This window comes from Gymnogyps californianus, chromosome 2 (genome assembly GCF_018139145.2).
Source record: "Gymnogyps californianus isolate 813 chromosome 2, ASM1813914v2, whole genome shotgun sequence".
Taxonomy (NCBI): domain Eukaryota; kingdom Metazoa; phylum Chordata; class Aves; order Accipitriformes; family Cathartidae; genus Gymnogyps; species Gymnogyps californianus.
In genome coordinates this window covers 106,655,795-106,727,883 of record NC_059472.1, presented here as the reverse complement: position 1 = coordinate 106,727,883, position 72,089 = coordinate 106,655,795, and the positions used below count along the sequence as shown (strand labels likewise).

Sequence of the window (72,089 nt, the reverse complement as noted above, 5' to 3'; positions counted from 1 at the left end):
AAGAGCTGTCAAGGGAAGGTGAAGGCCAGCATAAGGGGAGGGTGAGCAAGAGCTTTCAGTTCCGGCAGCTTCCCTGTGGGACAGTTGCTGGATGTTTTCAATTTTGGAGCCTGGCTCCGGGTAGAGTGGGAGAGTCATGGGACCATTAGGTGGCTAAGCAAGCAATGAGCCCTAGTGTTAGTGTGGCTGTGAAAGGGCTGTCAAAGAAAGGCAAGGCACAGCATCAGCTTTCGGTTCTGGCACCTTCCTGTGGGAGCAGTCTTTGGACGCTTTCTATTTTGGCACTGGACTCTGCCTAGAGTGAGAGAGAGTGTGCTGACTGTTAGGTGGCTAAGCAAGTGCAAAGCCCCAGTGTGGGTAGGACCGTGAAAGGGCTGCCAAGGGAAGGTTAGGCCCAGCATCAGCTTCCAGTTCTGACACCTTCCATGTGGGAGCAGTCACTGGGCATTTTCAATTTTGGAGCTGGGCTCTGGTAAGAGTGAGACAATGAGGGAACTGTTAGGTGGCTAAGGAAGCGCAGAGTCCCAGTGTTGGTTGGGCTGTGAATGGGCTGCCAAGGGCAGGGGAGGGCCAGCAATAACTCTCAGTCCATGCACCTTCTGTGTGGGAGCAGTCACTGGAGGTTTTAGATTTTGGTGCTGGGCCCTGGCCAGAGTGAGAGACAGTGAGGGGACCCTTAGGTGGCTAGGAAAGTGCAGAGCCCCAGTTTTGGTGGGGCTGTGAAAGGACTGCCAAGGGAAGGGGCGGTCCAGCAACAGCTTTCAGTGCTGGCACTTTCCATGTCGGAGCAGTCACTGGACGTTTTCAATTTTGGAGCTGGGCTCTAGGTAGAGGGACAAAGAGTGAGGGGACTGTTAGGTGGCTAAGCAAGCACAGAGCCCCAGTTTTGCTGGGGCTGTGAAAGGGCTGCCAGGGGAAGGGGAGAACCTGCATCAGCTTTCAGTCCTGGCACCTTCCCTGTGATCTTGAATGCAAAACTTCACTGAGTGCTGCTCAATTTCATGTTGTTGACAGAAAAATAAAGCACTTGGATCCCAATTTGCTTGAAGCAGCATGGACTGACCTGGTTTTCCCTGCAACACTCTAGGAAAAACAAATAACTTAGTTGTGTAGATCAGTTTTAAAAAACCTCAGGTAAGTATCACTGAAGGAAAGGGTACTATATAAAGGGTAGAGATTAAGAGATTGACATGAAATCTCTTAACAAACCCCAGCAAGTTTGTTCACGTCCTTGAAATGCAGAGTCACTGTTTGTCAGCAGCACCTCCCAGTTTAGTATCATCAGCAAACTTCCTAAGTGTGCATTCAACTCCTGCATCCAGATCATTGCTAAAAAGATTGAACACAACTGGCCCTAGAATTAAGCCCCAAGGAACACCACTGGTGACCTGTCGCCAGCCCATTCACTGCAACCTTTTGAGCCCTGTCCTTCAGCCAGTTCTTCGCCCAGCGCATTGTCTGCCTGCTCATCTCACAGCTGGAAAACTTGTCCAGAATGATGAGGGATAGTACCAAAAGCCTTACTAAAACCCAGAAAAACTACATCCAACACCCACTATGGGGGTGACCTTATCGTAGAAGGATATCAAATTAGTTAGACAGGACTTTCCCTTTGTGAACCCGTGTTGACTGTACCTGATGATTGCATTGTTCTTTAAAAGTCTTCCAATAGCACCCAGCATGATCTTCTCCACCATTCTTCCAGGTCCTAAGGTTAAAGACAGTTTGCTGTCTAAGATACAACCGCATTGATACTGCTTAATTTTAGCCAAGGAATTTTTACAAAATAGCCCTAAAGATAGTTCTAATCTCAAGGTAGGATGTGGAGACTGTATGCAATGTAGTATCACAAGATTGTAAGTGGGGCACCATTGCCCATCCAGAGCAAAGACGAATTATGTCTCTTTGAATGGAAGATGAGCAGATCTCCACCTTCTTCCCAGCTTTAAGGTATTTTAAACTCCAGAACTGAGAATATTTGTTCGCACATCTAAAGGCACATGTCTGCTCTGGGAATTCATAATGAAAAGAAGACGGTGGTAATATTTTTTTTCCTTCTCAATCATTTCTAGATTAAATGCTTTCAATTATAAACAGTCTCTTTCTGCTAACGTGTCTGCTGTGTACTGTGGCAAATCATGCACTGAGCCACTGCCTTTTCTTTCTCCATCATCTTCTTCACTGGGCTGAAAGTTTCTCTTGGGCCTGAGATTCAAGACTCAGAATTGGTTTAACTTGTTAGAGCTCTTTCTTTGTAGGAGTTTTTACAGACTGAAAGACAACCTTGGTTATGCTTCTCATTATTTTTATTTTTATTTTGAGTATCAGCTAACCTGCTCCTAAGGAAGCAGAACTATAAGCTTCATTGATGCTTAGTAAAAGATGTAGTCCCTTCTTTTTTGTGTTCTGCAGTGGTTTGATATTTTGTGATGGTGTATATAGAAGCAGCTGTTCACAGATACAACATGTATATTGAAGCAAATATTGATGTTCGGCATGAGCATTTTTCGTACTGGAATACTGCTTTTCAGACTTAAGCTGTGAAATTGTTTCTCACAATATTGCTACCTGAAGGGAGGACAACAAGGAAGAGGAGTCTCACAGGAGCACACTTCTGCTGCAAGTCACAGCTCAGCTTTTCACACTCAGCAGATTTTCAAAACAAGAGTTTATCGTTCCTGCATGCTTACTCTAGCTGAAACTTCAGACCTTCCAAGGCTCACTTTCCTTGGTTTGATCCCTTTTACATGCTTCACAGGACACATTTTCTTGTAGGGGAATTAGTTTCTCTCTGATCAGTATCGGGTTTAGCCCAAGCAGGAAGGGCTAATAAGGAGCATCATAGGAGATTGTTCTTAATGTATTTAAATGCTGACAAGCTTGTGATTTTCCTTCAGTGCCATGATACTTCAGAGTTTATATGCTTAAAGCTTATGGTTTAGGTCTTGCTGCAGAGTTTTTTGGCAGAAGAACATAGACAGAGGAAATATTTGTATCCCAACTTCTCACCAGCTTGACAGGTAAAACCAGTGAATTGTAACAATCACAAAGGGGATGATTTGTAGTAATTTAGTCCATTATCTGCATATATCAGTGCATGGCATCAATATAACACAGATGTTGGCAGGAATCGTAAGAAGACAGGTGGTTTGTGTGGTCAGGAAAACAGATGATACCTGAAAAGCTCTCTGAAATGTAGCCTATGACGCAGAAACCTCTGCAAGTCCCTGCTTTTGACATTTGTGGTGTGAGTCCATGGGTAACTGACAGTGGCAAGAGCTCTAGCAGCTCCTGGGGTGTTACAGGCTGTGAAGACTGCTCTTTCTGTAAAGAGACTGTTGGTACGGGGCTGACTTTGGGGCCCATGAATGGACATACTAGCCAGTGCCAAACGATAGCACTCCTTCGCCTGGCAAAGCAAAACTCTTCAGTACTGCCCTTTACTGAGCATGCAATGTGTTTCTCTAACACAGAGAAGAGATTTCAATCTATCGCCTCCTCTCCCCCATGGCCCGGCTCTTCTCCCAGCTAGAGAGGTCACTATTTGTTGATTCTTTACTTCTAGAGCCCACCCTTCCCTTTCGGTACCAACTCAGGAGATCATGTGAATTGGCAACAAGCTGTCCCTTCACGGCCTCTCCTGTTTCCTGCCTTTGCTTATGAACAGCTCTTGCAAGAGCATTGCTGCTGCAGTTCCCTTTGCCCTGGCTGCAGCTCTGCTGTTTCTAACTGGTGTCCTCAGCACATGCCCTCCACTGGACTTAGCAATACTGCTGTGATGTGAAGGTTTGTTTGCATTAACCCAGGAGATGATATGTATAGAGATAGATATAGGTATAGATATGTGTGTGCTTGTGTGTGTAATATTTTTCCTGTTTGTTTCTAAGAGGTGATCATGCTCATTTTGTACCAGGAGTGGGCAGAAGCAGTAGCATTTTCTGCTGTTGTTTTCAATGTGAATAATGGAGTTTTGCCTAAAAGGACAGTTTGTTCAGACAGACACAAACATTTCCTCGTTTCAGACAGGAACCCATCTGGGGCTGTCTTCTGCAGCCTACAGCAACATCTCCAATAACAAACTTGGTGGCTTTCTCTTTTCCCCTGATAGACCACTCAAGAAGTAAGCATTATGGGAGAGAGACTCTGCATTTCAAGGATGTGAACAAACTTGCTGGGGGGATTTTGTGTCAATCTCTCAATCTCTACCCTCTATACAGGACCCTTTCCTTCAGTGATATTTAGCTGAGGTTTTTTTAAACTGATCTACACAACTGAGTCAGTTACTTGTTTTTCCTGAGTGTTGCAGGGAAAACCTGCTCAGTCCATGCTGCTTCAAGCAAATTGGGATCCAAGTGCTTTATTTTTCTGTCAACAACATGAAATTGAGCAGCAGTCAGTGAAGTGTTGCATTCAAGATCAATAGCAGTAATAGAACAGATAACACCCCCCCCAAACTAGACACTAATGTTAATAAACACCAGCAAATTTCTAAACACCCTCTGTATCAAATACAAAAGAGATTTCTGCAGTGCTACAAGCCTTTCCATAGGAAAGGCAAGCATTGTGCAAAGCCCTGGTGAGAACTCACTTGTACCACGAGGGACATTTCTCATTCCTCGGGTTCAAGAAAGACAAATTCTGCCTGGGATGAAGGCAGACAAAGACTAAGCAGTTGATTACGGGCACGGAGGGCCTACAGAAGATGACAACTGGAAGGAACAAGACAAAGGCTGAGAGGGCTGCCATCACTTTCAAGAAAAATATCCAGCATGAAGGCTAAAGGAGGAAAAGAGCTACTGAAGTACAAGGAAAAAGATGGTCAAGAACACAAAGCAGTTTGGGACTTCTTTCCAAGAAGACTTCACCATAAGCAGAGGTGCATTGGTAAGGAATGGTGAGGAAATCCTGCACTCTCTCTACGTCTCTGCAAAGGTCATGCAGAGGGAACCAAAAGCCTTTCTTTCACCTCTGGCATCCCCACAACCAAATGAATGTGTATGGTATAAATGCCCTTATTTACATAGTCTGGACATCCAGATGAATTTACAGAGACACCCAGCAGCTGTGCCCAGTGCATGGCCACCAAGGGCAGGGACAGCCCCCTGGGCCTCCTGGGCATAGGGACTGCCTCAGGGCCAGCACCCCAAAGGCCTTCCTCTGAAGGATGCTGGGCAGAGCGACAGCAGCCCTGTCACCCCCATGTCACAGTGCCACCACCTGGCAACGCAGCAGCCACGATGCCCTGGGGCAGGGTAAAAGGGAGCAAGCTCCCATGTCCCGCTGCCAGAGCTGGCCTGGGGGCAGCCCGAAGGCATCCGACAGGAAGTCCTTGAGGAACCAGTGGAATTACTTGGAGGGGGCTGAGGGAGGAAGACCGGAGGGGGCTGGACAAGGCTGCTGGAGATGAGAAGAACCACCAATACTTGGAGGTGTCCGAGGCTATCAGGCCTTTTCAGCTGGATAGCAGTGGCAAGACCAAGGGAATGCCTTCTTGAGGAGCACTGCAGAGTTCGCCATCCTCATCCCCTGCCAAGCCAGGGGCAGCAGCTGTAAGAAATGGGATGCACAGATGTTGCCAGGGGTCCCAATGCTTTGGAGCACCCACTGGTGCCCTGCCAGGCATGGGAAGGATCCTTGTCCCCAAGGTCTATCAGGCTGGGGGCCTTTTGCTGATCTCGGAAGCCCCTGAAAGGGCTCCAGGTTGAGGGAGAATAGGGGTTGGGCATCTCCTGGGAGGTGCGACCAGCCTGTGGGACAAGGAGGTGGGTCTTGCTCACATGCTCAGGGAACAGGCAATTGCTAGCACTGGGGTCAGGAAGGAATTTTCCCCCGGGGCAGATTGGCACTGGTCCCCAGGGTTTTTTTGCCTTCCTCTGCAGCATTGAGCATGACCCCTTGTCAGGGCTTCTCTGGTGTATTTTGGCTAGGTTACCGCCTGCTGCTCATGCACCACAAAGACGTCCTCTTGTGCCCTGCAGCTGGGGGGAGGAAGGCTTTTTTTCCCCCACGGTGGGCTAGCAAGTGTCCCCGGGTGTTTTTTACCTGCCTCTGCGGCACTGAGCACAGCCCCTTGCCAGGGCTCCTTTGGGTGATTTTGGCTAGGTGCCTGCTGCTTCTGCTCCATGAAGGTGGCTCGTGCCCTGCATCCAGGGGGAGGAAGCTTTCTAGACTCCCATGGTGGGTGCCCAGGGTGGCCCCTGGGAGTTGCTTCTTGTCCTCTCTAGCACTGAGCACAGCCCCTTGTCAGGGCTCTTCTGGGCCCTTTCGCCTAGCTGCTTGCCTGCTGCTCTTGCACCTCCAAGGCACCACTCATGCCCTGGCTCTCTCTGTCTCTCTTGCCCATTGCAAGTTTGGAGCAGGAGGAAGCTCTGCTCTTCCCTTGGCTCCGTTTCCCCAGGGGTTCTTGCTTGTGCAAAACAGCCTGTGCTTGGAAGGGCTCCAGGCTTGCTGCCCCATCAGGAGCTGCCACTTTCCAACTCTCCGTGCATGCAATACAAGCGCAGGGCAGTCACGAGAACGCTTTTCATGCATCACTGCCCAAGAAGCACAGCAGAGCAAGTTTTGGAAGGCAAAAAGTGTGCTTGTCATTGATAAGTGTCATAGGTTTGAAAATACCCCAGAGTACCACACCTCCTCTTCTACTTTTTTATGTGATCGATACTGATGCTCATTCTTCAAGCTCTCACTCTTCAGGAAACAGGGACTGCTTGGCCTGTATTCCTGCTGCTACTTTCTGCTGCTCTGTGACATGCCTTTGCCAGACTGCAAGGGATGTTTTTTCAAGCTAAACTGAAGAATGCATCAGCTGGCTCCTGGCTACGCATGTGCGTTGTGTTAATGCTTGCAAGCATCAGCTCTGAAATGGACTCTGAAAAATAACATAACATAACATAACATAAAATAAAATAAAATAAAATCCTGTTTCCACTTGGAACCTTTTTAATTTGTGTCCTTTAGAGCTGTTTTCTGCAGTGTTTTGATATTCTGTAATGATGTATATAGAGGCAACTGTTCATAGATGCAATTTGTGTATTGAAGCAAATTGATGTGGCCTGATGACAGTGTGACTGCTGTATGAAAGTCTTTAAGTATTTATGTCCAGTGCATCTGACTGAACTTTTAAAGGAGTATGCAGAAGTTGTAGTGAGACTTGGCCACTTCCTCTATTGGGATGTCGTGCTCTAGGGTAATTCAAGATTAGGTTCATGATGCCTGATTCCTGGATATCAGGACAGAACAAGCTCAAACCTAGCTGCTCAACACAGGGGAAAACAAGAAAATACCTTTGAGTATTTTCTTACATTATTTTTGGTCTAAATCTTTTCACTCCTACATTGTTTTAAATAAGAAAACACTAAGCTTCTTTTTCTAAAAAAAGTTTGCACAGTAGAGGGAGCTGAAAGTTTAAAAAATATATTCAGTGTGGTGTTGCCTGTAAAGATGAGAAATGTGGGTGGAATAATGCATGAGGTTTTAGCATTGCAGTTCAGGAAGATGATGGACATTTATTCCAAGCTATTAAGTGAAACGAGTCAGAGGATTTTAACTCAGTGGTGTTATTGGTCTTACCTGGGAGCTCTACCATGCAGAACGTAAGACAGCAGAGTAGAGGCAACATACTGCTTAACCATATGCTTTGCAGCTGATTTTATTAAACTATAGCTTACCTTGATGCTGTTTATGTTTGGAAATACTCATTTAATGGAACAATTTAAATGAGATATACAGGTATAAGAGAAATGTTTCAGTTTTTTATGCTTTGAGAATTAAATAATCTTTCCAGATTCTTTAAGCGTTGGTTTTTTTTCTTCGTCTATGTATTTTAGTTGCTGTCAAACTGGTTTCAGTCGAGCCTGAGATTCAGTCCATCGGAGTTGCCAGTATAAGGGCATGTGTACTTGCCCCTGAGCCTGTTTCTGTGAAAACGATCCAGGTTAACCTCTCATTCTTCCACCTCCATAAGATTAAACTATTTATGCTAAGCCCATTTTGATAAAACTGGGCAAGGGAGAGGCTGCATGTTTTAACTGGTCTGGTACATCTGGAAGAAAATATAAACCAGTGTTATCTCTTGCCTTCCCAGAGCTACAGACACCATGCACGCTCTAATGAAAAGTCCCTCGATTGGTGTCTATCTTCCACACATGGGGGAATGATCAGGAAACCCTCCAAAGAACAAAATGCCCTGTTTTCTTCACTGTCCTTTGGCTGTGTTAGAAAAATGACCTACTTGGCAGTAGCCCTGCCTGATGCTGCCATTTCGGAGGCATTTCTGAACACGTGCAGAGGAGCACGGGATGGTGTCTCTGCTCTGATGAGAGCAGAACTTCTTTCGAGCAATTCAGCTGGGGCCCAGCTGCTTTCTTAATTGCAGAGAGGGGCCAGCTTAACCAGCTGCCTTTCGGGACATGTCTGCTGCTTGGCCTCCCCTGGATGGGAGCAGCAGAGTAGAGCAGAGGGCAGAGGAGGTGAGGAGACCTCATCATGCAGCGTGGGTGCATCACGGTACCACATCTGACTAAAGCCACCGTGACCTCCATGGGTGTGAGTCCTTGTGGCTCTTACAGTCTGGGCAGCCTTGTTTTCCTTCATATCCTTTATTTGTTTGGGGATTAGAGAGGTCTAGGGGTAATGTAAGCGTACAAAGGTGTCAGCAAAAGGCAGAGGAGGGGAGGGCTTTGAAGGATCTTGTAAATGAAGACAAGAAGTTTGAAAAAACAGATTTAAACAGTACCATTTTCTTAATGTGATATGCTGGTGGGAGTGTGTGAACTGATGGCAAAAGTGGTTATTGTGAATGGAATTAATAGGGAATGTGATAGACAGAACGAGAGCTCTAGCTGCATGGACAGTCACACCTCAGGCAGGGCGAGAGAAAGGCATGAAAAAAACCAACACTTTGATTTGTGAACATAAAGACGAGCTTAAATTTGTGAGCAGCGTTTTGGAAACAGAAATTGCCGCTTTTACATCAGATCCGTGCTGTTGTTACATGTATTATTAAAAAAGATGGCTTTATAATCTATTATTTAATAATTGTAAATCATGCATGCTTCTGCTTTTTCTTTGCAGGCACCTGCAAGAGTGACAGTTTAGGCTACTACCACAGGGTGTGTCTCACTGGTAGAATTTGGCATCCTATCCGATATGACCCATATAATCTCTGGGCCGATAATTACTTTCTCTTATCTGGTCAAGATAATTCCCTTCAAGGGATTTCTTTGATGAAGCAAATCCATTAATATGATCTCTAGATAATATTAATGCTTCTTTGCTTGACTCTTCTCAGTTACTGTTTGGACAGCACGTTTTTCTATTGTTCATTAAGGAAGATCAGCGTCTTTTGAAGTTTACTTTAATGGAAGCCCTTATATCAATTAATTAATATTTGCTAGGTTCCAGAACAAATTAATTGAGAAAAGTAAATCTCTGTGTTATTACTGCAGGAAATATCTGTGCCCATCTCTTACACAGACCGATTTAAGATAAATCCATGGAAATGTTCACCTGAGGAACAGTCTCATGCTCGGGCTTTCTGACCCCATCTCACAAACTGTCACAATGCTACCCAAAATGCTGATTTCATACTCAGCAAAACAAACAAATGAAAGAAATGTTGTTCGGGAAATTATGATCTTTTTGATCTTTTTATTCATTTCTTCCAGGAAAGGAAGAAATGTTACAAGAAATCTGTTAAAGGAAATGTATTCCTTTAAGAGATGGAATTGCTGTCTCAATCCATGAACACAGCTTTCCTCACAAGCTCAATTGTGGGCATTTATTTTATTCAGAATTAGAATAGCAATGTTCTGAAGAGTAGACAAAAAACAGAGATTGTTCCGATAGAAGAAAAGTTGGAACACATGTGCAGAAGGCAGAGCAAGTTAAAAATATTTGGAGGTAATACTGTCTTTTAAAAGTAGTTGTCTAACATGGTGTGCACAGGTATATGTTTTTAGTTAAATATTTATGCTTCTCCCCCCCCCCCCCCCAACATGCGCTTTAAGCACTTTTGGGGAAGTATAATTATACTTTTGTTTCAGGTTATTTTGTTTGGAGTTGTTTTTGAAACTCCCATTTATTTGAAGCTCTGATGGATGATTGAGGCAAACGACACACTTGCAACAGCAGTGCAAAAACCCCACCTTGCACATGTTCAACAATGTTTGACTTTACTGTGAACTTTAAATCTTGGTTTGGCTTTTGGGCCGGGGGAGATTTCATATTTTCTCATACCTCTTGCTTCCCTTAGTGCAGCACTGTACTTTTTACACTGGGCTTTGCTTCAAGTATTCCTGTTACCCTCTCCAACATCAAGCAGTAAATTCCACCTGAAATCATTGAGCTGCAACTAATTCATCAACCAGCTGATATAGTAGATGGAGATGGTGAATGTGCATGCGTGCTGGTGGTACACCACCTGCTGTGCCTGTCATCCACTTACTCACATCCTTCCTCTGATTTAGAAATCTCAGGAGACAATGGTACAGATAGCTCGCCTTTGGAATACTTTACATCTGTATCTACCAACAAAATAGCTGCCTATCTCAGTTAATCTAAGTTATTTAAAGTATTCGTGCTCATCTATATTAGTTGTTCACTTCCTTTCCATGGAACAATTTAGTGTCTGGTAAATTTAACTTGTTATGGGGACTATTGCTATCTTGTTTTATTGTTTCTGATCTTTTCTAAGTTGAAAACAAAAAGGGGCGATGGTAAGAAGAGATCTTGTGTAAGACTTCACTGATACTTCCATGAGATGCAGAACATTGTACTACTAGACTTAAAAACAGTGAGAGATTTTTACAGCAAATCAATTAAGTACGAAGGGCTAGATGTTCTGTTAAAGGTAACTTTATGAAGAATAAAACCTTTGATAAACAGTGAACATTTGAAAAGAGAATCTTTCCTTTCTTCTATATTTTATACTTTTATTTGAGGATAGATAGTATTTCATGTTAACTAATCCATAAACACACACTTTACTTAGTAATAGCTGGAATTTCCTTAAAATGTAGGTTAATTCTCAGTGAATCGGAGATTGAGCACACCCATCTCAGCAGCATACGTTGCTGTTTGATGTAGGGCAAAGATAGTGAGTGCTACCAAGATAAATCTTCAACTCATTGTTCCCACCCATGTCCTGTTCTTATCTTTGCGCTGCTCCAGATGTTTGAGACACATCATTTTCTCAAATGACAGTTACGGTCACTTGGCACACTGAGCTACTCTCTGTCATTTGGGGTCAGCAGAATCCGAGCAGATGCCATCTTTTCCGTAAGTGCAATAAACTTGATTAAACCTTTAATTGATGCACTCGTAAATGCAAACAGTAGTTTCATTGCTATGTAGGGGAAATAACTGGTCTCCTTTATTGAAGTCATTTGGAGGGAATCTCAAGGCTTATAAAAGTATGTGGTCAAAGGGTGAAAAAACCCTTGTGAATGGATACATTTGAGATCCCTGGAAAGATCTATGACAGTGATGGAAAACAAGAGCAATTTTGTGTCTCTGACACATCACCTTTCTTTTCTCCCTTCCCCTTTTTCAATGGCAGTGACGATTGGTGATGTGCTTTAGGCACACTGCCAACGAATTTTCTCCAAATTTCCAGTTAAGAAGTAAAAGCATTTACTGTGCGCTGCTTCTCAGTCAGTGGAAAGGGAGGTAGTACTAGTAAAGCGAATGCATGACATTGGGGAAGCTCTCTGGGTCTTCTCCTCAAGTAATGGAAGCTGGAGCTCTGTACCATCGCACCACAAGGGAAATTGTCCAAGTAAAACACTGCAAGGCAACCTTTGTGCCTGGGTTCACATTTTATGCAATATGTAGCAAATGCTGTGAGATGTGTCTGTGGAAAGAAGTGTGAGTGATCTGTGCATGAACTGGGGTTGCCTTGAGGCTGTAAAGATGACAAAATTAAAATAGGATGATTTATTATGGTAGAAATCTAACTGTGTGAATCTAATAGCGGGTTGAACTCAGCCTTAATGAAAACATGGGTTTTTTTTAATTATTTTCTATTTTACTTTAGAAGGAGAACTATGATAGGAATTAGGACTGCAAAATTAGAAATGTTATGTATTGCACTCATTTTGTGCCTCCAAATAATCTTTTATTTACTATGGCAATATTTTCCATTTTATATAGTGCTGCATTTTTCCATGGAATGGAAAGTGTCCTAGGATCTGTCTTGCTCAGCCCTAAAGCCAGTCTTTCATGCACCTAAGAAGGACAACTAGTCTGTTTTCATGCTAAGGAGATGCTGGATGGTTCATAATTGCACTGATCAGAGTCCACGTGTGGAGTTAGAAATCCTGGGCTCAGACTGAACTCGAATAGGCTTTGCTGCTTTGTGTTGCAGGTAGGTTTATGTTGGTGCTGTATGCTGCTTCACCAATCTCTGCAGAGTCAGCTGAATTTCTAAGGTTATAAAATGATCCTTGAATATTCCTTCAGGTGGCTGCAAGAGTATTGGTGACTCAATTCTGTAAAATGTCAGACTTCAGCTCTGTAAGATTTTGTATGAAGAGAAATTGTAACAGTGTTATTATTTCTAAAAAGAAAAAATACAGGTGTGTGTTTCCGTCTCTCTTCTTGTACCTTTCTCCCTGATTTTCCAAGCTGAGTTATTTCTCAGAGACACAACCATGTATGGAGACAGTCTACATATTCCCTTGCTGGCATTTCCCAAAGTGCTCAGACAGCCAGTCATGAAAAAATAAATGCATTTTCTGAGTAAAAATTCAGGGCCTCTAGAACGTAACTGAGAGTGAATTGTTTAAAAACCTGTAAATTAATTTTGGCTTTATTTAGTCTAGAAGGAATAGAGCATTGTGTGCATTTTGCTAATATTTACATTAAAAATGAAGGCATGATTTGTTTCCCATGGCTGAGCCAAATTACAAAGACTTTCTGTTATGCTAAAGCTTCTGCCTGGTGTGGAAAAAGAATAGCTGTGCACAAGAGGAAGAGAAGATCTTGATGTGTATGCGTCACCAGCAACCTTGGGACGCTCCTTTTGGTAAGAGAAAAACAGCGGGGAATCAGCGAGACATCCCAGCTCTTACGGATTCACGCTTGGGTCCTTTGATGAGAGCCTTTTGTACCACCAGCTGTAAAACAAGGGGCAGGTGTCTTGGTGGAGGACGCTCGACTGAGGAGCTTCCCTCCGGCAGAGAGAGGGAAGATGGCATTTGCCATTCTCCCATAAAATCTGTCTGCTTTCCCTTGATCTCCATTGTGACACTTGTGGAACCATTTTTATTAGTCATAAGTATTGGTATTGATGGTGCAGAATATACAAGTAGCTTGAATTTTTTTTGCATCAAGACAATTTACTGTACCACAAACTAGTATGGAAACAAAGTAATGGAATGTTCTGGTTCCTTCAAACAAAGCCCACATGCTGTGCTGGGGGGAAGGCTAGCTAGGTATGTAAAATAAAATGGTTTTAGAGGTGCTGAATACTCACAGCTCGGCACCTCTGAAATAGAGTGCAGTTTGAAACGTACACACTGCTTAGATGCTTTGCTCTGAACACGGGAACCCTGCTAAAATCACAGAGTACTTTCACATACGGCTTAAAAAACGAAGTTGGCAAAATATTTGTGTGCTTCCCTAATCCGTGTCTACTCTTACGTAAAAAAATTAAGAACTTCACATACAAAAATGTCCTTCTTTTCTCCCCCTTTGGTTCAGGTAATATAGGCATAAAGAGTTTCAGCTCATCAAATTTGACTGACTTAAAAATCAATCTGACTTTTATGTGCAGTCAATATACCACAAGATGGCCTTTCAGTCACAGGAAGAAGCCATTATGGTTTTTTTAGCATGTTTGTACATTTCCTATATTGATGGTAAAAAGACAGGAGAACAGATTTGTGTGGAATTGTGCAAGTAGAACATAAAGGAGGAAATTATTTTAATGACCTGCAGATGCCTTTTAGTTTTTTAAGTTTCTGGAGCAGGAAAGGCATGCTCCTAGGAGCACTGAATGGGAAAGATGACCTACTTTAGTTTAAAACTGCAGATGAACTGAACCTACTTTTTCAAACCTCACTCCAGCAAGCAATCCCATTAAAATGTGGTCTTAAAATCTTAATGTATCTTTTATACAAAATTGCTGTGCCAGGAAAAGGAGAAGAAAACTTTCCATCCAACACTGGGCAAGGTCTCTCCATGCAGGCAAGCGGCTGCCCTATCCGGGCTGATATTTGAGGCGACAAGGAAAGGCAATGTTGCTTTCCATAGTGTAATGTCTTCAGCTTTTTATTAATTTATTTTATTACTTTTTATTTTATTTTTTAGTTTTTGTGGGATCAGTTTAACCTCTGGAGCAAGAGAGTTTATTACCTTCTCTCGCACCACCCTGAACACTCTAGCGCTCACGATAATACCCGTCCTGGATGGCTTGACTCCTTCCATCTCTTCTCATCTCAGACTCTTTGGGAACTTCCCATACTGAAACAACTACCTACTTGTCTATTGCTATCATTTTTTTTTTTTAGTCAGTGGCTTATTAGCACATGTAAGTATTCTAAAACAATGCCTGAAGTAATGTGATTGCAGCACTATCTGCAGGGTACCTGAAGAGGGGTTAGTGTGATCTCTGGAGGCTGTATGTTTGGATATTACAACAGACTATGGTTTTGAAGATTATTGTTACAGCACGTTGTCGGGGACAGGATTCAGAGCTTTGCACAGCAAAGGGTATTTACAGCATTTCTTATTTGAAGGTAAATCAGATTTCTACTGCTGGTGTAGAGACATGATGCTACTAAGGCAGATTTGCAGAATAAAAAGGTTTGCAGCCTTTCTGAAGTAAATTTATTGGCATTACTGCAACAGAGGGGGACAAGCAGTCTTAACGAAAACCTTCAAATAGCCAAAGTTGCCTCTTGCTGATGTTTCTAACACTGTGATAGTTTTGTTCAGATACACCTGTGACTTACTCATTTTAGATCACGTTGCTGAAGATATCACCTAGCATGGTTGGCTTGTGATTCAATACAACACTCTAAATTAGTGCATTTACCTATACATTTTAGCTATTGTTCTACCTCAAAGATACTGTTTGCACCTTCATACTACCTGCTGCAAGCATAAAATGGGAAGTGCTTACTGAATTTTGATAGTTGGAAGCAGTAACATTCACTTTTAAAATTTGCCAGTTTCTCATCTGAAACAGAAGAAAACAAACACAAAAGATGTCAAGAAAAATTGTAAGCATTATCTCCATATGTGACATTATCTCCTATGTGACAAAAAATGTTGCCTGTATACTGTATATTGTATAATATACTGTATATTGTTTAATGTATAATATTGCATATAAAGCACAATACATCCTAACCCTCCTGAAGATCAGTCCAAATTCTTGAAAATACTGATTGTAACTTCAGATATTGCCAGTAACAGATTTTATGAGGGAAATCAAGATCTTACTGTTAGGAAGGATGCTATAGTACGTCTGCTGTCTATGCGCCTTCACACTTTTTGCTTCACTGTAGTTCCTTCTGGCAGGGGCAGCTTGCAAACGCTCCTTACAAAGCAGAAGTGGCAGCCCCTCCGCTGAAGGATGATCTCCCTGAGCTATGGTTTACGGTATTTTACAAGATTTGCTTTCAGCTAAGAGGAAAAAGTGGCACACAAATGATAGGAGGTTCATTATAACTGACACACTTAAATGTCTGCCGAGCTATTTCAACATCTTGGATTCCCAGCCTTCTCTGTGGTTTCCCGTTTTCCATTTCCTTCAGCCTAGATAACAGCATAAATCAGATGGAGTTTGCGTATTGAGTAGTTTGCTTTTGGAGGCACGTGCAATGCATAATTCTGTTGCTGTGTTGGGGTCCCACTCTCCAAAAGTGTTTGAAAGCACCGTGCTATGCAAGTGTACGAAGTCAATGGGAACAACCTGACTGATACACGAAAGTACCATGCGTTCTTGTGTATGGCATGAAAATCTTTTTGAAATTTGAAGTTTTATGGTACATTTGACCTTTAACAATGACAGTGATTTAACGTTCTACTGAAAGGCAGTTACTGAGGTGGAGTGTCCATGTACCTAGAAACACACTCTGGCTCTTTATTACTGAGCAGTACAATTATTTTTAGCTAAGAAAAGGCTTCTTTAGCAGCTTCTCAGTCTGGTGTTTCTTGCTGGAGATGCTAATTTCTTAGAGAGAGAGCTCCAGGAACACAGTCTTCAAATATTAATGAAAATTAGGAGCCGTATCATTGTCTGAAAAGATGATGGCAAAAGAGATGAGATGGCAACATAAAAATACCTTAAGCACTTTCTTAGAGCTCCTGGCTGCTCTGCTCTGGTGCTGTGTGGGGTTAGGCTAGCTCACTGCCCATGTTCAGCTGTAAATATTAAGCATGCTAACATGTCGGTGCCGTGCAAGCCAAACTGAAAGGGCTGCCGGTGGGCTAACACAGGTGGCCCTCCAGCCCCTCATGCCTTCACCCCCACTGCCAGGATGTTGTGGCAGGAGGGGAGAGGCTGCTCTGGCTCCCAGGGCAGGGGGCGAGGAGTCCCTGAACCCACTGGACACTTGGGACCAGAACCTTCCCCATGGGGGGGAGGGTCCTCTCCCCGCCCCCCCCCCCCAACACCCACCCGGCCCTGTGGGTTGGGAGAGGCATCCCCCTGCTGTGCCTGTTGGAGGGCCTGGAGGCATGGCTGCCCTTGTATGCATGCACATGCACACTCCTGCGCACACACGTGCACACTCGCACACATGCATGTGCGTGCAGAGACACATGCACGCATGCACACTCACCTGCGCATTCACACGTACACACGTGCCCTATGCACACGCGTGCAAACACACGCACACTCAAACGTGCACATTTCCCACGCATGCACACCCCTCCATCCACGGCTGCTACCCCCCCCCAGCCCGCCCCTTGCGCGCCCCGCCCGGCCGCGGGGTCCGCCCCCGGCGCTGGGAGCACCCTGGGGGCGGGGGAGCTGCTCCCCTCCGCGTCAGCCCCGGCCGCCGCCGCCCGGGGCTGGACGGCGAGGCATGAAGAGGAGCCTCCCCGGCGGAGGGGGTGAGGCGGGCCCAGGCCGTGCGCGGCTGCGGACCAGCCGCCCCATGCGGGCTCCTTCTCTCGCGGCCCCTCGCTGCCGCCCGCGCCGGGATGAAGGCGCCGGGCTGCCGCCGGCGGCAGCTCCCCGTCCTGCTGCTGTGGGGTAAGTGGTGGGCAGCTGGCCGGGGTCGTCCCGGCAGCGTGCGGCGGGGCTCACTGCTACCTCCCCCGGACGCCGGCGGCTGCCTCGCGGGGGGCGGCGGGGACCGGCCGAACATCCTCGAGGCGTGTGCGCGGCCCCCACAAGCAGCGGTTTCTGCCATGGAGTAGGGGTGAAGTTCGAGAGAGATGTGAGCTTCCCCCCCTCCCTTTGCAAGAGCATCCCTTGGGGAGGGGGATTTTCTCCGGGGGTCCCTTGCGGGGCCGCCTGGGGAGCAGGCAGGCAGGGTCTTGCGGGTGGGTCTGTCCGCGCCGCGGAGGGCTGCGGGGGGCTGCTTTCCCTCCGGGGCTCTCCGACCCGAGCAAGCGGGGGCTTCGTGGCGGGAGAGTTTCGGCAGCGCGGGCTGGGCGGCAGGGCCGGGCGCAGTATCTGCGCCGCTGGTCCAGTCCAGCATCCCGCCGCCAGCTACCTACCGCCGGGCGGGAGAGCCCCGAAACACGGCACAGAGCGCGCAGCCCCCCAGGAAAAACGATCTCACCAGCTTCTAGCGTTAGTCAGGCTTTCCGTCGCGGATCCCAAATCCGATTCTGGAGAGGCAGGTTTGGCCGTTGGGGAAGGTTTTCTGCTGCAGGCGAGGGGTTGATTCCCGTTAGAGTGATTGAGTTACAAACAGGCAGTTGTAAAAGTGCAGATATCCTTCAGATCTTTCACTTAATGTAAGAGTAACTCTATTGCTAGAAAAAATATTTTTTTTTTCCTTGTCAGGTACGTTGTTTTAGGACTCCCAGATTTCATGTGTTGCAGTCAAGTCAAAAGTTGCTGGGAGAAGTCAGTTCTGATCTTCTTCACTCAACAGTAAACCCAGAGATGTAGTTAATTCCCCGTGAGTCACAGCTAGGGGAGAAGAAAATCAGACCTCGTACATTTAGAAGGTTTATCTGAGGACTTTATAACTTTGTTTGCTAACTTTATACCCCTTCCAAAGTACAAAGCTGGTAAACACTGGACATCTTTCTGTGAAAAGGCCCACAAATAAATGGATAGTTGTATTGACAGTGTTCAGTAGCGTCTTGACCTGGTCTGTCAAAAGAATGACATGTCAAATGCATAAATTTTCTGATTCTCTGTGGCTTGAGGACTGCTAAAATCTTACCTTAGTAGCTCAGATTTTTTGTTATTTCGCAGCTGAAAAGGAATAAAATGGCCAACACCTGTCTTGACATGTGAAAGATTTATGCAGTCTTGAACTTAGGGAACCAGGCAGTAATCTTTTTGTATGGGGAGACATCCTGATGTTACTGTGACTTTTACAAAGCAAAATTGCTCACTGGAGATTTATTTGCAGAGAATGAGTGATGGACAATGTCCCTGTAGCTCAGAAAGCTACAGAAAGACATTTTTCACCAGAGAGACACAGGTAAATCAATTGTCCTAGACATTTTTGACTGTGCTAGTTGCTTTCTTAATAGAATAACACCAAAAAAAAAAAGATTTTAAGGATGTCTGTTAACTGATAATGCATTACTTTTGCTTGGAATTGGAAAAGATAGATATAATGAAGAACTAGTGAAATTAGACTAATTTCCTACTAGGAAAGCCCTGAAAGTTTTATAATGTGAAATCAAGATTTTTAATAAGGAAAGCCTTAAGTGGTATAAAACTAAAGTTCTTCTTTGAGTAATATAAACTCACTTTTAATATCAGTTATTTTGGAAGGATTTTTACTTGAATTGAGTGTACTTTCCTCCCTTTTTCCTAATGGCTTCTTTTGATTAACCAGAGATCTGTGACCTCTCTCATTAAGGTAAAACTCTTGCCAGGATTCCTCAGTGTTAGCTCTCACTGAATCCAGCGGGAAGCGTGTCTGGATGGGGACTGGGTCTGTACTTCTGTAACCTCAGACCACTGCTTTCTGCGTATCTTTCTGCCTAAGGCTCTTGACACATTATCACTATGTAGAGCCATCTGCTGTGTTGTCCCTCCTTAGTGAGGATGGCAAAAAAGGCAGTGTGTTTGCTTGCTGGAAGCTCAGTGATTATAGGAGAAGTTGGATTTGCTGTGTGAGGTGTGTGTGTGTATGTGTATTGGAGGGGAAAGAATGTGTGAACTGAGGTACCTGGTATACAGGCACATCATCAGTACTGTTTCCCCTATGAAGTGCTGATAACATCCAGAAAGGGGTGAGATGCAGAGCTGGAAATGCCAGCTGTCAGGTGAAATCCTCTGTACTTTGCTTATCAGAGCTGTAAATACTTAGAAGATACCTACTTACTGCAGAATCTAACCGCCTCAGAAATAATGATGTATTTACCATAATACCAGATTCTTTTATTCCACTTCTATGTATGGAAACTGAGGCAAGGAGTAACTTCAGGGCTTGGCCAAGACTTTTAACAGACTAAGCAGGGTTTTTACACAAATCGTTGTTTCGGCATCCCTGTCCAAACATTTGCTCCTTCATTCTTTACATAAAGCCTGCATTTCAGTGGTACTATTTGTATATGAATTGAAAGATGCTGCCAGAGTAAAGCTGGGTATTTTTTTAAATTCTAGAGGAATCTTTCTCAGTATATGTATGTATACCTGAATAGAGAGAGATAGTGTGGTTCTTATCTGGAGCAGTTTTCCTATGCAGATTTCAAAGACTGTCTATAGCTGTTCACATTTCATAATCCTGTTTCACAGCAGTTAGCGAAGCTTAGCATTTTGGCCAGAGGTGAACAACCGGACAGTTGGAAAGTTGGGAACAGAGCCTGGCTCCAGGCTCCCGTTCTTACTTTCTATTTTAAAGACCATACCTCATCCTGCAAACAGTAATGAAAAAGCTGTGTATTGAAGTCCAAATGCTGTAAGGTCCCAAGCTCCCCTTGCGTGGAACATGGCGTCTGTAACTCGTGGGGAGTTTGGACTCTAATGAGGGAAAAAAAAACAGATGGGAAACAATTTTATTGAGTTAAAGTTAAATCAAATTTTTTTTCCATTATTATGAATATATCATGCTGTTCTGTAGCTGCAAAGGGTGGAACAAAGAAAGGGAAAACCGTTGTGGGAGTCCTGAATTTAATAGACCCAGGTGGGTGTGCATGTAAAACAAATAAACCTTTGCAAAGCAGAACGTTTGATTTTGAGACAGACCAGAGTTTTAACAAAAACACTTCTCTACCAAAACGATGCTTCGTTTTCTAAAGACACGATTTTCAACACCAAACAGGAAGACATAGACCAACAAAAAGACCCCATCAACATCCATCCTGAAAGCAAAGCGTTGAGTGTAAAAGCAACCTCTGTTGCAACTTGCTGTTGGATCCAGACATCCTTCCCACCATCCTTCACCATTTTTGTGTCTCCTCATTCCTTTTTAGGAAGGTGTTGCCCTTTTCCTGAGGTCTGCATGTACAACAGGAGACAGATTCATACTAGATGCACTTGACAGGGTGAACGGCAGTATTTTCTGTTCCGAGTTCAGTTGTCTGTAGTGACTGTAAGTGGACTGCAGGTGGTAGCACAGAGCATCAGATGCCATCTCCAGCTGGCTTGGTCCCGGCAGCCGGGAGGAATGGCACTCAGTGTTTGAAGGTAACTCCAGATTGAAAGTGGAAAGGAAGAAAATGGGGTTTCTGAACCTGATTTACACCGATGAAATCCAATCCTGGAAACCATTTAGCTACTAAACTCTTGCTTTTAAATTAGTAAGATTTCCCTACCTACATAGTAGTTAGGGTTTTAAATACGTTTCAGGTCTGAGGGCTTAGCTTTTAGGTTTATTTTAGCCAAACCTGTGAGGTAAACCATCAGAGGCTGTGAAGTGAAGCTAGAAGTCTATACTGAGATAGACAGGTACTGCTATAGGTGCAGATACATACAAACTATGAGATTTTAAGGAAGGGGTCTTGAGCATGACTGGGTTGGCTCAAGGGGAACTGTGGGAGGTTTTGCCAATTAAGTTGTGTTTAAACATTGCAGCACCAGCGGTTTTTGTATGGTTTGTTGTTTCAGTTTTTCCCACCTCTCTACTGATAACAGAGATGATTCATGGCTTGGAGGCAAACAAATCAAATTCCAGTTTTTCTTACCAAGGAAAGAAATGCAGTGAGGGGGTCCTTTACAAAACACCATTTGCTACCATCTGTGTCTTTGCTATTGAAATTAGTGCTTGAGAGGTATGAAGAAAGAAAACTGTGTTCTCATTTAGGGCTCATAAAGAGATTAATTTTCAGAAACATAATGAAGCCTGATTTAATTAGCACCTTTTTATTTTAGTGAAAGCTGTTGCATGAACCATCTTATTTCAGAACAGAAGTGTAGAAGTGTATTATTTTGTGTTTTATGAAAACAGCCTGTGCTTTTTTCTAAAATAAGAGTCTCTTCACAGCCAGGCTTGCATTGAGATAAACTGGAAAATATAAATGAAAAAAATGACCTTATTTTAATGTGACTGTATATGTAGAACAACCTAAAAGCTTCCTGAAGAACTTTTGGGTCATTTGGGAGGAAGATGTGTGGGTATGAGGAAATAAAGGAGTAGGTAAGCAGAATAGAAGAAAGCCTTCCTTTCCAGAAGTTTTTAGGCTTGATTCCGTTCATATGCTGGCTTCCCTGAAACCAGTCTGAAAAGAGGAGGCAGCTTTGTTCCCCTCTAAAGGCTTTACAAGAAAATGCGATGGCACTGTTAGAAATGGTCTGATGGCTAGAGAGGGTCCCAGCCTTCGTCTTGAGAGCAGCTTGACGTGACCTACCGTATTGGCTTGAACAAGGGGCATGTCTGCATAACAGCTAGTAGCTCAATTTATCCCCTGGAATACAGAGTTTTGTCTGTGTGAAGCCAGATTGATGGCCTTCTGCAGACAGGATGTCACTTGCTCCACCTATGCTCCGAGCCAGGGAGACTCTGATCTGAAGAGGACGATGTGATAGGCACTGCTGGGGCCCTAGCACAGCACCGGGCTGATGAAAGCACATCTTGTTCGCATCTAACCAGATTAAGCTGAGTAAGCAAAGGACTATGGAGAAGCACTGCACCCTACAATAAAGCATCTGTCTTATTGCTTTCACACCCTAATAAATGTGACTAATTTGCCCTTACTTTGGAGAGCATGATCTGGGGAAAAATTCTGTGGGCAATGTGAGAAGAAATGTTTGTGAGGAAAAGAATTATTGACACATTTGCAAAATGAGAGAGAGGGAAGTCCTCATTCTTCCCTACTCCCCTTTCTACTCGTTTCTTGCATGAGTCCAAAATCCTGAGGAGGATTTTCCTCAGACTTTAGGGGAAAAAAAAGTTCACCCCAATATGGGAGCGAAACCATGGAAAATTTCAGCTCAAGAAGAATGTCTCCCAGACTGTGAAAGCAGGCAGGTTTAGATAAACTGTTTTGCAGCTTCACGGATGGTGTTTGAGCTAAACAAACCCTTATGTTCTATAGATCAATAGAGAATAACCAATATTGTTCAGATTATATCTACAGTTGCATTTTAGTTCCTGTTTTTTGGACTGAAAGATCTGAATATGCAATGAAGTGGCTGGACATGTATGGAGCCCTCTTTTCTCTCAGTGAGGGTAAGTTAAAGCACATCACTTACTCTTCAGGGCATCAGTAAAGAGTTATGAAAAAGCTCCCATAGCAATGCAGGGAGGTTGGTTTTATGCAAAACTAAGCAGCCAGCTCTAATGCCACTAATTAAAAAATAAAGTCCCGGTGTATTGGGTTTGCATGGCAAGGTTGTGGGGAGGCTGCAGAGGCGGCTTCTATGAGAAGCTGCTAGAAGCTTCCCCTATGTCTGACAGAGCCAATGCCAGCTGGCTCCAAGACAGATCTGCCGCTGGCCAAGGCCGAGCCAATCAGCAATGGTGGTAATGCCTCTGTGATAACATATTTAAGAAGGGGAAAAAAACTGCTGTGCAACAGCAGCTGGAAGAGGGGAGTGAGAATATGTGAGAGAAAGAACTCTGCAGACACCAAGGTCAGTGAAGAAGGAGGAGGAGGAGGTGCTCCAGGCGCTGGAGCAGAGATTCCCCTGCAGCCCATGGTGAAGATCATGGTGAGGCAGGTTGTCCCCCTGCAACCCATGGAGGTTAGTGGTGGAGCAGATATCCACCTGCAGCCTGTGGAGGACCCCACGCTGGAGCAGGTGGATGCACCCGAAGGAGACTGTGACCCTGTGGAGAGCCCCTGCTGGAGCAGGCTCCTGGCAGGACCTGTGACCCTGTGGAAAGGACCCACACTGGAATAGTTATAGGATGAAAGCTTGAGAAAAAGCCTCTGTGAAGGTTTGGATGGCAACCACAATAGGGTGGCTGTGCAGCAGGGGCCTCCAGGCTATGGATCAGCCATGCCAGAGCTCAAAAGTGTGCAAATCTGAAGATCTTCTTAGGAGCTTGCTCTTCAGGGTTGGTCATGTTCACTGTTTCAACCTGGCTCCACAAATAGTGATAAATGATTTCTTCTTCATGCCCTAGCAATACTCTTAGCTCCGGAAGAAATATGGTATAGCATTTTTCCACACAGTGTTTACTTTTTTTGGTTTTTCATACTTGTTAACTGGTATATTCCTAGCACAGTCTTTGTTTTTCCATGTAAATGTAAGCACTGCTGATCTGCTGTTGCTGAAATGTCTTTTGGTCTTGGGCTGTTTGAGAAAACAAGGTCAGACATACTACCTTCTTTTTAAATTTTCTTAATAAAATACTGACATGAAAGAAAAACAGAATAGAGATTATTAATGGTTGTAAAGAAAACTTTAAAGGTTTTACTGTCTTGTTACTTTATGTATACCTTTGTTACTGTAAGGTTTTTTTATGGAACACTTACTGGTAAATGCTTTGTTTCTCTTACTCAGGAGTAATTGTAATCAACTTTCAGTACAATGTTAATGTATGAAGGTAGATGGAGGAAAGAAGAAACAATTTTAAACCTTTCACTGTCATATGCTCTTCCTCCTTTAGTGGCACATGCTATTTGAAAAACAAAGCAAAAGAACTGTGTTAAGAAATGTGAAATGAAAGTAAATACAGAAAGTGCAAACTGAGAAGTACTGGGTTTTGCATGAGCAGCCAGACATGCACTGCCTTGCTGAATGGTCAGGCCAACTTATTATTTCATGGTAGGCATAGAATTAACTGAAAACATGACTCTACTGAAATTATGTTGATGTAGTGCCTCGACACGGTATGTAACAGTATTAGGAGTCTGTGAGAAGAGTACATGCAGCATCAAGAAAAGGTGGATGTGCAGGGTGGGGATTTTTGTTGTCTGGTCAGAAAAGGAAAAAAACATTTTCCCAGGCCGCCTATGATGGCAGTATCTTGATTTAAATGTTCTGCCTGTCAAGGGAAGAAGAACTTTTAATGTCTTCAAGTATCCCATGGTTTTAAACACTTCCTCAGGAGGGAGTGTGCCGTGACCCTCGTCTGTGAAACTTTCATGGGTCATTTCCCCTTCCCAAGGTTATGTAAAAAAAAAAAAAAAAAAAAAAAGTCACTTGACTTCTCATTCAGGCTGCTCCACAGGAGCAGATTAGAGTCTTTATTTGCCTCGAGGGACTAGTGTTTTACACTCACTCACAGGTGCATAGGTATAGAGTAAAGTCAGTATTGTGCTGACCTTGTGTTTCCTTATTATAGGGAAACCTTATGTCACATCACATTTTCTTTCATGTTTTCCCGCTTTTTCGACTAATAACAGGCAGCTGGGTTACAATAATGAGCACCCATTAGATCAAATATGTGCTTCCAGGTGATCAGGTGGTACAGTGTCAGACTGAGGTCCTGAATGTGGATGGCCAACTTCAGGGGCTGTCACAGTTCTCATGTGGACTGGGGGTGTGTGTCTCTCCACAGTAATTGCAAGCTGTCTGGCCTTTTGGGGGGAATAAATCTGAACTATGCTGCCACATTTGTTGATGTACCTTTCCCATAAATTGCACAGCAGACACATTTCACAATTATCTTTTAGGCAGAGAGATCATCATGTTCTTCAGTTGCTTTGGTAACGTTTTCTGAGAGAAGGAGGTAGTGGTGAGACAGAGGTCCTGACACCAGACTACTGCTGGGTCACACTGTACTCAGTGTGATGCTGGTTCCTGCTTGTGACCTCAGACAAATTTCTTACTAGTTCTGTCATTATTTCCGTAGTTGATGTAAAATGGAGACTGCAGTAGCAGTACCTCCCAAGGCTGTAATGAACCCGAAGAAGTGCAGATGTTTAGGGGGTGAAAAAAAGATTTTCACTTCCTCTTGCTAGAAGCATATTTATCTGTAATCATAAATTATTAAGAGCTACGATCTGCTTGGTTTAGAGGTTATACATCTGTGTCACAACCACTGTATCCCAAGACCCAGAAGACCAGGTCTTACAGGCAGAAGTTAGATGAAAACGGGGAGCACGAAGCCTTTGGAAGGCCTATAGATACATCCTGAATAACAATATTTTCCTAACGTCCTGGGGAACATACACAGAAGTTAATTCAGTGAATTTGGGTTTGTTAGGAAAGCTGTTCTGCTTGTCTCTGCTGGCTGTAGGCTGTAGCACGTCCTGAGGAGTGTAGTCCTCTGGAACTCTCTTCCAGCCACTTTAAATCAGACTGTGGTCCCTGTATTGTTGCTGAATGTCATCTTTAAACAGTTTCTAATGCCACAAATTTCTTTCTACCCTAGAAACAAAGGTGGTACTCTTCTTCTTCAATTTTAATCTCTGGAAGGATGGATCCCAAGTTGGGATTTCTGACAAGGATCACATTTGTCTATACCACTCTTCTAAAAGAGTGTGAAGAGCTTACTTCAAGCAATTGATTCTGCTGTTGGAATACTTAGTTCATCCACTGTCTGAAAGTCAGTGGCTGTAAAAAAAACATTTTATATTTCAGTTACATAGTGCTTCATCAAAAACATGATGAGACAGAAAAGAAATGAAGAAAACTTTATGTGACATTTCAGGTTGAGTCACGAACTTCCATTACAATACAGATCTTAGCGTTCAGTTGATTGCTAAGTAATCCCGTCCCTAAGCCTGTCATTGAACCGGTATGGTTTATTTAAATATTTATTTAATAAAGAAATAATTCTTAATAAATAAATATTTAATTAAAAATAATGGTTATATATTTATTTACATAAAACATACTGATTTCAAACAAAGTAGCAGAAAGCTCATCCAACACCTCTGGAAGTAGACATAGGCTGTTCAGAAATTGTGAAGCATTATTTATATACTGCCAGCAGTGATTTAAGAACTTCACAAAGGAATGTAAAGGAGAATAATTTGTATTCCTGCTCTGAAAAATTCCCAATTGAAGTATGAGTTCAGAATAATTGTCACATTTCTTTGCAGTCACTGGAAAGCTGGGGAACTCTGAACCAACATGAGCAGTTGATACCCTCAATAATGTTCCCTGTTGATTTGCACTGATGAAATGAAAAAGCTTAAATTGCTTCCTTTCATGCTTTTCTTGCTCTGCAGGAAGAAGACTCTAATGTCCAAAATTGTTAACTGTCTGAACTTACCTTACCAATTCAAAAGCAATAATGTAATGCTTCAAACTGTGATGAAGTACAGCACTGAACTGCACTTTTAGTTTTGAATATTACATTTCTGGGGCTAATATACATCTTCCATACAGTTGACACAAGGGAAAAAGAAATATATTAAAAGGATTCAACATCAAAACAGCGGATAATGCAAAGCTGACTTCCATGTTACGCTAGCTCTCTAGATAACTTCTTGGACATAGGGACAGATCAAGCCACCCTGTCAACAGGTTTACCTTGCTCCTGCCTCTCCACATGCTGAGGCATGTGTTTCCTGGGCCAGTTTTGAATGCAAGTGTAACGCTTCTTTCAAGTACTATATTTATTGCAAGCTTCTGTTTATTCCCGGCATCCTTCCTTTGTGTTGAGTTCCTGTCATTGCCCGGCTCCGTGAACTTCAGTTGCCTCATTTCCTCAGCTGCTTTCACACTATGTGATGATGTTCTTACGTCCTGTCCCTGTTCCCCCCTCCCTGTCCCGCTCCTCTTATAAAGAAAAGTGTCAAAGGGACAGTTAGTAGCTGAGAACAAAAGATGACCTTCTGAGCCATATATATTGTAATGAGGGTTATTTAAAGATTGGCAGGTGGGACTTTAGGTTTTGTACCAATAGCGTTATTTTTCCTTTCTGTACTTTTATAACAGCCTCTGGACTTGAAACAGTACGATCTTTCATTTTAGCTTTCTCTCTGAGAGTGGGCCACCTGAGAAGATGTGTTTCGTTTTCCCCATAAATACACGCATACATTTCACTGTGTAGCAGGTAGAGGTATCCAGCTGGACCAGTTTTTGAATCATGTTCATTAAACCCAGGTGGAAGGCTGCACTTTGCTGGCCACGTGCTGACCTGCTGTCAGGACTCTCAGTGCATTAACAGCTCCCTGAACAGCCCCACCGAGTTCCCCCCTGCCCCCTGCCTGGGTCCCCTGTTGTGCCCTGAGCTACACCATAAGCGGTCCTGGCTTACTGGCTGTTTTCCTGTATGTGCTCTGGAGCTACGTACTGGGTCGCCTTGTCTCCCATCCTGTCTCTGGCCCTATCTCCTGCTGCTGCTGTCTGCACTCCCTGGTTCATCCCCTGCCACGTTGGAGCCATTGATGGAGCCTGTTTCCCACCTGTGGCTCTGCCCGCCCCAGGGGACAGCGCTGGAGTCACCCCAGCTCATCACCAGTCATCAACAATTTTTTTTTTTTCCTGAGTGTGTTTCAGACTTCTTCATAGCAGAAGTTTATGCTTTGCCCATCTATATAGCAAATTCATGCTAAATTATCACTTTGTTATCTCTGTTGAGGGTTTAACATCCTGGTGTGATTAGCTGGAATAAGAATTTGGCTCAGAGAAGCGATTTATCATTTAAAAAATAACCCAGAGCTGCAGTTCGTGGGGGTACGAAGTAGGCCTGTAAGGGCAGTAAGGATAAAGGCTTAGATTCTTAAGCACAGGCTGCAGCAGGGGGAGGACCAGCCAGCTCCCTACAGCACTTGAGCAAGGTGTCTTGTGTGGCTGTTGAGAAATACATTGCTTCAAGCTTCCACAGCCCTGTAGGAAGCTACCTGTGTTAAGACTCTTCTCTCTGAGTTGCAGGCAGTGGCACTGCGGGTGGTAAGTCAAATCTGTTTCAATAATTCAGTAATCATGTCTGGTAAGTCATGTCGTCAGCTCCTCAGCAGACTGAGATGGTCAAAACTCAATGAGTGCTCTTTTATGCTAGCTAAGGATCAGCCCCTTGGCTTTTAGCTGAAAGGACAGAAATGGTAAGTTCTTTCACCTGTTTCTCTTACTGTCGGGACCAGTTTCTGCACTCCCAGCTTCGTGGTCATATCCTTACTTGGTCCACCTCTGCCCCTTCTGCCAGCACTGTGCTCGAGCTGGTGATACAAAACTATGTGCCCTAATGTGATGCAAAATTGGAACAGAGTACCTTCATGTGCCTTTAAGAAATGCTTACTGATGGTATTTGGCTGAAGCTAGGTATAGAGATTATGCAGGGAAAAAAGTTGGTTTGATGAAATATATTTGAAGAAACTGTTCTGTGTTATAGTCCTATTATTCAAAGCAGGAGGGCTCAGACCTTCATGGGACCTTTGTGGGCTTTCCCATCAAGTTTCAGGATTGCTCAGCCTCTTCAGAGTCTGAAGTGTCTTGGCCACATACATTTGTCTTGCCCCCCATAGAGGGCTTTTAGAGAAGTTTTTGGAAGGCAGCCACGTGACACTTGTGTTAGCTCATCTTTTCCTTCTTTATTCATACAAACCTTAGTGAAATGAGGCTCTTGAGCTCGTAAATGCCCAGGAAGACAGATAATAAAGAAACCCTACCCCAATTGTAACCAATGTTTTTCTGGTGCAGTAGGATGCCTCTTGACATTGTGTCAGAGCATAGGTGAAGTTATTTCTGTGGGAGTTTCTTAGACATTAGATACCCTGAATTGTCTGTGCATTCCTGCCAGAAAATCTGTAATGGTATAACTTGGAGTTTACATAAAAGATCGGTGAACTTAACATGATCTTTAATACCACCTATGCAACAGATAAATTTATGTAAGATTTAAATACCTAGAGGAACATTGGTACACTTCTGTAAGATCAATTTGTTCAGTATTTAAAATCAGATTTATAAAAGAAATGTAGGTAATGAGATTTGATCAGTATGACAAAATGATATTAATAGAGTATTAATCTCTCTCCTGTGTTTCCAACAATTCATAGGTGCATGACTGCAGAGCAGCAGTTGCCATTTCAAACTGTGGTTTTAATTGCTTTCATGAACTGTATGTCAGAGCAGTTCTTGCACAGTTAAGTTGCTGCTATCAATAAAACTTCAGATTCTGCAGAGAGGCAGGTGTTTGTTTAGTGCATAACTTCCAATACAGATCTGATGTCCTGACATATAGTTAAAGATTAAATGATGGTAATTGGCAGGATTGTCTTTAAAAAGAGGTATAGAAGTAGGGTCTTGACATGAGGTTTAACTTGAGGTCATTGTATGTTCTTTTTTTCTTAGGAAAATTATGATTGATAAAAATATGGTTTTGAATCAGACATCACAAATTTCAAAGAATACACATAGGATTACACTGCTGTAATTGCTGGTGAAAAACTGCATACAGCGGTCAGGTAAAACAAGAATTATTTGATATCTGTATTCCGAGAAAGTATTGGAGCCGCTCAAAAATGTTACTATCCTGTCAGTAACTGCAGCATCCTGAAGAAATGTTCAGGCAAGGGAAAATAATATTCTAACATTTTCCTCTTATACACTTGTACAAGATTTTCAGACTTATTCTTAAAAGTGTTTGGAGGAATGTGCAGTAGGAAGAACGCACAGCAATTCATATGCTGCATCAGATTTATGAAGTAGTTGCAATACAAAGACTTTCAGTGCTACTTTTAAGCCTCTGGGAGAAAATACCAGTAAATAATAACAATATAGCAGAAAAATAAACATCGAGAAATATTTATCCATTTCACAGAAAAACAGAAGTTTATATACTTGAAAAATTATAGGACAGTTACCCTCTCATGTATCCCAATAGTTAATTTACATATTGCTGTGAATCCCATTCTGAGTTCCCTTTTTAATGTCAGAAAAATGTCTGTTTACAAAACAAGAGTGGAGACTAGATAGTAAGATGCTTCAGTGAAGGTCTGGGATCAGATTTTCTTTTTTTTCATATACAAGATTTTGAAGTAGGTTGTTAATAAAAACTTGTTGCTTCTTGTTTTTCTTATTTTCTCTTACTTTATCGTATTTTGCTTATCTTTTCTTTTTCTTTCCAAAGGCTCTTCAAACCTATTTTTCCCCATCTTTCATTCGATGGTGCTTTTCTTCACCTCTTGCTCTGGCTCGAAGCTGGTTGGTCCCTTCACATCTGATTCCACTACTGCTAGGGGCGATCATGCATGCTGCTACAGTGTATGGAGAAAATAAAAGTTAAAGGCCATTGCTGTGGTCCATGACTAACATGATTTAACCTGCAGGCAAATGGTACAGTTAAATTGAACCTCCTTTTCCCTCCCTTAAATGTTGGTTCAGGTCGGAGTGTATGGCAACTGTTTATTTTGGGATCATGGCAACATCTTCCAACACTGACCCACTTTGCTTCCTCTGTGTATCTTCTAATGAGATGTGATGGCATCAACCTTTCAAGAATAAGCTGAACTTGCCCCTTCTTAAAAGAGCTGCTGGAAAGGTCATACTTTTTGTGTAAACTATCAATCACAGCCAACAAAGCTGTAGTCTCCTGATTAAATCTTTGTTATGAGTTGAATATCTGGGAGTAAAGAAAACAAAGGGGGGTGGGCATGATAGCACGTGGTGGTCTGGATTGTTGTTTTACCCTTCTCTGAAGGTATCTGGACTCTTTTGGTTGAGGATAAGTGAAAAACATCCTGTGTTACTTTGTTATAAGCAGATCAGAAAATGCAAACAGCACGTTTTCCTGTGAGCAGGGGGATTTGTGAGCAGAAACCTGTGAGCCTTTATTCAGTACTTGGTTTATCACAGCTTCCCTGCCTGACACTGGAGTAGTCACTCAGCCTCTCATCTGTAAAATATGGATGCATTGTTTTCTCTTACCGGTTCTGTCTCATTGTAAATCCTGTTTTATTTGCCTCACCGTGGTCTTGTGGGGATTACTGCAGCAATAACTGTGAAGGATCTAGAGATCAGTGATAGGTATTGATAGAATAAGAGTTGGAGGTGGTCCTCAAGGGGAACATCTAGGGCACCTATGTACGGCTAGACTGTTTCCTCAGAATGGATGGGTTCAGCTTCCTCATAAAGTGCGTGCTTTTAATTTGATCTTCAGTTTTCTGCAGTTGATAAGGCACATTTTCAAGTGAGGATTAAAGAAAAACCTACCCAGGGACTCAAGTATATTTACTAGTATAACAGCTAATAGCCTGGAAAGAAAAGTGCTCTATTTGTGAAAGAGATACAGCCATCAGAGTGTATAATGGAGTTTTAGCTCTGTGTTTGGATGCAACACAATTTTCTGATACATGGATTCCTGCTCTTCACAGTTTCAGTACATTCTGGCTCCTTAGTAACTAAGACAGAGATTAATGCTTGTCTGGAAGAAAAATATATTCCTTAGAAGGATCTAAATTGTTCTCAGATGTATCTATGCAACAATTTGCAGTTAACTTAGTTTGAGAGCTTGGCACATCTCAGTGACCGCACAGTCTAGATCAATATGATTGGGACTGATATTCTGCTATGTATATCTTGATTCATTTTATGGGAGTGATTCATAGGGTATAAACAAGGAGCAGGAGGCACCCATCTGTGTGAAATTACTCATTTAATTTCTGATGAAAGGTTAACAGTATAAAGATTTGTCAGCAATTTTTTTTTCCAGTGGGATATCAAAAAGAATTGAAGCTGCATCCTGCTTAGCTGTATTTGCAAAATCCTAAGTGTGGCTGAAGCTGTGTGAACACAGTGGGCTTCTGTTAATTTAATCCATCTGGATGTACTGCAGATTGCTGATCAGAAGACTCCTGTTGGCATAGTCTGTGTTTCCATTTGGATGCTCTTCTGACATACCTGTGTTAACATAATGTCCACATGAGAAGCTTATGGGTTTTGAGTGTAATATTTTTCAAAATGTATGCCTTCACTGTGCAAAAAGTGGAGACCGTGAAACACAGCATTACATTTCTAAATGAATAGAGTACACATTTATTTATGATTCTGTGCTTGCTTAATTTTAATAGCAAAAGGATTTTTTTTTTTTTGCTCTACACTTTAGAATGTGCAGTTCACTTACATTTGGAGCAAGTGTGTTATCTTCTCCAACCTTTTTACCCTCAAGAAGCTTAAAGTAAAAATTTCCCTGTCCCTAATCCTTAATGTTGGAAGCTACAGGAAAGAGTGGTGTGGACAGACCCATAACAAGTCTGCATGACTCAGCCATTTAAAGGATAGATAAAAAGGAATTTAAAAACATAGTGTTCTCTAAATGTTCATTTTTCCATTCAGACGCACTCTTTAATAAAACTGAACTAATGTTCGAATGGACATTTTGAGTATTCTGTTGAAACCTAAATTATGCTCAAGTTTGCTTGTATCTGCATTCATTCTTTTATATAATAGTATGGAGGTATCTAACTCATCTCTCTTTTTTTTCCCCCCCTAGTTAATGGTCTAATGACACTTGGATTCGCAGGTGAGCTTTACTTCTAAAATTCAAACTTCTGTTTCTGTTTTGTTAATGACAGCCATTTGAGAAGCGCTTCCATCCTATCTCGTTTCAATTAGTCAGCTGTCATGCATTTTTTACAACTGGTCTTGTCCATCGGCTGTATGTTGTAAAGGTCAGTCTCAATAGTGATGGTAAAATTGTAGAATTATTCATAATTTTGAACCCCTTTGGCTAGGGATTTAGACAGAAACTCTTGTGCTGTCAGATTGTTCCTGTCAAATGAAGAGCTTTTTTCTATAACCCTGCAAAATATTGGAGTTCTAAAGAGAGCCAGCCAAAAACACCAAGGCTATGGAAAATCCATTTAAACACCCTGCTGAGAAGGGGCTGAAGTAAATTGTCAGTGCACATGACATAATGGAGGAGAAACTTGTATTCTGTTGGATTTATAGGGTTATAAATCAAGCGATAGTTGGCTGTTTAGAATACCCTGCCAGGGAAGGCAGCTTTGCTTAACTTTTGTCAAAGCATCAATGCAGGATTTAAGTTGCCAGCTATGCGATTTTCATATCTGGATTTGAATTCTGCCCAGCTTTAGTGTTCATCTGCAGATCTAGCTGTGGAAATTATAACTGCTGCAGCTGCCAGATAAATTGACGGGAACGCTTAAATAGGCAGGGTCCATGCTATCATGTTAACTTCCCAAGGACAAAATTACGCTGCCCCTGTTTCGTAACTTTCACTATTTCTATCCCTGGTGTTTAATTGTAGTTCTGATTTTTTTCTGATATAGATGAAGGCTTAGCATCAGCTTTAAGAGCTCTGACAATCAGACATGACGAAGGAGGTACGGTCAGGTCGCAGTGAGTCAGCCGCGTGGTCTGTATGAAATGGTAGGCTTAGGGTCTCAGGTGCAGCATAGGCTGTCCAGTAATGGGCCTGCTGCTCTTGGAAAGTATGTGAAAGCAAAGTATTTCTTTGGTCAGATGCGATGGCTGTCTCTCGTTCTGCACGTGGCATCACTGAGTCAGTGACTTCCCCAGCTAAGGAGTCGGCTGTGATAGCTGGAGTTAAATTGCAAGGCACTCCTGCCTGGGCTCCAAAGGAGCCATCTCCTTTGTGAGTGAGACACTTAATGTGCACTCGAGCCTGTTTTACAATCACATGCCTCATTTCGAATGGAGATGTTCAAGTTTCTGATTGATGGCTGGGTCATGATGTAAAGCCTGAAACCAGTCATCTTGCCTTAGGTTTTTTTGGACTAAACAGTGAGGAACAGTGCCCTGTTGAGAGTGAGGGCTGTGCCTGACTTCTCATCAAGTGAAGGCTTGCACGCCTTTGACCTCACTTCACCTGGCAGCATGTTTGTCTGTCACCCCACAAAATTAGAATCACTGGCTCTTTTCAGCAATGATGGGATCCTGCTTTCAAAGTAACTAATAGAAGGAAAAGAAATACCTCCTTTCCCTGGTGTAAATAGGGTCTCAGTGAAAACGGAGGTTCAGAAGAAAAAGGTGCAAGACCTGATTCTACTTAGACTTCTTTTTTCTATGATTAAAAAAGAATGAAGTGGTCAGTTCTTCTTGGCTTTATTCTTAAAAGAAGCTGTTCCTCCAGAGTTCTCAGGAGGGTTGCCTGACACACGAGTTTGTTGGGGTTGCAGTTTTGTTGAGGTAAATCCTTTTCTCGGATTTGTGCTGCTGTAAAGAGAATAAATCACACTGGTTTGTTTCTGACTAATTTAATTTCAGCATTTGTATTAAGTATGTTGGCATACATATACTTACAGGTAATTTTTAATGTTCCTCAAAATGTATGCATTTTGTATATGGAAGAACATTCAAAATAGTGGCATTTATATAGGTAAAACAAGACATATTTAACTACTTAATCAAAACAAAATGTTTCAGCCTTATCAAAATCAAATGCTTTAGTTAGCTGAATAGAATTTTTTCAGAATTTTAATTTTATAAGAAATATCAAAATACTGTCTTTGTATTCCAATGCAGGCATGGGCTGGATGAGAAAAACCTTTGACTCTAAATATTGTGGAGTTGCCATCACAGGTTGCAAAAGATACAGGCTTGCTCAAGTCAAGGTTAACTCTTTCTTTGCAAGTAGCTGTATGCTGTAACATCAACATCTGATAATGGTAGATAATTCCTTTAGTGGATATACTAAAGAAAAAGTTAATTGTGACTGTGGGAATTCCAGCCCTTTAGCTGGTAAGATATACAACTGTTTCTGATGTTGAAGCACATTTACAGTCCTATAGTTAGTTGAATGGAATGCATCTGTGTAAGCTTGAGAAGTGCTTTCTACACTGAAGTATATGATCAGTAACTCCAGTTAGCTTTTAACTAAAAACGCAAATGGGCAATAGTAAGTTAGTATGAGTAGAAGCTAAGTAAGATTAGAAAAGTGACTAGGTAGGTTCCTCTATGCTAGGTCTAAAAGATGATACTATATATGGTAACCTACAGTATTTTATACTAAGTTATGTTTTTAATAAATTTATGTAAAGGTATATTTTATCTATTTTCTAAAATTGTTTAGAGAGTTGAATGTTAGGTTTACAACAATGTAAGTGGCAAGCAGAATTATGTGAAGGAGTTGTGAGTGATGTGTTCATGCTTCTTCTATTTCAATGTTTGCCATTTAAGGTGCTTTCTGATTTTACCTAGGTGCACGTCAACATACTAATCTCTGCAATGAATCTCTCATGTTAGAAAAGTTGCCTGCCTGTGGAAAATCCTTTGAAGAGATGATGAAGAAAGTGGACAGTAAAAAATGGTGCAACCTGACAGAATTTATCATGTAAGAGTTAGTTTTGGTTTTGATAGTTCTCACCTTATAATGATGTTTGTCTTTTAAAAAAAAGGATGACCTCAAATACCAAGAACACTGTAATACCTACATCCCTAATAGATCCCTAATGCATGTAAAATGTTTGTGTTCTGGATAAATTGAATCCCTCCTGTATTTGGTTGCCAGTTGCTATAGCTCTGAAGTCCCTGCAATATGGCCACATGCACACAGAGAGACCAGCTCTTAACTCAAAGAGTGCACAAAGTAGACCACTTTAATGAAAACTAACCAGTGGGCTAATCAATACTAGCTACTATTGCTTTTACCTCAGACAATTGTGTTTATATTTAATCTATATTTCTGTGCATTTTAGGCAAATGTTACTTAAGTAATTTTTTTTTTTCTGTGAAACCACTAAAGCAATATGCTTTTAGAATCACGCTATTCTGTTTTCTCTGTTGGCAGCAATGCAATTCCCTCCTCTGATTTCCTTTTTTCAGTAAGACGACAGGAACATTTCCTCATACACTGTTTCAGAAATCCACCTCTTGTGTGAAATCGTCCTGTCCAAATGTAAAATGATTTGTCCTATTGAACTCGCTGCAGTTTGTTTCCTTGCCTGCCAGATAGCATGGAGAGAGTGAGCACCACCTGTTTTGTTTGGATGTCTAAAATACTGCAAGACTGACAGTAGTGAGGGTGGCATTATTATTTTCTTATCCCTATTCCTGTTCTGCAGCTGCTGGAGATATTTAAACATCTCTCTATAAAGCTGCACACTTGAAACTCTGCTCTGGAGGAAACTCACAGGGCTTGTGTAATTGGTGGTATTTTTGGCTTTGTGGAGCATCTGCTTCTTCAGAGGATGTCTGCTCATGCGTAATGCTTGGTTTTCGGAAGCGTTGAGTAGCCTCTACACCAACTGAAATCAGAGGAAACTGCAGGTGTTCAGCACTTCAGAAAACGAGACTGAACTGAATTAGCACTGGTGTGGTACAAGCCAGCCTGAAGCAGAACATATTCCTGGATTTGAAACTGCGCTGGTGCTGTTCCGGGGCTGCTCCTGACGCAGGGTAGCCACAAGCTAGCTGTCACCACACCTGTTACAGCGTCATTTAGCCCCAGATATGTTCTTGTCTCATATGATCATTGGTCTTGTCTCCTATTTAGTATCACCTCATGTGATGCAAGATTTTGCAGTCACCTTATGCAAGATTTTAACTAGCTAATCACCAACAGACACAACAGATAACGAAATGTTGAACTGCTGTGCGGTGTTGCAGCAGTTCCTGATGTTTCTCTTACTGCTGACACCCGTGTTTAGATGTCCCACCTGTTGATAATGTTTCATAATCTGACAGCATATTAACAATTTAGATGCTATTCCTTCTTAGCACTTTCATTTGCACACCCTAGATGACTTTACAATCTTGCAACCTTTTAAAAGGTAGATTCTTAAAACTCATGGCACTGGAGTGAAAGATACACTCATGCAGCTCTCTCCAACTGTGGGGAAGAGCAAGAGGAGGTAAGCCCGTCTTATCCAGCTTGCAGAAATTGCATTCAAATCTGACAGAGAAACGTGTTTATACAAAGGAAAAGAAAATCCTTGCAACGGAGGTACTGCTAAATTTATTTAACACATATCTGTATGTTATGGGGGAATAATTTTAATTTTGCAACTCATCTAGGTACAAGTTGTTTTACTTATTTTGAAGGAAGCACTGTAATTTTGCTCCATTTGATCTTCATTACAATTGTATTATAATCACAAAACAGAGTTCTTTGCTGATATCTTGTTCATATTGAACAAGCTAGAACAAGCAGTCTCTAAACAAATGTCCGTGTCCCTCCCAGCCCTAACCCCTATGGAAATATGGGACCGAAATGTGCTAATGCTGGTTCTCAGTGGCTCGTTAAGCTTTTGGCCTGCTCCCAAGCACTGGTATCTCCTCTCTTCTGCTTTCCCATTTTCCAAACATTTCTGAGTGTTGTTACTAGCATTTTAGTAATTTTGAGGCCAGAGAGATGCCTATGGCCATCTGATCTGCACTGTTGAATAGTATAGGCCAAGCAATCTGCCCAGTAGTCACTATTTTAAACCCTGTAAGAGTGAGTGAGTATCTTATAGGAAGGTGTCGCGGTCAGCTCTTCATTTAAAAGATATCAAATCAGTATTGATCCATTACATCTATAGACAGATTGTTCCAAAGGATTCACTGTTCACAGTCAGAGGAAAATGTGTCTTATTTCTCATCAGTTTGCCTGACTCCAATTCCCACTGATTATACCTTCTTACGTGTTTCCCTGATAGATTAAAATTCCTTCTGTTGTCAGAAATCCTTTTTTCCCAATTAAATACAAACAAGTCACTTTTAAGTCACCTCTCAATCACTTTTTTTTTCTTTTTTGCTAAATTAAGATCAAAGTTTTACAGCCTGTCATGATAATGCATGTATTTCAGACTTCTTGAACCCTTTGCAAGTTTTGGCAGCTTTTCTTTTGGAGAGTGGATTCCAGTCTAGAATTGAACATTTCACCCAGCAGTAGTTTGCATAGTATTATGTACAGGCTCCCTATTTTTTTCTCTAATCATACTGGGTATTCAGCATTTTTCTTCTGCCAAAATATTTGTATATTGCATTAACCCTCTTAGCTACCTAGTAATTCCAGGAGGACATGCTCTACAAGCTGTACATGATTTTAAGTCCTTCTCAGAGTGACTTGTAAGTGTGACGTATATTGTTTGTTTCTGGATCTATCATCTCGCATTCACCAGTGTTAAAATACATGTGATTTAGGTAAGTCCACATTTGTAAGTCATCCAAATCAGTCTGTGTAACTACGCCTACATCTTCTACTCCTTCTTCCCCATTTGCTATGCTATTTGCATGCTTAAGCAAAAATTGTTTGCCTCATTTGATTGATTAAGATATTGGGCCAAAACTTTTGCAACTGCCCTCCATTAATGGCAATTACTTTTTTACAGTTTTCAAGTTCCATTTATTTTTAATTCAAGGGCTACCATTGATTTTTAATGCGTTTTTTTCATTGAGACGTTTTAAACAAAGTTTGATAAAACATTCAGTCTTTAAACATGAATGAACGAAATACAGTGATTATAAGGAAGCATGTGCTTTCTGCTCACACAAAAATCCCAAAAGATTAATTTGAAAAATCCATAAGAATGTGTTTTGGACTCCATATATACATTTCTGGTTGATTGGCTGCTGTGAGAGCAAACACTATAGAGGTAAAAAATACAGATCTATATGGCATGTCAGTGCAAAAAGCTTTAGTACCAATGCATACCAAAAAAGAGACATATGTAAAGAGCTTTGATTAATTATAAAGTTTTACTTAGTATATGGTATCAAGTCTTGTTAGATTAACTTTAATCTTTGCTATTGGTTAATCCTGTGTTGCATTCCTTATAGACAGTTACTCTACTTTTTTTCACAAGGGCATCCGGTAATTCCATTCAAAGACAGCACTTAAAAAACCTGTCCAAACTGAACTATACTGTAGCACAAGCCAGTCAGCTTTCCTGATTTTATTACATCGTTATATCTAGAAATAAAGTATTTTCAGTGGTAGCAATAGGGCTAACGGCATTGCTCTCTGATATTCACGTACTCTTTTTGTTGACATACCACCAAGCACCTCCTCTGTTTAGAAGTATGTGGACCTCCTTATCATTCATTTGGGCTTGCAGTTTTTCTGCAGTAAAAATTCTTAGGCTGTAAGAATACAGAGAAATAATCAAGCGGTCACTACTGGAAGAGCGAAGATGACCATAACATAGAAGGTCATAGGCCACCTCCTTTCTTTGATTGAAATGTTAAGAGTTGATGCTTAATTTACTCAGCTGTCAGAAGGAACCTGTTTTGGGCAGAAGATGCACATTGTATGTCTGGGACACTGGACAGCAGATGCCACTAAAGAACGTGACCCTATTGCCATCAGTCAGGCAAGTGTATCAGGAAATCAAAACGAGGGCAGAATGCTTCATGACTCTGGACAGGGAAGGATATAGTGAAGAGAGCATCCTTCTGTCTCTAAGTAGAGCTGATCAGTCTCTCTCTGATGTCATTAGTGATAGTGATGGCAAATGAGCTCAGAAAGTGATCTTCCTTCAAAGACCTTCCTTTCACCAAAGACAAATGGGTGCCTACATGTTTTGTACATGTCTTTTGCTGCACACTTACTCAGTTGTATCCTTACGCATCTTGTCACTCCAACAGTCCTCTCTTAACCTGAGTCTCCACATAGGCATGCCAGCTTGGAGTTGTCTAAGGAGCGCATCCCCAAACTAATTTCTCATGGATCCAAAGCAAACTATGGAGTGCTTTTCTTTAGCTGAATCAATAAATGAAATAACAGTTGATAACTTAATGTCCAAAAGATAGTGCTGATATGTAATTTCCAGTGTTTCTAGTCCTCTAAACATTTCCTGAGGGGACAGACCAGCCTCAGTAACATTTATTTGCTATTGGACTGAAATGTAGGATTTGGTTGTTATCTTTGATCTGGTCAAGTGTCATCTATTTCAGTATAAGGCATTCTGTTATTTCAAGCCAATACTACTGTTGCAGCAATCATCTCACAAGTGTATAAGGTCGCATACCTGCTACCCTGCGAGCTCCCAGCCAATCATTCTGTGTTTGCCAGCCAAGGAATAGCTGTGGATCGAGAGGCCGAGTATGAAACAGCAATTTGTATTTTGGAAGACAGTTCTGGCAAAGTAGTGCATGTAACACATGTAAGATCTGGCTTTTCTGTTTCAGAAAAATAATTGATTGTAACAGACTTCTTCCTGCAATCCCTACATTTATTTTTACCTCATCAAGCCTGTCTTCACGGCTCAGAGAGCCCCTAATTTGCTGTGAAGCAGTGGCTGTGTGGCACTGTTCTATAGCACCTGGAAGATGTTACAATTCTGATTTTTCCAAGGTTTTAAATTTAAGTCCTTAGCAGAATAGGAGAGGGCAAAATTTTTGTTTAACTATGTGTCTGAAGGTGATTCATTGCAAGTGTGTGTGTACCTGGTGGAATTCCCTGCTTTGCTGTGAGCATGGTCCAAGTTCTGTCTCCACGCTGAACAACCATTTTATTTTCTGTACAGCCTCAGTGTAGTTTTCCCAGAACCCTTTACATCAAAAATGAATTCTATAAACAGAAGCAGTAGGCTTCAGTCCCATTGAAGATGACGAAGGAGTCCACCCATGTTCTGTACAGATGTTGAAGATTTGAAAAAGGAATTAAGGAAAAAAGATGTGTATGACTAGAGCCAAATTTGATCTAATCTTCTGGAAAAATAATCCTAAAGCTGTTGCTCAATTTTAAAGTCAGTGAGAATTTTGCCTGTTACAATTTGGCCCGACTAAACTAAACTAAACTAATCATAAAAGTGCCTAGTTTTCAAAGAAACATAGTAAAATATTAAAAAAAAAAAGATGACATTAAGATCAACGGGAAAACAGACTGTGGAAGAAACATATGCAAGCCAAGATGAAATTATATGCCCCCAGTTCTTAAAGCTTGGAGGTAATAACCTCTGCTGGCTGAGTGTGTATGTAAGAGCCCTCCAAACTTGAGTCATTTTCTTGGTTGGTTGTGTAAGTTTTTTTTCACTTCCCCATTGACTGCTGCAGGAAGTCTGATCTAGATGCTGATCGGTGATTGCATCCAGCTGCTAATGTCAAAACATCTGTAGAAGAGGAATGTACTGTGAAAATCTCAGACAAACCACTGGGTTTGTTTTGCAGCTAAGATGAGGCACTGATTCGCGTGAGCTAATTCGTTCCCACAGTAACATGTCTCACAATTAGAAAATGGACACCTTTGTTTCATTCTTTTCAACGTTATCAGGAAAGCCTCAATTCTGGATTTTTGCATGTGATTTTCTCGCATGAAAGACAAACTGAGGCTGCCTGGAGCTGGACCTTTGATTGGCCAGCACACATGTGATTTTAGATCCAGAATAGTACTGATTAAAGGGAGTCCCACTCTTCCTCAGTTGTGCCATGTAGGGGTGTTTGTGTCTGTATTTGTGTTAGGAATTATATCCCGGTAGACAGACTAGTACGTTGGTTATGCTTTATCTTGGACAAAGTAATGGTAAAATGCTGCAAATCACAAATGTTCTTGCACAACAAAAGCTCACTGTATTGTTGCCTGGTCTCCAGGTTATCTTCCGCAATGTGTTCATGTAAAGTTCTGTATGTGTCTGAAGAGTATTTCCCTTTTTTCCCCGAAGATTTACTGGGGAAGGGAACCAAAATTCCTTATTTAGCCTGCTGTAACCCCTCCCAGTTTTGTCACTCGAGATTTTGTAGAAGAAAATTTTCTTTGTCAGCTTAGGGTCTCAGTGAAGGAAGGTTGAAGAAACCTGCACTTTATGTGGCCTCATGTCAGTGTGATTTACTTACCATTAAGTGTTTGGTGCAGTATAGAAAAACAAGGACTGCTGTGGTAGATGCTAACATTTTCTTCTTTAATAGGATGGTCTTCCTTTGGGCATTGCATACAGATACAGTTGCTATGTTTTTTTTAAGCTCTCAGTGAAATGCAGATGATACTGATATTTCGTCCTTTCTACCTGTGTATTTCTTTCACCTCTTCACATATCAAAATGTACAGTAATTTTGAATTTAAAAATCCTTCTAAAAACTCCTAGAGGTCACAGCAGCAGTGGCAAAACCAGGCTGGTAATAATTACCCCCAAGAACCTATTATTTTCCTTCTGTGACTCATGCCTTTCTTTTCAAAAGCAAAAAGAAAAGCAGCTTATAAATCAGTTAGGTGCGAGCAAGTGAAACAATGAAAAAGAATGTCATAGTTGAGCAGTTGTGTTACCATCATGCTGGTAGCTGACAATAGCAATTTTTCATTGCAGAAATAATAATGTTTGCTATCTATTATTTAAAAAATTGGAAATAAAAGAAGCCTACGGTTTATAAAGTCTCACCAGATTGCCAGATGCAGGGCTGTGCTGAAAATGTGTACATTCATCTGCTGTTTGGGATCTGCTGTTCTAGCCACAAAGTTGCTGTGAAGTTAATGCAAAGGCACAGCTTGTCCCTGAATGAGGCTATGTTAGAATATCTTTAAGAGGAACTGCATTTCAGGTGAATCTCCATTACTTTCATATGAAATATATTAGCTTTGTTTTATATTGTGTAGATAAGAGTATGTCCTGATGAATGTGAATAAAGCGGTTAGTTTGAATTCAGAGACCAGGATTCCACATGAGGCAAGAATACTCCATTACCACATAATTGCTTTGCTCCTGATAGATGCAGAGGCTGAAAGATGATTACTTAATGTAGTTATAATTTTCCTCCTTTACTACATAGGAGAGGGGAAGACATTTTATACAATTCATGGCTGTGAAAATGAAATCTATATTTGATAATTCCAGATGAGGGACTGAATAGGCTTATGGCTTTGGACACCCATTTCTAATATTTTTTCTCTCTTTAGTGCAAAGTTACAGCAGTGCACTCCTAAATCTGTGTCTGCTGCGGCCACCTTACACGATGCAGAGAGGTGGTGAAAAACATCCATGAACATCAAATTTTTAATGAATTATTCTAAGTATGACTTCTGAATTTTAATGATGTATTAAGGACACTGGCATTTATGAATTCTGTGAAGACCTGTAGATCATTTTGCTTATAAATGCAAAGCCATCACTTTGTTCTGCAGCATATTATAGAAATAGCTGTGCTACAAACTAGCAAATCCTTATCAGCTTTTCATCTGATGAGATTTCTTGGGTTTTTGTTTTAGACACTGAAAAATCTTGCTTTTTGCAAAGAAAACCTTGCTTTGAAGAGCTTCCTTGAAACCAGTAAATGGGTTGAATGAACAGGATAAGGAGAAATTGGCCAATCTTTTAGGAGGCTGCTGAATTAAATACACAAACTTCCAAGAGCTCAGATTTGGTGAACTAAAACAATTTTATTTGTTATTCATACCACAACACATGTTGTAATCACAGTCTACAAAAGCCTCAACTCAGAGATACCAGTGCTGAGGAATGGGGAGAAGAGGAAATGACTGGAGTTTGTTCTTCATCAAGAATAACTGTTTCTTTCTTGTTAAACCACTGGAGACTCTGGGTCTGCCGTTGAGAAAATGATGATGACTGTATCATGCCAAAACAGTGTGCTTTTGCAGCCCATTCTCCATCTTTTCAAGGTTTTTAAGAGCTCAGACCTTCCTGTTGTTCAAAGAATTTTGCAAATCTTTGTGAAAGTTCTGACTATCAGTGTGAGAAAAGAGAAAGATCTTCTGAGCCTGCTGCTAAGTAGGAAAAAAAGGACCTTTTCATTACCAATAGCTGAAAACTCTTCAATTTTTAATATCAGATTTCAGTTTTTCAAGGGCTTTTTTCAACAAGTTTTGACATCTGTTACATTTATTTGTCATGAGTCATTGTTTTCAAAAAGAGAGTGAAATCTGGCATTTGCCAAAAGGTCACCAAAGTAAATATCGATAATTTCTTCTTAAAGTTCTGAAAGAGTTTTCAACACTGGTGAAGTTAAGGTCACCAGAAGACACCAGTTACAATATTTTAGCAAGGGTGCTGTGAGTCAAATTGATGTGTACTGCAGTAGATGCATCGGACTAATGGCTGGTATCTTGCACTCACAAGGTGGGATTGGTATGTCAGTGCTTACTTTACCAAGTCAATTAACAAATAGTTCAAGATGTAAGAATATAATGATCCTAATGAGTAAAGTCACTTGCAAAAAATAATGTAAGCAATTTAGAGGTGATATTAGAAAGCACTCCGCTGTTAAATCTCATGACTGTCAGCTGATAAGCCCTTTCAATACCTTTTGTGCCCTCTTTGAATTTTACTGTGGCAAGATCAGCAATAGAAAACAGTCTTCATGGAGCTTATTATTAAAGGTTGTATTTCAAAATAAGCAATACATAAGATTTCTGTCTAAAGTTACTTGGTGGTAGAATAATATGACATAACTGATAGACTGGTATCAATTACACAATGCAAATATCGTGGACAGTATGTTTTTAGAGGCAGTGAAAATGAAAAGAAGATAAAAGTGTTATGAAAATGAATACTTAATACAAACTTTTCTGGTTCTTCTGTTCTGGTTTGTAAGACAGTTTCTACATTTTTGTTTTCTAATCGGATCAGCCACGAACATATAAGAACCCAGATTAACTCAGCAGAGGCAAAAAAATAGATTCTCTTGCTTCAAGCTACATGTGGTGTTAGTCATGTGGTTAACCGTTGACAAGCATGACAACATATGAATTAATATTGCCCATTCTGTGTTCAGGGTCTTGTTTCAATTATGGAAGTTCATTATATAACGATACTTTAAAAAAAGTGTTTTGCATGGTTAATTGACAAGGCTTTAGCATTTCTATTTATCTTTGCAAAACAGTATAGAATTCAATGTTGGAAAGTAGTTCCAAGACAAGAAATGCAGTGTTCTGCACTCTTAAGGAGATTAGTCACCTTCTTCAGCCTATTGTATAACTTGCAAAGGGCAGACATATATGTTGCTAGCTGCATTGACAAACTTGATGGCAATGCATGAAATGACTATGGTACTTCTGAAAAATGATAGAGGTACAGCACCTTTGTAAAATTAAAGATTTTCTCTATGATAAGAGCTGAGTGTATAAGGGGTGGAAAGAACAAAGGTTGCCAAGGCATAGTGCGTAGGTGAACAATTAAGAGCACCATTCTTTTCAGCTTTCAAGAAAGGGATGTTTTACATTTCTCTCGGGTATACAAATGTCCTTCATACATTTCACTGACTGCTAAAATGTACCATTTCATATTAAGGTGAGTATCAGATTATAACATGGACATAGAAATGTGAAAATGAGCATTCTGGCATCTAGAACTGGGTTCTGTATCTGCCTCCATTATGGAGCCTGTGGGACTGGGAGTTATCACTGAGGCCCTGAGTCTGACTTTCATCTGCAAGAAGGTAGCTTAAGAAGCAGGATGACCTTAAGATGGTCTATATTATGTATGATTTATCACATTGCACTATAATCTATCATGGATTTTTGCATCATATTACTGGGGAGTATATATACCTAATCTAGGCTGACGTGCAGTATACATGTGTAAGGTATTAGTGTTACTACTTATAAAAAAATAGGTACAAAAATGTAAGATTGCTCCTACTTTGACTATTGCTATGCAAGGAAAAAAATAGTTTTTTTACCATCAGTGTGAAAATAAGTAACTGTTTTCGTCATCCAAAGAGGAATTAGATAAAGGCTCAGAAAGTAAACCCACTGCTTGGCTAGTCACAGTGCTTAAAATTAACAGACACCATAATAGTTTTCTTATGGCAAGGGTTTGTAATCTTTCACAGGTGATGTGCCATATTACACTGTTCTTTCTCAAATTAAGGTAGAGCTTAGCAGGACCCAAGAAGTAGTTGAGTAAACTTAGCAGAGCCAGGAGCTGAGACCCAGCTGCCTCTCTCAGGTGACACTCTCAAGATGCTGGGTTCCCCTGCTTCTGATCTGCAGCCAGTCTTACTGAACGTCGTCCAAAATCTCCCGACACAGTATTTTTTGCACCTGCTTAGGAGGCTGCTGGCTTGTCCTTAAGCAATTCCAGGGAGTGTTGCAACACTCAAGTCTTCCATAAAGAGTTGTGGAGAAGGAGTAAGGCCCTTCAGGTCTACCACTTGCTTCTTTTGTCTGTATGAGATGTCAGAACAGACTCTGGAAGCCACGAAGCACAACAAGAAGTTACTTAAGGAGAGGGCATGTGTCTTTACCTCCACGAGTAAGAGGGGAAGATGTAAGAAAGGAAAAAATCCACATTCTATGATGTACAGGTTGTACCGTCAAAGTCATGTTAAAACATAATCATGTACTTGAATAGTAGTTAAGCAGGACTTTTCTATACAAGGCTCTTCCCCAATCAGATCTTTACGCTATACCTTAAATTCTTTTCTAATGTTTTTACTGTTTGATTCTGTGGTTAATTTTTCATCAATTTTGGTCTCATTTGTGAACTGTCCATGAACAAATTGCTATTTTAAAGAATATGTTTATTATTCAAAACTGAAAAAATCACTTGTTCGTTAACTAGTCCAGTAGTTGACATGATCTGAAGTTTAAGATCTGTAATTAGTTGCCTGATTTTTGACTCCCATTATTTGTGTTCTGCTTGGAACAGAAAACAACTGCCACTCTCCTCCCAAAGCCAATGGATTTTGTAATTACAGAAATTTTATCGGTGTATATAAAACCCATTTTCCATAAATAATCAGAAAAAAATTTACATTCTTGGCGTGCTCATAAAAGTTAAGTAAGGAGGGGTATGGAAATTATGGTGGAAACTTCAACTTAGAAGCAGATTAATTTTTTTTTTATTTTATTTATTTTTCACTCTGTGCACGTGCTGCAGTGGGTGTTTCTCAAAGTGTAAACCTGGTTGACTTGTGATTTCTATTTCACAGCTGGATATCATCAGATATTTCTCTCCCCTGTTTCCAATGTAAGAAAATGATGCTGTGGTGTTATAAAAGGCTTGTGCTGCTTTGGACTAAGTGGAATCTAATAACAGCTTCCACTCAGCAGATGACACTCTAATATCCTCTAATATCCTCTTAAAAATGAAATCCAAAGCAGTTGTTTGTAGATGTAAGCTGGAATGAATGAGGAGGGCTCTTCTGTTATTTCTTTCCCTGTGAGTTTTTGTCTGCTGGTCAGAAAAATGACTATGTTCACAGGTGCCTGTTTTGAATAGCTGTCTGGAGGCCCAGCTGTGTAGTACTGATCTGGATTAGAGCCACATTTTCTCTGCTTGCATGTCAGCTTGGTTCATCTAGATGGAAAGAAAAGGCTTGAGCTGCTGAAACGATACAGAGAGTGAGCTGTGAATGACTAGCTCAGAGCAGCTCTGGGCTAGGGACTGGCTCTTCCCTCCTGACTCTGGCTCTTCCCTGGTTGTTGGAGGATTGGTCTGAAGCTGGCTAAGTGTTTGATTTTGGAAGCAGTGGTGGAATAATGGTTTTAGCATGGAGTTGGAACATTTTGAGAAAAGTGGTGACAAATAAACCATTATTCGTAGCAAACTTTACAAGGTGAATGAAACAAAGTGACTGATGTGTTTGGGAGAAAGCAATATTGCCTCAACAGATGACTGATGCTAGTGACTAACCTGAATACCTGCGTGCACCAAGAGCATTTGCACTCGGGCTGACTGGAGGCAAAATTGTGCAAACCAATGGTGACTCTGATGGTAATGCTTTTGGGAAGGAGTTGAGCTTAGGTAGATACAAGGATAGCATATTGGTTGCATGTTTCTCCATCACTGACAGTGGCATATTTGAGTGTAATTCTTGACTAACTTGCTTTTTTTGTGATTTTGTTTTTGCTACACAGAACAGGTGTGGGATTCATCTGTTCAATGTACTAGTTGTCCTGGACTCCCCTCCTAGTCAGTAGAAACTTAAGGAAGGTATCTTAAAAGATATCATATACATCATGCCCTATAATTATTCCACTGTCTCCACTGACTGTAAAGGCAGCCTAGTTTCTAAGTATGCTAAGTTTGCTTTGAAATCTAACCTGATAAGAAATAGTGGGAACGCACCTTCAGAAGGTGTTATTAGCTTCTTAGGGCTCTCATCTCCATCATGCTTGGCCTTTGAAGGAGGATATGCACTAGAAAATGCTAATGGTTTTCTTAATGAAACTGAAGGGAGAGGCAAAGCTGATGGGAAAGAAAAAATACCAGATCTTAGTCTGGTTTTGCCTTTGCCTTGACATATTGTGAAATAATCTGAATTGGATAGAGAAATAGCTGATTGTAATAGAGAAAAAGCAGATGAGGCAGCAGAGATTGTGCATCTGTGATTTTCAGAACTGAGAAGTATTTCCTAGAAATCAAAACACGGTCTGATCACTTGGGTCTGAATTTTGGAGTACTTCCTGATTCCCTTCACATGTTCTAGTACAAGGATTAAAATTTTAGATGTAAAATTTTAAATACTGATGAGTATAGCAACACAAAAACATGTGATGTGTTTGAATGCTTGCCCCAGAAACATGCTGTGTCCTTTCATAAGAAGCCCAAGAAGATGAAGGGCTTTCACTAGTTGACCAACTTGACAAAAAGTTTGAAACTTGATCCGTAAGTAAGAAATGTTAAAGTTTACATTTCTCTTACAGGAACACAAGCCTGATTTGTTTGTCTGTAAGGGGTAGGTATGTAATGATTCGTGCTACTTGTAGTCAACAGATGTCACTTGACAGGTATGTGTGTGGTCTGGTAGAGAGTACACATCTGTAAGGCCAAGGTGTTCCCTAGTATGTTGTCTGGCCAATTGTATTCTCACCTAGGTGATATTTTAATTGTGCAGCTGGCAGGAATTGTCACACATTAACCCTGTTAATTTCAGAATCATACCTCATTTTTGTTTGCCTTTCCTCTGTTTTCCAGTTCTTGTACTTAAAATATGAGGTGTCTCATGCATATATGTTTTTGGAAACTTAAAAAAATTTTTCTAAAGAAAATACTCAGAATTCAGATACTACTTTGAACCAGAGGGGAAAATTTATATTAAAGATATCATGGGTTGTTGTGGGTTAACCCTGGTGGGCAGCTAAGCATCACATAGCTGCTCGCTCACTTCTCCTCCCCTGCACTCCAGTGGGGCAGGGAAAGAGGAAAGAAAGGAAAAAAACAAGAAAACTTGGGGGTCAAGATAAAACAAATTAAAAAATAAATTCTTTAAAAAGTGAAGGGTAAGTGGAAAGAGAGAGAAGAAAATAAAATAAAATAAAAGAAAATAAGTGATGCAAAGGCAATCACTCACCACTTCCCCTGAGCAGACCAATGCCCAGACAGTTCCCAAGCAAAAAGATGGCTAACCCCCCCTAAAACCCCATCTTTTCACTTTTATTGCTGAGCATGATGTTATATGGTATGGAATATCTCTTTGGTTAGTTCAGGTCATCTACCCACTTGTGTCCCCTCCCAGCCTATTGCGCACCCACCAGTCTATTCACTGTCGGGGCAGAGTGAGAAACAGAGAAGGCCTTGATGCTGTGCAAACACTGGTCAGCAAAAGCTAGAGCATTAGTGTGTTATCAGTACTGTTTTGGTCAAAATTCTAAACCACAGCACCATATGACCTGCTATGAAGAAAATTAACTCTATCCTAGCCAGGCCCAGTACAATCTCCACCCCTTATCCCAAACCATTTATATCCTGCTCGAGAACTACACTATGCAATACATCCTCATTAGCCACCAGACCCCTTCCCGTCCTTTGATTTATACACAGATTTCATTCCCTTAGTCTATGGGTCATCCCTGTGCAAGGTCCATAATATGTCCATAACATGTCCACTGAGTTCATTTAGTCCATGACTTGAGTTCTCTCTGTTATGGTGGTCACTCTGAATGGGAGAGGCATGTTGTGTTGAGTTACTGGATGTCAAAATCAGCTCAGGTTAGGTCACTGCTGCACTTGTTCAGCTTTTGCAAGGCTCTTTCTCTGTTGCTTTAGGTGATTCCTGCTGTGGTTCTTCCTAAAATATACAACTCATATCATGGGTTATTTTCCCCCAAGGTTAGATCTCCTTGAGGTACCCATTGGATTTCCCCATCCTCCTGCATTACCCACCAAGTGTACTGGGTCCTTGAGCAAAAGCAATCCCATGAACAGGTTTGCCTTTTCCCAAGGGAGAAGCAAGCCATGCTGTCTTTCCCAGCCAGTTCCCCACATGCATTACAGGGACTTTACCTCCTACAATATGCAAGGGTTTTGTTTGGGCCGGGCCATGTCAGTTACCTGATCCTCTGGTATTAACTAGCCAAGTGACTTCTGCTAAATTTGCATCCTGCTGCTTATATGTCCCAGCTCCCATCCTTTCAGTATGGTCTTTGACAATCCATTGTATCTTTCAGTCTTTCCAGTGGCTGGTGTGTGATAGGGAATGTGGTACACCCAATCAGTGCCATGTTCCTTTGCCCAGGTGCTGATGAGGTTGTTTTGGAAATGAGTCGCATTGTCTGACAGTTCTTTCTGGGGTGCCGTGTTGCCACAGAACTTGCTTTTCAAGGCCTAGGATTGGGTTTTGGGCAGTGGTTTGGGTTACAGGGTATGTTTCCAACCATCCGGTTGTTACTTCTACCATGGTAAGCAGATGATGTTTGCCTTGGTGGGTTTGTGGCAGTGTGATATAATCAATCTGTGAGGTCTTCCCTTACTGATATTGTAGCCACCATCCTTTGTACCAGAGAGGCTTTACTCGTGTGGCTCGCTTGATTATGGTGCGTGTTTCACATTCATGAATAACCTGGCTTCAGTGGTTAGGTCCACTCTTCGATCTTGAGCCCAAATGTACATTGCATCTCTCCCTGGATGTTCTGATGTTACATGGGAGCACCGAGCTGTAAGTAGTTCACTCTTACATTCCCAGCATCAGAGCAACCAGGTAGAAATTTGCTCACCTGGCTGATGGGTGAAATCTTTTTGCCTGTCTCGGAGCTTGGTCATGGATAAGAACAAGATAGTTTTTGCCTCTTTTATGATTTCTATCTTTCCTCTCCTGTTCTGCTGCAGAACAGGCTGCCTCTTCTGATTCTTCCTTTCTCCCCCTCTCAGGAGGAGCTTCTTCTCCTCTTACTAACTGAGCTGACCTCTGCTTCCACTCATTCTACTTGACTACAGGAGCAACTATGATAGTTGAGGGTTAGGTCTCTGGTTTAGTCTCAGTACCTCTGTGTGTGGCCTCAGAGCAACAGACCCTCTTCTGCATCTACGGTTGTGTGGCCTCAGAGCAGGAGACCTTCTTGCCCCTTGGAGGGCGCTGGACAGTGGCTTGATAGTCATGGGCCCCAACATGGCTTTAGAAGTCGCTGTGTTACATAGAAAGTGTTGCCAAGCTTGCACCAGACAACAGGGACAAGAGAAACTAAGGAGTAGTGGACAAGGTGTTTGATGAGCGCTGGAAACACAGGCCTTAATTCTTGACAGAGTTGTTCGGAAGCTCTATCCAAACTGCGGATGTTAGAGTTTAGGATTAAGGGGCTAGACATAGACACACTGATGCAACCACTCAGCATTTCATGGGTCTTGGAAAGCAAACTAAAAAGGGGGAGATAAACAGCCACATTAAAACATCTCTTTGGAAGCAAACCCTATGTGGTTCTGTAAAGATTCTGGTATTTATTTTTATATTATTTGCATGTCAGCATTGCAGGTGTGCATGTGAAGGTCTGAAATGCATCATTATCTTGAGGATCTATTCAACTGTAGAAGAAAAAGAACCTAAAGTGGATGCACCTCCTCAGCCTTTCAGGAGATGTGAATACTTAGGAGGCTGTTGAAACAGGCAGTAGCTTGAGTGCCTTTCTAAAGCAACTCTTGATTTACTCTGTTTTCTCTGAAAAGAGAATTGCATCCCTTGCTTTTTGCTTAACAGAGTGTTGCCCCTGCTGCCATCTCCGTAGCCGCTCTGATTGTACCACTGCTCACAAGGAAACAGACTGGGAAATGTTCATGTGAGAGGTCAAGATTGGTGGCAGCCTGGGCTGCAGTGATCATGCCCTGGTGGAATTCATGATCTTGAGGGATATGGGCCAGGTGAAGGGTAGAGTCAGGACCCTGAATTTTAGGAGAGCAAACTTTCAGTTGTTTAAGGAATTAGTGGATGGGATGCCCTGGGAAACTGCCCTCAGGGATAAAGGAGCAGAACAGAGCTGGCAGCTCTTTAAGGACATTTTACTTAGAGCACAAGATCTCTCCATTCCTATGTGTAAGAAATCAGGCAAGGAAGGCAGGAGACCAGCATGGCTGAGTAAGGACCTCCTGGTCAAATGGAAGTGTAAGAAGGAAATGCACAGGCAGTGGAACCAGGGATGTGTATCCTGGGAAGAATATAGGGATGTTGCCCAGATGTGTAGGGATGTGATCAGGAAAGCTAAGGCAGGTTGGAGCTGAATTTGGCAAGGGATGTGAAGAATAATAAGGGCTTCTACAGGTATGTTGTTGAGAAAAGGAAGATTAAAGAAAATGTACCCACCTGATAAATAAGACAGGAAAACTGATGACAACTGATATGGACCTATTTTGTCATTTTAATTTTTAGGGGGACATTAATCATCAGTTGAAGCAGTCTTTTATCCCCGTACAAACTGAAAGAAGGTCATGTAGATCACGTGAGCAAAAAAGTTGTTTTCTAGCAGCAGTCCCTTCAGGTCTCTGAAAGAGGTTTGGTTCACTGGCAGAAGAGCTTTTCTTTTAAGTCATGCCAAGCAGAAATGTGTTATCTGCTCCCCATGAAAAGTATTCAGTGGTTGGAGACTGTTAAATGTTAAGTGAAAGAACAGACTTCTGCAGCAATTCTGTTCCCTGTAACTTGTTCTATGTATTGGCTGTTGTAATTCCCCTTCATTAGAGATGTGTCTAACAAAATGGCAGCATGTGATACTTCAAATAAAATAACAATTCTATGTAATGTCCTTGCTGCTAAACTGAAAATTTATTGCTTGCATGTACTGAAGGTATTTTCTACTGATAAAATTTTCCCATTCTAGAGACAGCAAAATACAGCTAGAACATAATTTTTTTGAGAGAACTGTCCTTATGAAAAACTTCTTTTCATCAAAAAACGTTATGTTACTCAGGTTTGGAAGTACTTAGTGCTTTTACAAAATTTAGCATTCAGACCCATTCTGCTTCAAAGTAATAGTCTAATATGAATTAATTAAGCTGATTTTGGGGGGAAGTGTGTTTTTGTTTGTTTTTCTTAAAGAAGAATCACTGTTGAACAGTATTGAACTGTACAGTATAATGCCCTTGTATCAAGATAACTGTCCTCACTTAGGATGTTTAATGCAGTTAAGTTCTCTGCGCTATCTTGTGCTTTTGTACAATTTCTCCTTTCAACACACTGTTAAGTTGTATTTTTTGTTCTCTACTGACTGTTTGCAAGCAAATATCTGTTGGTGCATGGAAGTCCACAGCCACCTGTTACGCCATTTCAGCTGGGAGGTAAAGAGCAATGCTGAGCAGGAAATAAGTGGCGAGTGTAAGAGTTCATTTGTGATTGGGGTGGTGGTATTTGAGGATGCAGAGTCACCAGCCGATATGTAAACTTGACACAGCTGAGGTTTTCTACACACAGATAGTGCTTTGTGCAGTCAGAATACTCCAGGAAGGAAAACATCTATTTTGTAACAATAAGAACTCAAAATTTAGCCTTCACGGACATTGTTCAGGTCCTTTAATTTTGTTATCTCTGACTCTGCTTACTTGAAGATATGAAGGAACGTGTCGAACGCCCTTTCCCTCGGTTGTTAGATTAATTTACATTCAGCTTTGTTTTTCTTGAAAGAAGCTGGAGGGGCTATAGAAATCTTGGAACAACAAAGTTCAGTAATCTTGTACAAATGTTGCTATGGCATTCCTTAGACTTTTCAGTGATATTGCTTTGAATATAAATGGGATAGGATTAGATCAACAAGGGCACTTACCATAGCACTTGCTATTCTTCATTTCCAAGTAGCACTGAAAACACAACTCACTTTGCAAAAGCATGAAAATATGTTTACTAGTAAGATGTGATGTTCACTGTTGGCTACAGTTCTTCAAATGAGATCCCCATTCTTCAAATGAGAGCAAACAGGTTTTCTTCTCATTTGTATGAATTATTGCTTTTGGAGTTGAGTAGGGACCTGAGGTTTGAGTTTCAGAAGAAAAGGAGTCTTGCAGTGGACGTGTCCACATAAAAGCTCCAGCACCAGCTGCAGTGTAATGTCAGCTCAACTGCCTGCCTTTAAAACCAGGTAGGTGGGAACAATACCAGTCCACTCCAAAGGAGAATGGAGGTGAGCAAAGCAGTCTGCAAAAATGAGATACATGGGCTTGTTCTGAGGTGCATGTAGATAAGGCTAAACTGTTTCTAATATTCAGACTGTCTAATTGAAAGTTACTGTGGTATAATTGTATGGCACTGCATTGGTTTAGTGGCTCAAGTATAAACTGATCTACAGATTGAAACAGCATCTTTTTATTTGTGACTCATTTACCATAGGAATAAAAGTTATGGACTAATGTTGTCCATAACCAAAATTATAATTGCAGGGAAAGTTGCTGTGTTAGAGTTACCTAAGTTATTTCTAGGGAATGATTAGTGAGAAAGGATCATGTTGCTGCTTGGCCAGATTAATACAGTTCAGTCCCTTGCCAATTTATGCTGTTGAAGGTAGGAGTTCTTTGGCAACATTATGTGGGCTGTTTACAGGGAGGCTTTTTTACTGCCATAAAAAACATAAAAAACACCACCTCCTTTGTCTGGATCTGGAAGTGATGATTTAAATAGCAATAAAACATTACTGTTGAGGAATTCCATTCTAGGTCTGTGGTTTAGCTGTAATTTTGTTTTTCCTGTTGCTGAATTTGAGGGTTAGGATTTTTCAGTGTGTTCAGTGATTTGGCTGGAGGAGGAACTCTGTTCCTATAGGAACACTACATTTTGTTAGACCTAAGTTTAGCAGAACATTGGTGCAGCTTAGCAGTAACCACTGCCACATTGCTTTTCCCAGTAAAGCAGTTAATATCCATACTCATCTGGATTTTAATCTACATTCTGAAATAAACTAATAATAGCAGGATTAATATGTTTGGTTTAATAGTAGGATTAATTCTTAAAGGATTAGGGGCTAGTTCCTTGCTGTAGAGCTTGATGGAAAGGAGAACATCTTTTTTTTTTGCAAATTGGCAGGAGTTTTGCTGGGGACCAAAATGTTAGGGAAGGTGTCTTTGTGGTTTTGTATGCATTTGTTTTGCTGTTGAGACTTAGTTATTCAAGAGAGTTGACTCTTAAGCAGACCCTCAGGCAAACTGCAAACTCTACTCTGCTCATGCAGGTTTCTGTCTTTTAAGCTGCTCCCATGCATCATTTTGCTTACTTTAAAGCTAGCAGCACAGTATGTCTTTCCAAAAGCAAAGCTTGCTTCTGCATTGGGGGAGCGGGGGGGGAAGCGAATAGCACTTGGAGAGAGTAGAAAACAGTATCAGTTGGTAACACCCACCACGGCAGTACTTCATATACTCTTAGGAAAACAGGCTTACAAAACAGATCTTGTGAGAAGTCTGACAGATGTTTTGAAAACAGAAGAACCTAGCTACCCATGAGCAAGTACAAAACCTGCTTTTCGTCTGTCAAGGACCACGTTCCCTTTTTGCAGTACCTGGAGAAGTGATGAGTAGTCACAGATGAATTAATGATGACGAGATTCCATAGGTGACAGCAAGCCTGGTGCACAAGCATTGCCAGGAGCAAAAATTTGCCTCTCACTAGGGAGGAAACTATCATCAGGTGTCTATGTGTTTTTCTGTATTTAAGACTGGAATCAGTGCCCTGAGTTTATTCTGAAAGATCAGCTTCTTTAGGGCTGATAAATGCTATTGGTCTCTTAAGAACATTCCTGGTTCCATGTATATAAGGAACACTGAGATTTCTTTTTGTGTGGCTGAGCTGAACTCAAATGTCTGGTCTATTGTTAAATGGAATTATTTATTTCCTGACTTATTCTTTTCTGCTATGAAATGTATGTTTTCCCAGACATTAAAGATCTTAGATGAGGTCACAGTTTTAATGAGAAACTGCAAGGGAGAAAAAGTAGGTGTGAAAATCAAGTTTAAAGCAGTCACAAAAGTATTGAGAATTCTTAAATCTGTTTTACCTCCTCACCTTTACAGACTAATTTGCAGCGTGTCTCAAAAGTATGATTTCAGGTTGTCAGATATGCAAGTTTATGTAACATAAATTTCTTTTAGTGAGCTTTGCAGGAACTGTGGAGAACTTAAAATTGGCAAGCCATTTGTTGAATGTAGACAGAGGTTTGATCTTTGGGTGAAAAATACAAACTTGATGCTTTTGCAGGGGAATGAAGCAAGATGAAAGCAAGATGTAATGAGTCCCACCTCCATTTTGTGTCTGATTTCTGGTATTGTGGTGTGGTTCACTTGCTGTGCAATGCTCCAGAAGCTTTCTCTTCTGATAGCCCGTTATCAGGGCTCTGTCGAAGCATGTCAGGGGTCTCATCTGGCCTGTGTGCTGAGGTTTGCTTTTTGTTGAATCAAAGGGAGAGATAATTGTGCAGAATTAGTTTGTAACTGAGTTCCCCTTAACCTGGGAACTGTGTTGCAGTCTTCAGTAACATAAATGAAACTGGAATTTATGTCAAAGCTTGCATGAAGTCTCTGGGAGCAGAGCCTCTTGCATGTGCTCAAGACTGAGGTACAGGGTGTCTTTTATACTTTGAATTAAAGATGGTAGTTCATACATTCCTTATTTGCAAATGAGCAGCTCAGGTCTGTCACTCATGGATCTCCTTCAGGCTGTTGCAATTTTGTGTATATTCTGAGGTAATTGCTCAGCTGTAACTTTGTGCTTTGTTTTCTGTCCCTGAGTTCAGTGTGGACAGCATTTTCCTTTCCTGACTGTATGTCAGTCAGGCACAGAGGAAAGAACAGAAAGAAGTTCAGGGCATCCTTCCATTCCCCTCTGTCAGGTTCTGGAGGACCTGATGCTCCATTGTCCAAGTGATCCCTGAAGACTGAGCTTTTCTGGAGCTCCACGTTCTCTGAAAAAACAGGCCACTTTCTCGCCTGGTTTCCTGAGGAATTAAGTCATATATAGTCATGCTCTGTGTGTGTGTGTAGCTGAAACAGTGGAGATTTCACAAGGAGAGGGTTGTTTTCAGTAGCCCAGTTGCAGGATAAGAATAAGAGTCCTCATAAGCAGAGTGGATTGTATCTAGAGCCTGGTCCTGAGCCCAGAAGACCCATGCTCTATTCCCAGTTCTGCCATGAACTACTCTGCTGTGGGCAAATTGTGATTCTGTATTATGGTTGAGTTTTCTCATCTAGAAAACAATGAAGACATTTGCTTCCTTTGCAAATTAATGAATGAAACGTATTAGATGACACATAGGTGTTATTAGCAATATTTTTTTGCCTATATCCATTAGTAAAAAATACAAACCACTAAAATGTTTGCATATAGAAGTCAGTGTCTGAAATAGCAGTCTTGCATGCTTTTTTTTGTTACCATCCCTTATTTAGAAATTAGTTGTTTTATTTTAGCTAGCATTTCATAACTGCTCTCTGACTTTGAAACCAAAACTATACACGTATCAATGCTTGTTTTATTTGTTTATTCATTTTTCAGTGGTATCTGGTCTCTCACTGTCACTACAGGGATACTTACATGCATGAGTTTTTGAGTACAGATGTTGTGAAGTGATACAGAAAATATGCCACATTTGTCTGGCTCTTTTATAGCAGAAATTGTAAAGGGAAGGCTTTCTTTGCTTTGTTTAACCTGCTACCTACAGTTTGAGCAGCACAGCAAACAGGATTGAGAATGAGAAACAGATACAGCTACTGTGGGCTTCATTTTAACACTTACAAGGCAATCAATCAAATAATATAGTGATTGTTGTTATATACTTGGGAAGGTGTTGGACATCTAAACTGGGTGCGAACTATTTGTATATGACACATATGGTCCCTATTAAGGTAGTCATTAGAGACCGTATTGTCTTTTATTACACAGTATTTTCGTGAGGTTGGACAATGCTACTTTAGCCTCATTTTACAGAGGGACAGATAACGAACAGAGATGTCTAACTGATAAGCACATGCAGACTGGATTAGCAACACCTCTTCTTCATGTACATTTGCAGGGCAAAATGCCACAGTTCCTTGTTGTGCTCCAGTGTCGTGCTGTACAGCATGACGGTTCAGAAACCAATTCGTGAAGAGTGCATATCATGGTGCTGGAGGAGGAGGAATACAGCAGAGTGTAGAAACATTGTCATCTGTGCCAAGTTGAACCACCCTTACTTTTTGGTTATATGACCTGAATTCCCAAATACTTTTGAGATGATAGATTTTCAGCTGAAATTCAGCTACAGAGACTTGACTAGTCACCGAAAGAAGAGGAAAGAAAAAGGATTTACATATACCTCCCAGGGAATTCATGTGTTTCCAGTCATCTATTTTCTACTGACTGCAAAATAACCCACATGATTTCAAGGGCTTTTAGTGACTGTCTTTAGGGATTTCACTAGTTTAAAAATCTGTCTCTAAACAATTGCTGTAGATCTCATATGGGCTCATGTCCCTCCAGACCCACACTACACACTGCTCATAAAATAAAACTAAGCACAAAATATTAAACAAACAAATATGTCCCAAACAACCCTTCACACAAGACAGAAGAAAGAGGAAAAGTGAAAAAATACATCAGAATTACTGTTATCTTCATCAGCTGTAATATCATAGTTTTCTAAAATGAAAGGTACAATATAGTAAAAAGGTACATTTTTAATTAATCCTCTTTCTTCTCCACAGACAGTCTCATTCTCTTTCCAAATACCATTTTGTGGTTAAGCTTTCTTCTCAAGGTTTGGGAATTGGAGGTGTCTTTTTTAGCTCACAGCACTAAAGTCTGTTTTAAAAATTACCCTGCTTTCTTTCAGCTTTCAGTGACTAACAAATGGCCTTTCTTTCTCCCTTGCCGTTCTCTCTGTTTTCCATCAAATGTCAGTGTTAATACAATAGCTGCTGGTGTTGGAGCAGGGCAGAGAGCAGGCATCAGACTTCCTAAAATAGTACCGAATCCTCAGTCCTGTTTGCACTGTTACATGTTAAGCTCATTCTGAATTGAGATAGCAGGGTTGCTGCTGCAAACCTGGGGACATCTCTTTACCAAGGAACTTGTTAACAAGCAACTTTGCTATGTCTCAGGAGCTTACGCAGAAATGAGCTGCAGTTGCAACTGTGGTCTCTATCAGCTGCTGTATCATCAAAGTTGTAATTCAAGTCAACTTTAGAAACTGAGCAGTGATGATTTAAAAGCAGTGAGTCACAGATGACCCTATTCTTATGATAAAGAAATGTACAATTTTTAGCCAGAAATGCAAAGTGTCTGTTGTGTGTGTTAATTAACATAGCACCTTAATATTTGTTGTGTCAAACTGGTGAAGGGATTTGCCTCAACTTGGTGTCATGGTTTAACCCCAGCTGGCAACTAAGCACCACACAGCTGCTCGCTCACTCCCCCACTGGTGGGATGGGGGAAAGAATCAGAAAGGTAAAAGGGAGAAAACTCATGGGTTGAGATAAAGACAGTTTAATAGGTAAAGCAAAAGCCACATGTGCAAGCAAAGCAAAACAAGGAATTCATTCACTACTTCCCATCGGCAGGCAGGTGCTCAGCCATCTCCAGGAAAGCAGGGCTCCATCATGCATAACGGTTACTTGGGAAGACAAATGCTATCACTCTGAATGTCCCCCCACCTCCTTCTTCCCCCAGCTTTATATGCTGAGCATGATGTCATACGGTATGGAATATCCCTTTGGTCAGTTGGGGTCAGCTGTCCCAGCTGTGTTGCCTCCCAACTTCTTGTGCACCCCCAGCCTACTTGCTGGTGGGGTGGTGAGAGAAGCAAGCAAAGGCCTTGACTCTGTGTAAGCACTGCTCAGCAGTAACTAAAACATCCCTGTATTATCACCACTGTTTTCAGCACAAATCGAAAACATAACCCCATATCAGCTACTATGAAGAAAATTAACTCTACCCCAGCCAAAACCAGCACATTTGGCAACTTCCAGGAGAATTCATGTTCACCACTAAAATAGCACGTATTTCTTCATTGCTACTCTGAAAGCCAGCTCAAGAAGGATTTCTTTGGAGAAGTTCAGCCTTCTTCATTTTAGTCTTTGTCCCTGATGAGTTCGTGATTAAGTAATGTATTCTGACATAATTCGGTGTTCATGCAATAGCATAGTAAGTAATGGTTTAGACAAACTATATTAAAGCCACAGCTGTTGAGCCAGATCACTGCATAGAGCAGAGTGACACTGCAATGTTGTAATCATCTCTAAGGAGCAAAATAAACTCTTATCCGGAAGATACAGTACATGAATGAACCTTTGCAAGCCAGACATTTGCAGAGCATTTCAGCATTTGGATTGCAGGATCCCATTTCCATGTGCTGCTCTTGTATCCTGCATTTTCCTGTGCCCTCCGCAGTGCATTCGCTCTGTCTCTGTTTCTCTCTCGGCTGGAGAGGTGGGAATTCATGAAGTGGCTGACAGTGTCTAAGACCCAGTGCAGACTCTTCAGTATATTAAGTACATCTTTTTTCACATCATCACTCATGGCAATGGCTACTTAGGAGGTGCGGTGCATATAAGAAGTTGGATACATATGCTTAAGTATTTGTGGGATTAGGATTTGCCTTCGCTTACTCTTTTGATTTTTGTCTAATTCAGGAGAGTTATGGGAATGGCCTCTGTAGACATGGTGTAGTGATGGCTTCAGAGAATACTTCCCCTCTGAACTGGTGTTCCACCAAAATGGGCTGAGTTTACAACTAAGTAATAATTAAAATATAGCTCAGGAGTGGTGGAAGGCAAAGCCCACTTGCTAGTAGAAGCTTCTGGCTTGGTAAAATTCCAATGCAACTAGATTTTTGATCTTTATAACATAGTATCTGGTGTCAGGCTACATTTCCCTCCTTGTTCTACATTTGCTTAATGTAGTAGTTTCTGTTGCTCACTGGAGATGGATATTATGTATATAAACTACTGCTTACATTTACAGTTGCTCTTTATGTTTACATGTTCTTGCTGTATCTTTAGGAAATTAACAACAATTTAGTAGTAGTTGTGCATTTTAGGGTTTTCAGTTAGGTTTATTCAACCATTTTTCATTTTCCAGACAGCTGGTTGATGTGAAGCCAAGGGTGGAGATCTGTAATTATTTCAAAGGACACCAGAATGTATTTATTATTTTCAACCCAAGTGAGTAAATCTGGCACAATGCCTATTATTTAGTGGCATGAGAGTAAACTATAATGTTGTCATTAAACCAGCAAGGGTTTTTTTGCCTGTTTTTCCGCCACATTCATTTCCTTCCTTATGTTTTGTAGTGCATTATTTTCTTCTGGCTGAATTCTATATGGGAGATGCACAACAGCAGATCTGATCTGAATAAGGAGGTAGAAGTGTGTCTGTGAGAATACTCCTCTTGGCAGAAGATACGTGATTAAAGGAATGGTGAGATACAGCCATAAATCTGTTTGGAGAGATGTTGAATGAAAAAAGCTCAGAAATATTCCACTGTATTTGTAGGCTCATAGCTGATCATAAAACTGAATCTTTCCTTTTAACGTGATGGTGAAACCTCAGGAGATAATCATCTTAAGGTTTGGATCCTTATTTGAAGTTCATCCAGACTGTTGCACCCTTAAATTCTATAAAATCCGGCTGCATATCACACAAGAATTAGCCTTTTTTTTGTGAGATTGTTTGGTACTTCCTGCCTCCACTTCATCTGGAAATGCTGTAAGAAGAGCCTTTCTCATCGTATGGTATTTATAATTATTATTATTTCAGCATTTCTCATTCCGGACTGGGTGGAGATTACAAGGATGATCATTCACTTTGAACTGTAATTTAATGTATGACTATGTATAAAGAAATTTCTTGGTTGAACCATCTGGAGAAAAAAAAAAGAGTATTAAAACATCCTTATTAAAATATACCACATAACTTGTAGTATCTTGGAACAATGCCTCTAGATTCCTGTCCAAGATTGTAGAGTAGCAGAAGGAGTGAGTGTCCCTGGAGAATCTATTACCTGATTTACATCAAGACTCATTTATGCTAGAGAGAATTTTCCCTGTATTTTCTGAATACTTAGTGGACTGAAAAGAACAAAAATTAACTCATAATGTATGTACACTGCTGTACCCTTCCATAATTATATCACTAATCATGAAGCTGATTTATGTAAAACAGGATAGTGAAAGTGCAGTGATTGTTTTAGTTTTTAATTCCTGACCCATCTCATTAAGCAATGGCAAAACATCCATGATGGCACGTGTGTAGAGTGTCTCTGGGGTGGTGTCGTGGTTTAACCGCAGCTGGCAACTAAGCACCACGCAGCCACTCGCTCACTGCCCCCCACCCCTGGGATGGGGGAGAGAATCAGGAAAAAAAAAAACCCTTGTGAGTTGAGATAAAGACAGCTTAATAGGACAGAAAGGAATGAAAAACAATGATAATGATAATAATAATATGACAATAGTAATACTAAAAGAATTAAACTATACAAAGCAAGTGGTGCACAATGCAATTGCTCACCACTCGTTGACCGATGCCCAGTTAGTTCCCGAGCCGCGATCCGCCCCTCCCAGCCAGCTCCCCCAGTTTATATACTGGGCATGATGTCATATGGTATGGAATATCCCTTTGGCCAGTTTGGGTCAGCTGTCCTGGCTGTGTCCCCTCCCAGCTTCTTGTGCCCCCTCCAGCCTTCTTGCTGACTGGGCATGAGAAGCTGAAAAATCCTTGACTTAGTATAAACACTACTTAGCAACAACTAAAAACATCAGTGTGTTATCAACATTATTTTCCTACTAAATCCAAAACACAGCACTATACCGGCTACTAGGAAGAAAATTAACTCTGTCCTAGCTGAAACCAGGACGGGTGGTCTATCCATGAGTGCTGGAGAAGTGGCAAAATTCTCTTACTGGAACTGCTGGTGGGTCTACTGGCTGCAGCCAGCGAATGCCTTCAAAAGTTTGTCTTCAGTAACATGATATATGGTACTCTGCTTTTTGGGAATTGTTTGGGATTTTTTGAAAGAACAATTTTTATTTGGAAAGTGCTCATTTGTTGAAACTCTTAATGAAACAATCTATTTGTTTTCTTGGTCTCATGAAAATTTGGAGGAGGGAGTTGTATTTTTTTTGTGTTTGTAAACCAATAATCTCTGCAGTTTTTCTGTGCAGGAACATTGTGGAAGAAAGATCAGGAATTTACCACATTCCTCCCTGGGGATGTGGGAAACTATGGATGAGATTGAAGCCTCCAGTTAGACTGAGCACTGGCCTGAGTAGTAGGCAACTGGGTACCCTGAGATGGGTGAGATGTAATACATCCAGCTGACTATTTAAATAGTATGAGTGGGCACTCCATGAAACACTGTCCCATTAAGGCAAATGTGTGCACTAGCATTCCTGATAATAACTGCCTATTGTCCAAGTTCTTGGTTATAGGTAAATATATATAAATATATTTTCTCATGGGTAAAATAACTCACAAAATAAAATTTTGCATAGTTTTTACAAAAACTAACCACACGATTGTTATTATCTGTTTTAGTGAAAACATAAAGTACAGGAGAAAAAGTGTTTGTGCTCTGAAAATGAAGTATTGTTCTAGATTATTGAAAATTGTCTTTCATGACAAATGTGTTACAGCTCAGAGATTGCTCCAAAGAGGAATTAATTATTTTTCATGTTCTCTGAAAGTGAGTATTTTCAATAATACGCAGTATGACCAAGTAGTTGGTTCCTCAGTAAAACTTACAATGATTCTCCTGAGCATGTCAGGGGAAAGCATATCTTTATATGAATTTTGGTGCTCAGACTATGCTTAGTTTTTGGGTTTTGGTACTGGCCTACTGAACTGAGTCGAAACTCACAGATTCAATTTCTCATTCTTTCCTTTCACAAAGTGCATAATTTTTATGCATTTGCGTTGAAGTACCTCCAGTCAGAGGCCAGGGTGTCTTTGTGATAGTCACTTTATTATACAAAATGAAAAGGTTTCCTACTCTAGCCTTTACCATTTGAATAAAGAGAATTACATAAGGCATAAGAGAATTAAGCATAGGAGAATGGAATTGGAATTAAATAACCCCTAACTCCCTCTTAAAAAAGCCCAACAACTTGCAAACCAATTGATCAACTACAAAACGCCCATGCCGTAGTAATGAGGATTCAGTTGCTCCCTTCTGAGGCAGCTGTTATGCAGTACCATGCAGAGGTGGTTTTTTTAACGTGAACTTTCTGTTGCAGTGCATAAACTCTAAATTACTAAATTACATAAATATTTAAGTGAATTGAGCTTTACTGGCAGACATGTAATTCTCAAATAGTTGAGATTTTTTCTTATCTACATTCTCACAGTTGTGTGAAAAAACAGTTACAGTGCAGGTAGCTTTTTTTTTTGAGAGAGAGGGTAGTAAGGGAAAATTGTATGAATTCAAACTATTAAGATGATAACATTTTTATTCTATTTTGGCTCTTAGGGATTCAGTCTTTCAAATACAATATAACTCCCTAATTATTTTTATCTGGCCTTTTGGCAACATTTAACCATCTAGATTTTTCTAGCTATGTTGTACTTGAAATGCAAAATCAGTGGGAAATGTTTTTGTTTACACCATCTAACATTTATGAAAAAAATCTACAGAATTCTTGGAACAACAATGAACTTTCTATAGGATATTACACCCAGGAAAAAAAAGAAAAGAAAAAAAGAAAAAAAAAAGTTTTTATATCATTAAATCTTTCAGTTTAGGGTACTTTTATATGAAGTCTGCTCAGGTCACCAGGATTTATTTTTGGTTTTGTTATTCTGCATGAACAGATGGGCAAATTGAGGTGGCTGTGGCAGTGGGGAGCTGAAGCAGCCATTGATGGGACAAGCTTGCTCACCAGAGCATGGCCCAGAGCAGGGCTGGAGCAGAGCCCAATGCTGTCTGGAGCCCTGCCTGGTGTCTGTGCTAGACAGAGCACTGACCTGTCTGGGCAACTGGATGCTAGCTCCGCCGTCTCTGCATTGTAGTCTGGCAAACCTTGTAGGCATGCCTTTAGATGTATTATTCTTCAGGTCCTCTGGGACTTGTCTCTCCCATATTCGGCTAGACGTCTTCAGCTTCTAATTTAGTCCAAGGACATAAAGAATGGGTACTACCAGGTCACATGGAAGAATGACACTATTAAAATAACAAACAGCTAATATTTGTATTTTATTTTTAGCTTATTTCCTGTTGTTTCCCTGTGGCTGCTGATGTTGTCACAAAAGCTTCCTTTCTAGTTGCTCTTCTTAAAATATACATACATTGTGCATATATGCATCTGCATGCCAGAGCATCTGGGTGTGGACTTGTCAGATCATCCAGAGTATTTGCTTATGAATAAAGCGGCATCAGCTCAAACTCCCTGAGAATGAGAACTGTGAGGAGGTTGCAGAAGGACCTTTCTGCAAGGCTTTTTCTTCCTCTGTGACCACAGCCCTGAGAACACAGATGCTCTGCAGCCTGTATTCTTAACGTATGTGCTTGTAGCATGGGCAGGCTGACATTTCCTCTGACAGACAGGCAGTAGACAGTGGACTTCTGTCTTGACCCAAACACTGAATGTCTCTCCTCCACTACTTCACAGCAAAGCATTGAGTCAGCGTTAGTCCCCTGTGGTACTTAATGTCAGAACGAGTCATTCATCAGGCGTTACCATATTTATATGTACTGAAAGGGAGGATAGCACCTTCAGGTAATAGTGCAGGATTCTATCCCTTGAAGTGTCATGTGGTTTCTTGCTCTCTCCTTTCTATTTTTAATTTCCCTTTGAAGTGAGTTTATTGAGTCATGCAGGACTGAAATAAATATTTAAAAATGCAACAGACAATAATTCAGCTTCCTTATTTCTTGCCCTATTCATGTACTGACCAGACACTCTTCGTCTTCTTAATTTCCGATCTCCTCCCGCATACTCCATTCACTTCCTGAATTTCTTTGGCTTGTGATAACACCACAAAACCCATCTGATTACTGATTTAGGCTTATTGTTTCCTTTTTTTTTCCTGAGGGGTAGCCAATTCTCATAAATATAAGTTATCCCTGGACAGATAAATTTCAGCACATGCTGTGTTGAAATCAAGTGTTAGGCATTACAAGGGATTCCCAAACTTTCATGAGCATTGTGAACATGTGTTATTAGGAATGATTTTTTTTTTTTCCCTGCTGGGCATTTGCTGGAGGTGGGGAAAAGATAAATGTTGTCAAAAGCTAATTTTCTGTGTGTGTATTTTCCCGTTATCTTTTTACTGTCTGAGGGCAGTAACAGAACTGAACTGAACAGAACAGAACTGAAATTGTTACACAGTAACGCATGTTGTGGCTCGATCCCAGCATCACATCATCATTTTCACCACAACATCATGTCCAATGACAGATGAGGCATGAATTATACATATTTTGCTCAAAATGTCCTGTTCTTGGCACATTTGTGTGTACATTTTTTAAAGATACTGTAGATGTCTCTAGTGAGGGGGTTCTAATTCTACTTAAGTGGCATTAGGAGGTCCTGGCTGTAGTAACAGCACCCAACAGACAGGTTTTTGACCACTGTCCATCTGGGATCTCAGGATTTCACATGAAATCTCTCAGTTGTATGAGTACGTGTGAGTCAGTTCTCCGTCTGGCTCACTGTGTAGTATTTGGTACCCACAGCTTCCATTAAAGGTCCTTCAACAGAGTATCTGCATGATAGACGCACTCTTATAGTTTCTATATGGCACCCTATGTAGCTTTCTCTAAGTGTAATATGCATATGTGTTCTATTTAAATTTCTCTTAATTTTCTTCTTCTTCTAGGTATTACGACAACTTTACCCAGTGCACAGAACGTGAAGCCAACAATGCGAGTTGCTTTTGGCCAAACCCCCTCGCAGAGGGCTTTATCACTGGAATTCATAAACAATTCTTTTCAAACTGTACTTCAGAAAAGGTTCACTGGGAAGATCCACCAGATGAAATTCTCATAACTCTGATCTTGATCCCAGTCATGTTGACATGTGCCATGATAACACTGGTAGTATGGTGCAGCAAGAGAAGTGATATCCTGGTGTAAGTTGTTCCTCTGGGCTTTCTTTTTCTCCATTTCCTTCTTCCAAAAACACTGAGAAAGAAGGACAAAGAGAAAAACTAGACATAACATTTCAGATCTGCTGAAATGGAACCTGTGAGATACTGAAACAGAGACAATGCTCCTGTGAACAAAGAGCTGCCTGCTGTTGCTGCCAAAAGTCACTGCTTCTGAGCTTGGCCATCGGTGTTGCTGGTGCAAAGCTCTCTACTTCCATCGGGCCTCATCATCATGTAATTCACAGGCAGCTCCCAGAAACAGGAAAGTCCTCAGGCAAACGGACCCCTTAGCTGCAAAAGGGGTAAAGTTACATTCCCATGGGTAAAGCTGGTTGGTAAACTAAGTTTTGCAAAACTGTGTATAAGTGTATGTACGCATGGTGTAACATTGACTGTGGGGACGATAGGATCTCTTGAGTTTTTGTGCAGGACACTTGAGGTTGTAATCTGTGAACTCTGTGACTTGGATAGAAGATCGCTGGCAAAGGAACTGAACAAAGATGTAACCAGGTGGCAGCTTTTCCTGGAAGCTAGTCAAAAACATCATTATCAAGAACTGGACGTATTGTCCTGGCAAAGGAACAATTTATGTGTCCAGTGACTATCCTCATGGGGAAATTATCATGCCACGTTATAAAATAGTTTATAAAATGCCTTTAAGCATGGCTACTTGGAATTGTATGGCTTACAAACAAACTCTGGGAAGATATACAGGTCTTATTTTACAGAGCTGGAAAATGTGAGAGGAAATTGGTCGATTATAATTATACTAAGGAGTAATGAAGAAACTTTCATATGCCAGACTCTTTATTTTTCCTCTTTTATAATTAATATTCTTGATGACTTGTGTTCACTGTGTACTACCCACTCTCACTTCAATTTGTACAAGTGATACCCTACAAATAAATATAAAGGTGTCATGTTGCTTGAGGTGCCTTTCAGAGTATAATTTTGTACATAAATAATTCTGCATCCCGTGAAGAGTATGAACAGCAAAGCTTGGAACAGACACAGGAGGAAAGAGAAAAAATTCTACTCAGAAATGTTATTCTATAAAACTATTCCTATGTAACAGTTTAAATAAAGATCATATGCCCAAAATAAAACAACTTCTACGTTTGTGCTGTAAACCCTTCTTTTCTGTCATTTCACAAAATGCCTTTCAATTGAATGCTCTTCTGTTATAAGTGCACAATATCTGTTACAAGTGACTCTTCATTTTTCCATACCTTATCCACACAAATAAAATACAGGTTGAATGGCCAAATAATGGTGTTTCATATCTCTGCTAGTTTCATTTTCTCCTTTAAGATTCTGGCTCAGCATTTGAGACTTAGGTCTGTGTGTGAGAGAAGCATTTCCAGGCTTGAATCAAATTAGAAGTGCCCCCTTTACTAGAATTGTTTATATGTAGATAGATAAAGAACACCTGCAGCTGTACTGGTTTGTTTTCACATCCTTTCACAAGGGTTGAAGGCACTGGCTTGTTTTTTCATTACCCTAATGTTAGAATGATTCATTTTCTAAGGTGTTTCCTGTGTTTTTTTCCAAAGATACTTTTTCATTCTCTAGATGCTAGCAGAAAATTGCTCTTTGTAAAAAAAGAATGACATATGTACTAAGGATTTTGGTTTAGTTTTCTACTTAACTATTATTTTCTGCATTAAAATGTTTTGGTCCACCAAAACTAGTGGTGAAGTAAAAATCCACCCCATTCATTTGATGCAAAAGATTGTTTGGTCAAGCATTTTGTGTGGCCAAAACCAAATAATTTTATTTTCTGCATGGAGTTTCATTTTAATCCTCATTTTAATTTAAATTTCAACAAGTTTCAAAGCAAGTTTTGAAACTCTAGTTTGGACACCACATAGCAAAAATTTTGACTTTTTCAAAAACATGTTCATTTCAATATAATTGCTGTATTTGGTGCAAATTCTTGAAGAGTTCTAGCTCATTTGAAACTGTGTTCACCTAATCAACAGATCATCTGAGAGATATCAGACAGCTTAATTCAATATAAAACAGATTTGCCTGGGTACTAAATGGAGAAGAAACTGTCACCTTGATGACATCATACTACTAGATGTGTATTGTGGTCTTTAAACAAATGCCATGTTTAAATGGATTCTGTTTAATTTGAAAATAAAATCTAGTGTGAACTTTTCAAAGAGTCTAAGAAATGTAAGATTCAAAGAATAAAAGATAGTGGACTTTCCTTCATGTGCTGTGGGGGAGGGGGAAGGATTATGTTGCTGCTGTGTGCTTTGGATGTGAAAATTTAATCTTTTTTGTGTGTCTTCCCCATCCAAAGTGTGATCTTCCACTATTTTTTTGATATACTTTATAGAAGGGCAGAGAAGTTGAAACAGTACATGGGAAACGACACTGCTAATTTAATGCAGCCTCAGTGGTTAAATTTGGAGAAACATTTATAGTGTTTTAAGGAAAAAAGCAACCGCAGTGTCAGTTCTTAACAGCCGTGTACATTAATAGGGAACCAGAATGGTAACTGTTGGATCTTTTGACATAACTTGTACTATGTGTTAGTGAGAGTTAGTGGTTATTTTCTACTGCATGGAGCTTGCTACCTTTCCCCCAAAGCCTGTTTCCATTGCCAGGAAAATCACATCTGGGACCAAGAATCTGGCTCATTTTGTAATTGTGAATTAATTCTATGTTACAATAGAGACTCAGAGGAAAATAGGCAGAGATTCAAACAGAAAGAAAATAACTGGTTCAAAATCCTTCCTAGAATTGTGATTCCTAGTGGTTGATCCCAAGCAATGATTAGGTCAGAAGAGAAGTGACAGGCTTGCTAAGCAGTTAGCTGACATTGCTTAATTGCTGTGAGTTGTGGGATTTTTTGCATTCAGGAACACCTGGGACAGTGTGTATTTCTGTGGGGTATAAGAGCTTCAGCAAAGAGTTGACAGAAGAAGACTTGCAGGAGCAAGACAAGAGCTGAGAGGACTGCCATCACTTTCAAGAAAAATATCCAGCATGAAGGCTAAAGGAGGAAAAGAGCTACTGAAGCGCAGGGAAAAAGGTGGTCAAGAAAACAAAACAATTCAAGGTTTCTTTCGAAGAAGAAGACCTCACCATAAGCAGTGTAGTAGCAAATGTCTCTTGGTGCATTGGTAAGGAATGGTGAGGAAATCCTGCACGCTCTCTATGTCTCTACAAAGTTCATGCAGAAGGAACCAAAAGCCTTTCTTTCACCTCTGGCATCCCCACAACCAAATGAATGTATATGGTGTAAATGCCCTTCTTTACATAGTCTGGACATCCAGATGAATTTACAGAGACACCCAGCAGCTGTGCCCAGTGCATGGCCACCAAGGGCAGGGACAGCCCCCTGGGCCTCCTGGGCACAGAGACTCCCTCAGGGCCAGCACCCCAAAGGCCTTCCTCTGAAGGATGCTGGGCAGAAGGGCAGCGGGTGGGGCTGGGCAGAGGGGGCCTTAGGATCATCCCCTTCTTTGGCTGGTATAGGTGGTGTCTCTGCCTATCTAAATGTCATCAGTGGATCCTGGCGGCAGGTGTCTACCTGCTCCAATACATTGTCTGGATCTTTTGGAACCTGATGCGAAGTATGAATTTTGCGAGGCAGCAAGACAACGTGTAGGTAATGCTGCAATGCTGGACATTATTTTGCTTAAGCCTTAATTGTTAAAGGCATGAGGGTAATTCATTCCCAGAGAATGAAAGATCTTGCCCTGAATTTGCAGTGTCTGAGTTCCAAAGGGAAAACAAAAGGTTGCATTTTTTTACCTCGTGGGTGTGTTGGGAGGATAAGGGCAATTAATGACTGGCATTGCTTCTGCATACAAGAAGAATGAAGCACTGTGGGTGCTTAGACAGAAATACCTAAGAGCATGCAGTGTTACCTTAATACTGAGAAGTACTTCAGGACATAGCACAAGCTATTTAATTTTAAAGAAGCTATGTTTCTACTACTCTAACAGAACTTTGCAAAAATGAGCTGAGACCCGAAAATAGCTCTGTGAATTTGATAAGAAAAGCAGATTTTCTACATAATAGGAAATCTGAGGTACTGAGAGCTAGAGAGTACTAGAGGCTCTGGAGCACCGAGTCTACTACCTTGTCTTTAGGTAAACTCTCAGCAGAACATTTGAAAAGAAGAAAAATAGTAATGGTGCATAATGGGCATATTCTGTCAACACCAACTGGGCCAAGACACTCAGGGAATGGAGGCGGAAAATGCCATGTTTCTGTCTCCTGGGTGGTCACAGGCAACATATAGGCACCAATTTGCTTAGAGCTCGCTGTGAAAGCTAACTATGCTCTAAAAGTGTCTGGAGCCACATTAATGTGGTACTGTACTTGGCTTTGAGAGATGTGCCCTGTTGTATTGCCTTATGCATAGAGCCTTACTAATGCAACGACCTGACTGCTGGGCTGGAGACAGCTTGAAACATGGGGCTGGAGAAGATTTGCCTTTGTAGAGTTTCCTGAGAGTATGCACATACAGACAAGACTACTAGGCATGTTACTGGCTTTTTTGGGAACCTACAGGGCTGGCAGCAGTGTAGCTGGAATTACTCCTTAAGATTTGCCATTCAGAGATATCTGAATTCTGTCTGAATCCTTCAGGGTGGGCTATTTTTTTC

The 72,089-nt window shown here is 41.0% G+C and overlaps 1 protein-coding gene across 4 annotated transcripts; it reads left to right on the top strand.

Moving 5' to 3' along the window:
- Window positions 1–17,119: 17,119 nt before the first annotated feature.
- RAMP3 (receptor activity modifying protein 3) lies at window positions 17,120–68,383 on the top strand. 4 transcript variants are annotated; one of them, XM_050892487.1, is made up of 6 exons: window positions 17,120–17,206; window positions 32,868–32,897; window positions 35,558–35,690; window positions 61,457–61,539; window positions 61,668–61,794; window positions 67,189–67,253. In XM_050892487.1, exons 1-5 carry the CDS (start codon window positions 17,155–17,157, stop codon window positions 61,721–61,723), a joined length of 354 nt encoding a protein of 117 aa, XP_050748444.1. In that variant the 5' UTR covers window positions 17,120–17,154; the 3' UTR covers window positions 61,724–61,794; window positions 67,189–67,253. The 4 variants fall into 4 exon arrangements, with proteins under 4 accessions (XP_050748444.1, XP_050748445.1, XP_050748443.1 ...); XM_050892488.1 differs by lacking the exon at window positions 61,457–61,539; XM_050892486.1 differs by lacking the exons at window positions 61,457–61,539; window positions 61,668–61,794 and having other exon boundaries at window positions 35,603–35,690; window positions 67,189–68,383.
- The last annotated feature ends 3,706 nt before the right edge of the window (window positions 68,384–72,089 follow it).

Excerpts from the sequence above, each read along its gene's own strand:
- RAMP3 (XM_050892485.1), top strand. The coding sequence starts at position 17,155 with ATGAAGGCGCCGGGCTGCCGCCGGCGGCAGCTCCCCGTCCTGCTGCTG. Across the intron at positions 17,207-32,867 it reads CCCCGTCCTGCTGCTGTGGG|TTAATGGTCTAATGACACTT; the intron begins GTAAGTGGTGGG and ends TTCCCCCCCTAG. Across the intron at positions 32,898-35,557 it reads AATGACACTTGGATTCGCAG|GTGCACGTCAACATACTAAT; the intron begins GTGAGCTTTACT and ends GATTTTACCTAG.